At 45.6% G+C, this 70,811-nt stretch overlaps 4 protein-coding genes across 4 annotated transcripts in view; 2 read left to right on the plus strand and 2 right to left on the minus strand.

Annotated features, from left to right (window-relative positions):
• The window catches only part of PPP1R14D (protein phosphatase 1 regulatory inhibitor subunit 14D), a 16,771-nt gene extending 13,114 nt beyond the window's left edge, over window positions 1-3,657 (plus strand). Inside the window, exons 2-4 of the mRNA XM_073639123.1 lie at window positions 88-177; window positions 1,259-1,291; window positions 2,716-3,657. Of these exons, the coding sequence (XP_073495224.1) occupies window positions 88-177; window positions 1,259-1,291; window positions 2,716-2,784 (192 nt within the window). The 3' untranslated portion in view covers window positions 2,785-3,657. The remainder of the gene's footprint in view (window positions 1-87; window positions 178-1,258; window positions 1,292-2,715) is intronic.
• Window positions 3,658-9,093: 5,436 nt separating this feature from the next.
• On the minus strand, window positions 9,094-31,145 carry ZFYVE19 (zinc finger FYVE-type containing 19). The gene is made up of 11 exons (XM_073639124.1): window positions 30,951-31,145; window positions 29,479-29,600; window positions 28,196-28,252; window positions 27,492-27,652; window positions 26,125-26,270; window positions 25,532-25,640; window positions 21,776-21,991; window positions 17,455-17,531; window positions 17,024-17,143; window positions 11,535-11,692; window positions 9,094-9,940 (listed from the first exon to the last, which is right to left on the minus strand). The coding sequence occupies exons 1-11, from the start codon at window positions 31,002-31,004 to the stop codon at window positions 9,862-9,864; spliced, it is 1,299 nt and encodes a 432-aa protein (XP_073495225.1). The 5' UTR covers window positions 31,005-31,145; the 3' UTR covers window positions 9,094-9,861.
• A 111-nt stretch (window positions 31,146-31,256) lies between these two features.
• DNAJC17 (DnaJ heat shock protein family (Hsp40) member C17) lies at window positions 31,257-48,286 on the plus strand. Its single transcript, XM_073639125.1, has 11 exons — window positions 31,257-31,492; window positions 33,639-33,708; window positions 34,061-34,119; window positions 34,452-34,539; window positions 36,607-36,689; window positions 39,235-39,331; window positions 44,876-44,901; window positions 45,419-45,496; window positions 46,733-46,813; window positions 47,331-47,465; window positions 48,103-48,286. Exons 1-11 carry the CDS (start codon window positions 31,400-31,402, stop codon window positions 48,220-48,222), a joined length of 930 nt encoding a protein of 309 aa, XP_073495226.1. The 5' UTR covers window positions 31,257-31,399; the 3' UTR covers window positions 48,223-48,286.
• A 1,038-nt stretch (window positions 48,287-49,324) lies between these two features.
• GCHFR (GTP cyclohydrolase I feedback regulator) lies at window positions 49,325-57,416 on the minus strand. The gene is made up of 3 exons (XM_073637570.1): window positions 57,228-57,416; window positions 50,988-51,082; window positions 49,325-49,788 (listed from the first exon to the last, which is right to left on the minus strand). The coding sequence occupies exons 1-3, from the start codon at window positions 57,261-57,263 to the stop codon at window positions 49,665-49,667; spliced, it is 255 nt and encodes an 84-aa protein (XP_073493671.1). The 5' UTR covers window positions 57,264-57,416; the 3' UTR covers window positions 49,325-49,664.
• Between the last annotated feature and the right edge of the window lie 13,395 nt (window positions 57,417-70,811).

Raw genomic sequence — 70,811 nt, forward strand, 5'->3', positions numbered from 1 at the left:
ATGTAGTTTTTTTTTCTCCAGGAAAAGTAACTAGTACGCTTTGCTAGCAATCAAAATGACATGTTTTCTCTAAATATCCTACAACAGGAGGATCTGCGGGATGAAGCTGCTGAGCCCGACCTTGACATTGATGATCTACTGGATCTTTCATTTGAGGAGAAAAAATCTAGACTTCAGGTACTGGATCTACAGTCTATATAAAAAAAATTAGATAATTCCCAAATCCAAACTATTTTAGTAATAATGCTATGTGAGATTTATGAGCAGGATATCTAAAATACCGGCGCCGTAGCTGAAAGAAGTTATTCAGGGGTGAGAAAATGTAATGTTATAGTCATCTGTCTGTTGGAATTTGCTCTCCAAATTCCGTGCATCGCCCATGACAGAGAAGGGGGCTGGCCGAGCTATTGGAATGAGGGACTAAGCCATCCTCCTTATAAGCCATCCTCCTTATAAGCCATCCTTTCTTATATTGGAAATTAGTCGGAAGTGGATCTGCCAGGTCTGATGCTTATATCTACTTTCTTAAATGGCTATTCTCATCTTCATAGATGGGTATTGTATTCTCAAGCTCTATCCGACAAGCACTTTTGCAATTTACTGCTCATTAAAATTTGCATCCGTTCTTGAGATATTAAGATTTTTCTTTCGTTTACAGCTCGTTGCCTGGGAGACCGACCACTTCTGCACTTTAACTGGCCGGGATTAGTTGCCAACAATGCACTCCAGCTTCAGAGGAACGCTTACAAGCTCAATAGGAATAGAACACATATTTGGCCACTGCTGATTCACAGCAAAGGTGGCCGGTCTCCTAGACAATGAGCTGTAAACAAAATTGTTAATATCGCTAAAATGGCTGCAAATTTTAATAAGCAGTAAATTGCAAACTTGCTTGTATTTACAAGTTCTATCCAACAATACCCATCTATGAAGACGGGAATAGCCCTTAAAGGAGTACTTTGGTTACTCTCCCTGGGTCCGCTGCTCCTGGTGACTGTTATCACCTGCAGTGTTGACAGCGCTGCAGCCAATAACTGAGCTAGAGTAGATAGCATGAGCCGCTCAGCTCCCTGATTGGTTGTCAACACGATGCCAGGACTGCAGACGATAACACGAATAGTGAGACTCAGCACTGGACCTGGGGAGAGTAGGTAAGGCACAGTGTGTTTGATAGCTTAAAAAAAGACAGAAATAGTAAGTGTGCCCCATTGTTCTCCATTAAACATGTCATATCACTAGTTCATATTTTTCTCCTCAGGACATCCTTCAGGAGTGTACCAGACCTACAGAAGTGAGTATCCCAGCCCGTGAGAAAGCAAAATAATATTACAACACTGGAGCCTTAAGCTAAGTTCACACAAGCGTATAATAAAAAAATTGGCACATTTTTATCCAGAAAAAAAAAAAGATGATTTTTCCTCCTTATAGTCATCCGTGCGACATCCCTTTTTATATAATCAGTAGTGAATAAAATTTACTATGTTAATAATGGTATTATATCCATAAAAATCGGATGCTATACAGAGGATCCATACAGGATCTGATTTTACTTTTTTGCGCACCCATAGACTTCCAAAATCTGTAACAGACTAGTTCAATGCTGCGAGTTTTTTTTCGCACGAACGTTCGGTACATGTGAGAAAACTGTCATCAGAAAAGCCCAATTGAATAACATCAGTCCCAGTGTCGTCAGTTTGATATTAGGTTTTTTCTTTCATGGACAGTATGAACAAGGCTGTGGAAAAAAATAAGTGCTAGGAAAACTTCCTATCTGTCACGGTACTGTTGCATGATCTCCTTCCCTATCCCTCACTCTAGGGGGCGCCCTAGTCTATCCCTGTCCCCGGATTACCCCGGAAGGTGGAGACGCTGGGGTCATGTGCCTTGCTATGCTACTGACTTACCCTTATCCGTTCCCTTCCCCACCCAGGATGGTGTGAGGCTGAAGTGTATAGGATAACACTAACCAGACAGACAAGGGAAGACAGACAGGGATAAATGAAAACTGCAATCATACAAAATACACTCACAAAACAACAAAGTGGAACACAGGGGAGGGTAAGGTAGGTGAAACCAAATAGGAGAAGATGAGGCTGAACACGCAAACAAACTCCACGCAGTAATCTCCAGAACAACTCTCCAACCACCAATTCCAAACACCAAACAACTCCTCCAACTCCAAACCAGGCAGAATGAACTATCACAGGCAATTCCCAAATGCCAGTAGCAAGCATATATTCCAGAGGGGAGTGTCCAACACAGAACAGCTGAGGCAATTCAGGATGGAGAGCTCCAGGAGATCAACTGAACTGATTAACCCTAGCAATGCCAGAGCAAAGAGAACCTGCACTGTTTAGTATGATAGTGAAGCAGTTCTAACCAGTGCAGATCGGGTAACCAGACGCTGCAATCTTCTGGCCCCTCTCTGTCGCTATATCCCCATGACACTATTATTCAGTAAAACTGAGGAGCCTGGGGAGTAATGCCCTGAATACTATTCCTATAGCTTTCAGTTGTATTATGTATATGGTTTCTTCTTGTCTGCTATCACACGTTTCTTTTTTTGCAATTTTCCATAATTTGGCAAAATTGTTGCGGTTGTATGCTTTGTTGATCACAGAAAAAAACTGCAACGTGTGAACACAGGCAGTTGAACAAAACTAACTATGTTGATAATGGTATGATAAGGATGCTAAATCAGATTCTCTATTCTAGAAATTTATCCTGGAGCTGCTGGAGCGTCTAAAAGGATTGCGGAAACTATCGGACTTACAGCACAAGTGACTGAAGATTAGGGTCCTAATTATAGACGGGGGGGAGGTCAGCAGTGCATTGTTTTATGGTACCGTCCTACTGATAAGCCACAAGATGTTACAAAGACGCACGAGAATCTGTGTTTGGCCAATGACATGCCGTTCCCATCATACTACCGATCTGAAGCTGGTCAGGCCGGACCTCCCTTTGCCGACTGCATAGTAATTAGCTTCATCTTAAAGTTTATTTAAAGGGTCTTGTGCTTGTTGTAACAGCTCGAGGGTTTGTTCACACGCTGCCGGCATGCCGTACTTTTTTTGCAATTATTTTGAAGATCGCATTGTCTAAATAAACCCCAAAATTAGTTTTAGATTAGAAACAAGAACTTTGTATCCGGAGCAGAGCCAAGGATAAACTTACCAAAGAGCCACCCTATGTGACTGCTATGGATCCACGGGAAAAGAAGGGCCTCATCCCTGGTTGGACCCCCCCCCCCCCCCATCCCTTTTGCCATAGGGCGATGATGACCTGTGCCGAAATCCTTCTTTATAGGAACTGCATTGAAATGGTAAAGCGCATGGAGTAGGGGACAATCAGGACTATCTGCCCATTCTGTGAGAACCATAATGAAGGGTCTTAGGGCAAACATAGTGCTGTTTTGGGGAAAAAGTCATCACTTTTTTTAGTGTAAACAGTAGCATCGCTCCCTGGAAAGTAGATGGGCAGGTAAGATTTCACAGATGTCCTTGTTTGTGGTAGTAAAAACAGAAAGTTGTTGAAAGCGATTATTGTATTAAAATCTCTTAAAGCATTATTCACGGCGTAAGTCACCGACAGCGCACTCATAGGGGAATTAGTAACAGGAATTATTGGAGAAAGGGAGCGATGACTAACCGATTCCAATCTCCATGCCCAAGATCAGGTCAGAACGGTAAGTCAAAATCTTCACAAAAAAAATAGTAATCTTGCAATTTTCACACTGGCCACTGGTATTTTTAGGCTGTCTTATCAGGAAGAGTTTTCAGCAGTCTCTTTATCAGCAGAGGCATGATTACAATGACAGGTGAGGCCATGTTCACATGTCCAGTAATCACCAGAATGGATCCAGCAGGAATCCGTTAACAAAAAAGTTGACCAGACACAACTTTTTAGTCCAGCTAAAAGAAAAAAACTGATTTAAACTGCATCCATTTTTTTAACATTGAAATCTATGGAATACGGATCTGTTAATTAGCCACCAGTTTTGTTCCATTTGAAACTGATCCGGTAAGCAAAAAACGGATCCTTTTCAAATGAAAGAAAAACTGATGGCTAATTAACAGATCAGTTTTCCATTGACTTCAATGTTAAAAAAAAAAGGATCCAGTTGAAATCAGCTTTTTTTTTTAGCTGGACAAAAAAGTTGTGTCTGCACAAATTTTTTGTTAACCGATTGCTGCTGGATCCATTCTAACTGGTGATTACTTGACATGTGAGCTTAGCCTAACATCCTTACACAGCTGAAAACATAGAATCACAATGTACACGTGTTGTTTCCTGAAACAGGAAGTTAAAAAATAAAAAAAAAGCCCCAGTGGCCAGTGTGAAAATTGCAAGATTTCTATATTTTTTCAGCAAAAGGAAGGGATTACATTGACAGGTAACGCCTCTATATACAGCTGATAAGATCGAATCACAACAGGCGATATCACAGCTGACACTGATCCTCCTTCCTTCACTAGGACGTTTGCACAAGCTCATTAGATACTTCAATACAAAAGATAGTGTCTAGTGTCTATATACATGTGTTGTTTCCTGAAACAAACAGGAAGTTAGACTGTACAAAAATCCCTGGTGGACAGTGTGAAAATTGCAATTGTTTTTATTTTTAAAATAGATTGTGATATGTAAGAAAAGAGGGAAAAAAAACACATTTAGCACAAAAATCTGATTTAAGCAATTGCTTATTTCCTTGTGATCGAATCCCCTTCAGCTCTAGCTTCCCTCGAGAACCCCTCACACCACCCATAAACTCTTTTCAGCCTGGATTGCAGGACTGTATATTCAGGGGTCACTTTACAAGTCTTTAATGTTATATTAGAACAGTCAGAAAGATATTACAGGCCAGAGAATGGGGAGAAACACAGATAAAACTAGAGGGAAGTTGGTTGTTTTGCTCTATTCTTGCCAATTTGTGTTTTAGGCCATACCTAGCTCGGTGGATACCGTGGTTCATTATATTGCTGTAACTTCATTGTGATTTGTATATGTAATAAATAGAGATGACCGAATTGTCCATCAGAGTCAAGTTTCTTGAGTTGATTTGCGTTACTCCAAAAGATATATTGACAAATTGGCGGGATTGAGATTTGGTCTTGATGTATGTCAGAAAATACAAAGCAAATCTATTCCCCGTGGACTAGATCATCTGTAAACTGCCTGTTCTAAATTGGTCTTGTACTTACACTTTTTGTTTCCGGCCATTTTTCATAAATACAGGTTAATGTTAACCCAACCGGTCGAACATCTAATATAGACGGGGGCCTTGTGAATTTATCCTGTGTTACGCCGCTGTCTGGACTCCAGGGCCGGACTCTGCTCCTTTTCCCTATGGCTGCCACCCTTTTCTGTGCTCCACGTCAAATTTCACAACTTGCCCGGTGAACTTCAGTGACATCACCCAAATCTTTTTAAAGGTCCAGCTAGACAAGTCTGTCTGAGTATTGACCAAGCTTTGTCTTTAGTTCCTATTTGATTTGTAGTATGCCACCTGCAATCATCTCTGCACCTACTGTAGTTCCTACTTCTCAGGCCTGCTGGTTAACCCTTCATCTGTTGTTGGACTTGTTAACACTTCAAACGTTTCTGAATCAGTGTATCTTCTCAATAAAACAAGCAGCTATACATCGTTTTCTAATTAACCCTTCACCTGCGTTAAACTTAACGAACTCCTGTCTGGATTTGTTCATATTAGGCTGCTGCAATTCCTGAACTGGCTATATATTTTCAGTTCTTGTGTTTGTCTACACCCCTGGCTCTGTCTTTTTTGGTGCGTTCAGCCTGCATCCTTGCTTATTCCGTGGTCCTGGTTCTCGCTTGGTTGTCCTTGTTCTACTTGCCATGAGCGCTACACATTGAGCACATTTCTTTTTTTAGTTTGCCACTTTCTGATGCACTGGGGCTTCATGGCAACACGGAAGTGACAGCCATTATTGGACAAGCCACACAACCAAAACCAATGGTGCTATTAATTTATAAATGTCACCTGGCTGTAATAAGCAGCCAGATGTTTGCATGGGATTTACGATGAAGTGTATGGACGCACAGGTGTGTGAAAGTTTTGAGCTGAAATCCAATGAGGCTGGATTGCTTGGATTGGGAGCTGTTTCGACACAGCCCCTATTGACAAGCATTCGTTGCGATGTTGAAATGTGACACCATTTTAAGGTCGTCCTAACCTTTTTTTTTAACAAAATAGTTATTGACTGGTCATTGAAAAAAATAGTTCAGAAAGGCTAAAGCCTCCCCCATCCCATACACATTAGACTAATGTTGTCCGCACCCGCCGCTATTGATGGATTCGGATGACACATGAATTGAGGTGCCGGCAAACTGATTGTCGGGGGAGAAGTCAATGATAATTTTAAAAAATAAAATTAGTCATGAAAAGTGTTGTTAACTGACACACATCATTAAAATCCCGAAGCCATGTTTTAAAGAAAGAAGACAGTAACCCAATTCTTGCCCGCCTCTCACACGATCGGCACGGGCACGGGGCAGTGAATCATGGCACGGTTTCTATCCAGTTAAAGCAGGAGCAATCAACAATTGCTTTGTCTCGGAGGAGAATATTCATAGCTGACTGCACAAGTCACAGTTATAAATAATGAATGTTTTATCTCTGTGACCTGTACTAATGACTAATGTGTACAGAGTCATAGCCCTGGGACTGACTAAGCTCTCCGGCCTGCCAAACAAGTCCATGCGAACACTGGATCTGCACAGCTGACATGTCTCTACAGGTAACCGAATACAATCTCCTTAATGGGGTGACATCAGTGTCCCAAGCAATTTCCTGCTATAGGGCCCATCACTCATCCCAAAGGTCAGGAGCAAGTGACCTGAGTGAGGTAGTGATCGAGTGACAGCACTAGAGGGAAGAAGATCTATTGAGTGTAAATGGTCAGTCCACATTGCCTGACTGTAGTCATTTTTTTTTAATTATAGGGCCCACCTCTCATCCTTTAGGTGAGGAGCAGGTGACCTTAATGAGGTAGCGATCTAGTGACAGCACTGAAGGCAAGTGATTGGCACTTCACCACAACAGGATCAACAAAGCAGGGCAAGGGATTTAGTAGGCACGTGTAAATTATATTATCCCATATTGCCTATTTTAGTCTTTTTTTTTTTAAAATCGCAAAAAAACTTCCTTGTGATTTACTCAAAAATTCTATTTTCCTTGGCCCTTCTTATACCTAGGCATCACTTCTACCCATTAAATGGCGCTGTCAAGCATGACCGCTGCATTTAAAAGGTATCCAATATGGCTGCCGTCAGTTTGAAGCCCATCAGCATCCTACACGACGTGATCGCTGGAGGGCAATGGGTTGCCATGACAGCCAGAGGCACTATGAAGGCCTCTGTCTGTCGTGGTTTTATTCCTAAAAAGCCCAGCCGACCACGGCAGACACAGAAAAACTCTGGTTGTCATGGCTGGGCTTCATGGTGCTGGGCTTCATCAGTAGTTTTCCAATACACTCCAATACTATTGTAGTGCAGTGTATTGTATAGGCACAGAGTTCACTCTCCTAAAAGGAGAAAAAGTACAAAAAAACCATTAATAATACTTTAAAAAGATATAAAATGTTTATATAACCCCCATTTTTCCCCCAAATGTAAAAGCAGAATAAAAATAATAACAAAAATATATATACAAAAGAATAAATAAAATGAAAAAAAATAACATGTGCTGCATGCACAATTACCCAAAATAATAAAATATTTATCCTATACGGTAAATGCTAAAAAAGTAAAAATAAATATTTAAAAACAGCAGAACTTATGATTTTTGTCTTTTATTGTTTGAACTTATGTCCCCCAAAAAAATTCAATAAAAAAAGGAATCAAAATGTGATATGTACCCCAAAAACTGTAGAGAACCCTCCACTGCCCTAACTGTAGAGAACCCTTCACTGCCCTAGCTGTAGAGAATGCCTCACTGCCCTAGCTGTAGAGAATGCCTCACTGCCCTAGCTGTAGAGAACCCTTCACTGCCCTAGCTGTAGAGAATGCCTCACTGCCCTAGCTGTAGAGAACCCTTCACTGCCCTAGCTGTAGAGAACCCTTCACTGCCCTAGCTCTAGAGAACCCTTCACTGCCCTAGCTGTAGAGAATGCCTCACTGCCCTAGCTGTAGAGAATGCCTCACTGCCCTAGCTGTAGAGAACCCTTCACTGCCCTAGCTGTAGAGAATGCCTCACTGCCCTAGCTGTAGAGAACCCTTCACTGCCCTAGCTCTAGAGAACCCTTCACTGCCCTAGCTGTAGAGAATGCCTCACTGCCCTAGCTGTAGAGAACCCTTCACTGCCCTAGCTGTACAGAATGCCTCACTGCCCTAGCTCTAGAGAACCCTTCACTGCCCTAGCTCTAGAGAACCCTTCACTGCCCTAGCTCTAGAGAACCCTTCACTGCCCTAGCTCTAGAGAACCCTTCACTGCCCTAGCTCTAGAGAACCCTTCACTGCCCTAGCTCTAGAGAACCCTTCACTGCCCTAGCTCTAGAGAACCCTTCACTGCCCTAGCTCTAGAGAACCCTTCACTGCCCTAGCTCTAGAGAACCCTTCACTGCCCTAGCTCTAGAGAACCCTTCACTGCCCTAGCTCTAGAGAACCCTTCACTGCCCTAGCTCTAGAGAACCCTTCACTGCCCTAGCTCTAGAGAACCCTTTACTGCCCTAATTGTAGAGAACCCTTCACTGCCCTAGCTCTAGAGAACCCTTTACTGCCCTAATTGTAGAGAACCCTTCACTGCCCTAGCTGTAGAGAACTCTTCACTGCTGTAGCTGTAGAGAACCCTTCACTACCCTAACTGTAGAGAACCCTTTCCTAAATCGATGTCTGAATGACCTTCTTTCTGAACATAATGAGTGCTCTGTGGTCCTTTGTAGATTTTAAGGAGTTAATAAATCAGGTTGCCAGTTCCTTGTACTGACCAAGCATCTAAATTCTTCTCCACCCTCAGATTTAGTGTCACAGCTGGTAAAACAGGGTGGAGGCAGAAGGCGTCCTGTGATGTAAATTCGTCGTATACATTCTCATGTCTGATCATCATAATTAATTATAAACCAGTAATTAAAACGTAGCTCAAAAAAATCATAGCCTTTTATTAAAGAGATCCCAACACCGGAGCGTAAAACACTGAACAAATCCCCAACGAGAAAGCAGGCCTAATATAATAACCAATATATTCACATGGCATCAGATCCTCCTCATCAGAAGTAAAAGCGTTCAGATCACTGGTCCCCAAACTGTAACGCTCCAGCCATAAGCATACTACAACTCCCAGCATGCCCTGACATTAGACACCTTTGTGGATTGTAAGCCACAAGACAAGTGGTTTAAGAGTTTAGGGATCCCAATTATAATAAATTATGTTACCAGGGAGAAAACAATGACAGCTTTTTTTTTTTTTAAAGATCGCCCCACACCTGTCAGATGGTTGTGTGTGGTACTGCAACTCTCTTAAATGCATAGGTTTTGGGCTAAAAAACATTTTTGCAATTGGGTGTCAATGAAAATTTTGCACCGTTTACCTTCTATAATCTCTGCGTTGTACTGCCTATTGCTGGCTGGAGAATGAGTTAACTGAGGATATGTCAGTGAGCTCGTTTTGGAGAAAAAAATAATAAATGATAACTATTTATGTCTCCCAAAAGTGGACAACCGCTTTAAATAGAGCCGAGCAGCAGTAACGGATATAGTCCCATAGGCAGGTGTGGCACGGTTTTATATATTTTTTTATTCTGGGGTACCCCTTTACCATGAAGCAAGGCATATACAAGGGGGTCTGCATTTACTGTGTAGAGTAAACAGATCCTGATTAGGAGCAATATGCCCTATTTTAGTCCCCTATTATCGCCCTTTCTTTTTTTGTGGAGGGCGATACACAGAGGTCCGGTGCTCCTTCCGGTCAAATTCATCATGTCCTTCCCTGTAACGGAAAGAAAGGAAATTCTATTATCTATCTGCAGGCAAAAAAAAGAGAGAAGCCATCATTAAAGGGATATTCCCATTACAGACATCCATGTGTATCCATACAATAGAAGAGAATTGCTGGACAGAAGTGGGTGTCACCTTGGCGAGATCTGCACCTATGCCAAGAATATAGTGGGGTGGCTTCTGGTCAACGCATCTGGCCCGTTAAGGGGGCACCCAGCGCCCGGTTGCGATAAGGGGGCACCCAGCGCCCGGTTGCGATAAGGGGGCACCCAGCGCCCGGTTGCGATAAGGGGGCACCCAGCGCCCGGTTGGATAAGGGGGCACCCAGCGCCCGGTTGCGATAAGGGGGCACCCAGCGCCCGGTTGCGATAAGGGGGCACCCAGCGCCCGGTTGCGATAAGGGGGCACCCAGCGCCCGGTTGGATAAGGGGGCACCCAGCGCCCGGTTGCGATAAGGGGGCACCCAGCGCCCGGTTGCGATAAGGGGACACCCAGGGCCCGGTTGCGATAAGGGGACACCCAGCGCCCGGTTGCGATAAGGGGGCACCCAGCGCCCGGTTGCGAAAAGGGGGCACCCAGCGCCCGGTTGCGATAAGGGGACACCCAGCGCACGGTTGCGGTAAGGGGAAACCCAGCGCCCGGTTGCGGTAAGGGGAAACCCAGCGCCCGGTTGCGATAAGGGGGCACCCAGCGCCCGGTTGCGATAAGGGGGCACCCAGCGCCCGGTTGCGATAAGGGGGCACCCAGCGCCCGGTTGCGATAAGGGGGCACCCAGCGCCCGGTTGCGATAAGGGGGCACCCAGCGCCCGGTTGCGATAAGGGGGCACCCAGCGCCCGGTTGCGATAAGGGGGCACCCAGCGCCCGGTTGCGATAAGGGGGCACCCAGCGCCCGGTTGCGATAAGGGGGCACCCAGCGCCCGACCCCGATAAGGGTGCACACACCACCCTAATTTGCACATTGAATAAATGTATATTTCTGGACAGTAAAGGCAATGGTTACTACACTAGAGGTACACTTTTTATGGGGGTTCATACTTTACATAACTGTGCGCTTAAGTTTAATTTGTGTATTGGGGTTGACAAACTCCCTCTCGGCTCCCTCCATTCACCTCTATGAGAATTAGAGGGGTTGTGTAAGGAAAACAAGTGATCATATTGATCGGTGGTGGGCTGACCTCTGGGACCCGCACCGATCAGCCGCATGGGGCACATTTATCCCCGTTAGACTGGAGAAGAAGCGGAGATGCTCAAATGCCGCTCCATTCATTCTCTATGGAGCTGGTGAGAGCTGCACTCGTTTTTTTTCCGTCAGCCCATAGAGCAATTTTTGCCCATTTACGAACGACACAACCACTTTAATTAATCATATATCAATGTAAGGTTTTCGCTTCCCTTTTTTATGTTGGGAGGTAATTACCGCCAAATTTATCACTTTTGGCGTCTTAGATGGTTACTAGCAGGATTTCAATGGGAGGAATAAAAGCGGTCAGCAATTTGGGGCGTCCCGCCCTCGGTATTAGCCAGGCTTGGCTATAGACCAGTCTGTCACATTTATGGTGGAGAAGCCTCTGGGAGCTGATGATACCTGAAGCACCGCTGGCAGTAGAGATCATCATCACAATCATGGCATCTTATAGCCGCGTCCTCATTGCAGATACAACACCAGGGCAGCTCCTCCTCATCGCTGTCGGGGTCCTTTACTTTTCCTGTTGTGATTCTAGTGGGTTGGATCTCTGCTGACGACTAATATAGGAATATTAGGAATTAATATTAATTTTAGACTTCATGCAAAATGTCAGATACAAAAGGCTGAAGCTCATGGAAAAGCTCCTGTACATTCCTAGTACAGATACCTGTAGAGAAGGTGTGGAAGGTACATTGACGACATTACTCAGAGTCCAATTTAAAGGGGGTTTTGCGGTTTCGGGAAATCCCTCTCTCCTAACTGCAGTTTATAAACTTTCTTTAATCAACCTCCCCAGGTCCAATGCAGAGTCTTTGCCGCTGTTCCTGGTGTCTGTTATTGTCTGCAGTACAGACATCACTGCAGACAATCAGTGAGCTCAGTGACTCATGTCGTCTACTCTGGCAGAGGACACTGATTGGCTGCAGCACTGTCAAGCAATTTTGCAACCATTCTAAAGATATTAACATTTTTCTTTTCTTTTGTTTACAGGTCGTTGCCTTGGAGACCGACCACCGCTGCTAAACAGCAGAACATGTGCAGTGCTTACCATCTCTTTTCTATTGACCTTGTAAGTACTGTTTTGAAGCTGGCTAGGATTACTGGAGCCCTGTTACCTTCTAAACGTGGGGAACTTCAGTACAGTGCTTACAAGCAGCAGTGGTCGGTCTCCTAGGCAACGAATTGTAAACAAAAGAAAAATGTTAATAGCTCAAGAACGGCTGCAAATTAAAAAAAATAACAATAAATTGCAAAAGTGCTCGTTTTTACAAGCTCTATCCAACAATATCAATATAGATTGGCACTACCTCGGTCCAGCATCTACTTTGAGTCTTGGCATAAGTACGAGGATACAGAGGTAATGGGATGAAAGCCATTGTGTCACTGCAGACACTTTGGATCTATGTTGGCACATTATGGGGTGACGCTGGGTGCTGTGTGTGTAGGGTAAGAAAGCAAAAACTCTAAATACAGTCCTGGGCACGATGCATGATACTGTGGCACGGGGGCAGTGATTGCAAGAGGCGCTCAGGATGCCGGCAGTCAGGTGCTGGCCAAGGCAGTTGGCACTGCCCTGGTCTGGCTGGTATGGAGTCCCGATGTGAGCGCTGGAGCAGGGTACCGCCAACCTTCTTCACTCCTCTCTAATAACTTGTACTTACCCATCACTCATCGCATTATTAATTTATGTATTGTTTTATGGAGATTTAGCAATTCAATTGGAGATACTAGGGTAAAAACCCCTGGCACAAACAGGATGACCCATAATAAGGGGGTGTCCAGGTATGTATACTGAGGACTTATGCACAGGATAAATCATCAATATCACATGGTGGGGATTTAACATGCCTTCCAAGTCTGCAGCAGCCAAAGTTCCCAGTACACAGTGTAGTAGCCGCAGCTCAGATCCCATTCACTTCAATGGGAGCCGAGACACCAATTGTGAAAGCAGCCACTACACAGTGTACAAAGAGGTGCGCCGATCCACCTCCATACACAGTGTACAGAGGTGTTCAACGATAAGCCCCCATACACAGTGTACAGAGGTGTGCGCCGATCCGCCCCCATACACAGTGTACAGAGGTGTGCGCCGATCCGCCCCCATACACAGTGTACAGAGAGGTGCGCCGATCCGCCCCCATACACAGTGTACAGAGAGGTGCGCCGATCCGCCCCCATACACAGTGTACAGAGAGGTGCGCCGATCCGCCCCCATACACAGTGTACAGAGAGGTGCGCCGATCCGCCCCCATACACAGTGTACAGAGGTGCGCCGATCCGCCCCCATGCACAGTGTACAGAGGTGCGCCGATCCGCCCCCATGCACAGTGTACAGAGGTGCGCCGATCCGCCCCCATGCACAGTGTACAGAGGTGCGCCGATCCGCCCCCATGCACAGTGTACAGAGGTGTGCCGATCCGCCCCCATACACAGTGTACAGAGGTGCGCCGATCCGCCCCCATGCACAGTGTACAGAGGAGTGCCGATCCGCCCCCATGCACAGTGTACAGAGGAGTGCCGATCCGCCCCCATGCACAGTGTACAGAGGTGTGCCGATCCGCCCCCATACACAGTGTACAGAGGTGTGCTGATCAGGCTGACCTACCTCCATACACAGTGTACAGAGGTGCGCCGATCCGCCCCCATGCACAGTGTACAGAGGTGTGCTGATCAGGCTGACCTACCTCCATACACAGTGTACAGAGGTGTGCTGATCAGGCTGATCTGCCTCCATACACAGTGTACAGAGGTGTGCTGATCAGGCTGATCTGCCTCCATACACAGTGTACAGAGGTGTGCTGATCAGGCTGATCTGCCTCCATACACAGTGTACAGAGGTGTGCTGATCAGGCTGATCTGCCTCCATACACAGTGTACAGAGGTGTGCTGATCAGGCTGATCTACCTCCATACACAGTGTACAGAGGTGTGCTGATCAGGCTGATCTGCCTCCATACACAGTGTACAGAGGTGTGCTGATCAGGCTGATCTGCCTCCATACACAGTGTACAGAGGTGTGCTGATCAGGCTGATCTGCCTCCATACACAGTGTACAGAGGTGTGCTGATCAGGCTGATCTGCCTCCATACACAGTGTACAGAGGTGTGCTGATCAGGCTGATCTACCTCCATACACAGTGTACAGAGGTGTGCTGATCAGGCTGATCTGCCTCCATACACAGTGTACAGAGGTGTGCTGATCAGGCTGATCTGCCTCCATACACAGTGTACAGAGGTGTGCCGATCCGCCCCCATGCACAGTGTACAGAGGTGTGCCGATCCGCCCCCATGCACAGTGTACAGAGGTGTGCTGATCAGGCTGACCTACCTCCATACACAGTGTACAGAGGTGTGCTGATCAGGCTGATCTACCTCCATACACAGTGTACAGAGGTGTGCTGATCAGGCTGATCTACCTCCATACACAGTGTACAGAGGTGTGCTGATCAGGCTGATCTGCCTCCATACACAGTGTACAGAGGTGTGCTGATCAGGCTGATCTGCCTCCATACACAGTGTACAGAGGTGTGCTGATCAGGCTGATCTACCTCCATACACAGTGTACAGAGGTGTGCTGATCAGGCTGATCTGCCTCCATACACAGTGCATTTTGTGTTTGCAGAGCGGGCTGTCAATCAATCTGCAGGTGACTGTATCTCTCTCTGCATCCCCCCAATGACTGGAAGAATATAACTTCTTTTCTCCATGTAGCCAGCCAAACAAGATTTATACACTATTTACCAGCAGATTAACCCTATATATGGCGTTTTTTCTGGAGCTAACAAGTTCCCTTTAAAAAAGTGTTGGTGGATTGCCATTAAGAAATGTCCATTATCTTGGAGAAAAGGCCGCTTTAATAGCAACTTAATTACTTTGTGCAAATATATCAAAGGTCAGGATAGAAAGCTATTGATCTCTCCATGCCAAGGCCAGTGACTGTGACAAGGGTTGTCCACTGCATGTAAAGTAAAGAAGGTTTCTTCAGCATCAGCAGAAGGAAGACTCTTTACTGTAAAAGCAGAGAGACAACAGAGCTCTCGTCCTCAGTGCACATTATTTAAGTCATCAATTTATAAAGATTTCGTTACAAGTAGAGATGAAATTTGCAGGACCCTGGTCCATTGCCCAGGTCAGCAGTCTGTGCCTGTTGGACTGGAGCCCCATTACCCACCTCCTACCTGCATCCCCAGCTCCACTTTTGATTAGCTGGCCTGGCCAGACGTCATGTTGATGACATCTCACAAGACTGGTTAATCAAAAGAGCAGGAAGTCAGTGTGGTGGAACTTCAGCCAATAGGGGCAGAGCAGGAAGTCAGTGTGGTGGAACTTCAGCCAATAGGGGCAGAGCAGGAAGTCAGTGTGGTGGAACTTCAGCCAATAGGGGCAGAGCAGGAAGTCAGTGTGGTGGAACTTCAGCCAATAGGGGCAGAGCAGGAAGTCAGTGTGGTGAAACTTCAGCCAATAGCGGCAGAGCAGGAAGTCAGTGTGGTGGAACTTCAGCCAATAGCGGCAGAGCAGGAAGTCAGTGTGGTGGAACTTCAGCCAATAGCTGCAGAGCAGGAAGTCAGTGTGGTGGAACTTCAGCCAATAGCTGCAGAGCAGGAAGTCAGTGTGGTGGAACTTCAGCCAATAGCTGCAGAGCAGGAAGTCAGTGTGGTGGAACTTCAGCCAATAGTTGCAGAGCAGGAAGTCAGTGTGGTGGAACTTCAGCCAATAGCTGCAGAGCAGGAAGTCAGTGTGGTGGAACTTCAGCCAATAGCTGCAGAGCAGGAAGTCAGTGTGGTGGAACTTCAGCCAATAGCTGCAGAGCAGGAAGTCAGTGTGGTGGAACTTAAGCCAATAGCTGCAGAGCAGGAAGTCAGTGTGGTGGAACTTCAGCCAATAGCTGCAGAGCAGGAAGTCAGTGTGATGGAACTTCAGCCAATAGCTGTACCTTTAGTGTACACATTACCATGAAGACTTACATTTAATGAACCAGAGTGAAACAATTACTTGACTTTTCATTTCACTCATTTTCAAAAACTTCCATATTATCCAGTTCAGTAAAAGGCAAATTTTGGGGGGTTTTGTGTTCATGTGGTTTAAAAAAAAATTTCTCATTTTTTTTACCCTTTTCTTCATGACGCATGAGGCTTAACTTTCATGTTATTTTTATATTCCTTTCGTTATTGCTAATATTAAGGGAAAAATGTCAAGAAAAAAAAAGGAAATACATGTCCACTTTTCAATGTATTTTTGTATTCACAAGGGACCACGAAAAAACACTGTTAGACATTATTTTTATATATTGGACGTGTTTTTTGTTTTTTTTTATCAAAGGGGGCGTGGAAACAATGATTTGGACTTGGCAGTACTTTTTTTCTATTTTGTTAATTTTTTTTCTCTTTTTTCTATTTATATACTTTTTCATATATTTCACACATTACGCCCCACGATAAGGTCACAAGAGACCTTTGCTTATTTCCCCTGTAACTAGGGCTGGTATATTAATCACAGTTACAGAGAAATTCAGCCTCCTGTTTCAACAGTAGAGCTAACTGGGTCTCTCTCATATGATCGCCAGGTCCAGGGGATGAAGCAGTTAGAGCTTCCTATACTGTATACACAGCGCTTGTTCAGAGTGATCAGGAAGGCAGAGATGCTAATTAACCCTTTCTGCCTTCTCTATGTGGAGTCTGGCTGTGTCTGGCAGATGTCTGCCTGCTCCAATATCATTCAGATGCAACCTCGGTTTGAAGGGATCATTCACATATATTGTGCTGTACTTTGTTCGGGATTTTTGGTGCAGATTCTAAAATTTGAAACAAAATTTGCCCTGTCTGAACGTGGCTTAAAGAAGAGAATTCTGTGGATTTTATTAAATATCTGATACAATAGATCTCCAACTTACAGTTTGGGTTGAAGGCAGTTTATTTCCTAGTTTTACTTCTTTGCAGTCACTGACAGATCTGCGTTGATTAGAGAGGTCATTATAGCCACTTGCTTCATCCAGAAAAACCTCTTCTGAGAGCTGCGAGGAGCGACAAAGTCATATAATATGGAAATTTTAAAAATAAATAAATAATAATAATAAAAAAATAAAATAAAAAAAAATAGATCAAATATAAAAACATACAACTAAAGTACATCTCAGCACATAAATGGTGTCACATTGCAACCGTAGTTGCAAAAAGTTTAATTTTGTTATGACTTTTTTGTTGACCCCCCTTCACTTGAATCACGCTGCAACATAAAGTGGCTGAAACCAACAACTTTTGCACATCATCGATGTAATGGCAGCGGGGAGAGAAAGCAGAACATAATATAAACCCAGTGTCTGACCTGCTTTAGGATTTTCTGTACAGCCTCCTCTTCCGTTTCTTCGTCGCTGTCTGGTAGTTTGAGGTTGTCCAAAGTAACTGAAGATGGTGAAAAATACTGAAAAATTTAACTTTTATACATTCTATGAAAGTAATGCTCATTCACTAGGACATTAATGCTGTCAAATACACTGAAAAAGAATAAACTGCAAAGTGATCGATACACTAGAGTCAAAAAGTTGTTTTACATATATAGTTGTATTATCAATTCTTGAGAAAATCATGATAGTATTGTGACCAATTGCTATTATTAATCATGGATATGAGGAGTGGTGCATCCATTCATGTATAGCAGTCTATTTCTCATACTTCTACACTATACACTAGAGGGAGGAGTCGAGTTCTTCATTTATTAGAATATATATCATGTTTTTTGGACAATAACATGCACTTTTTAGCAAGAAAAAAAACCTTGCTAAAAAGTGTGTGCGTCTTATAGTCCAGAGGGAGGCAGCTTCCTATGATAGAAAAAAGAGCGCTGACACAGCATCCTTCCTGATCATTGATATTAAATCGGTCTAATCGGTGCAGGGCAGGAGAGAAAACTACCAAGATCTGCACATAACTAAAGCTGGATGTTCAGGTTATATGATCAGTCACATGCCTAGAAGGAACTGTAAAATATGTTAGTATGTGTGTGTAAATGTAGGAGAGTTTTGCGCATGTAGCAGAGCTGTGCGTACGTAGCAACGCTGTTTGAATATACAGCAGAACTGAGTGTGCATGTACTTTGCAGCAGTGTTGTGTATATGTGTGTACTGCAGAGCTGTGTGCATGTTCATGTAGCTGAGATTTTGGGGTGTGTGCAGATAGCAGAGCTGTGTGTATATAAACAGTAAAGCTGTGTGTGTATTTACTATGAATGCATTAGTGTTTTGTATATGCATGCGCTGCAGAGCTGTGTGCGTGCATATGTAGCATAGTTGTGTGTGTATACACAGCAGAGCTGAGTATGTATATAAAATACAGGGTTGCGTGTGTCTGTACTGTACACACAGCAGTGTTTTATATATGTGTGCACTGCAGAAAGTATATATAATTTATTGCTTGTAAAGTGAAATGTGTATAATCCACATGCTGCAGAGAAACACTAACAATAGATCTGTTGTCTATTGCCTCCATATTCTACCCTAGTGTTTTAAAATTAGTGATATTGACACCTCCACTTTACACGGCCAGCGAAGTTTTAAATCAGCAGGAAAAATGTTTTTTTCTATTTTCTGCTCTCTAAATCTGGAGTGCATCTTATAGTGAACTGCATCTTATGGTCTAAAAAAATACAGTATATAATAGTTGTAAAAAAAATAAATAAAAATGTAAAAATGTCTGTGTTCATCATCAGAAATGCTGCTCCAAGTAACATTTCCGACGTACAGAACGCTGACACTTCTGATGAATTGGATTGGCAGGTGTAGCCAAGTCAAACTTGGTTCAAAATGGCAAAATTCACACAATTTTGAGCAAATTTGCATGGCGCAAAGAGTTTGGAACTTTTTAAAGCTCTTACACCACATTTCTGGCATAAAAGCTTTGATGAATAGCCCTCAATATCCTCAATTCATCAAACAGTTTTTGGCAGAAATCTGGCTTAAAACTGGTTGATGTGTTGCACAATTTTTGCTGCTTTTGGTAATTTTATGCCAGTACCGGCCAGCCCCTCTAATTTTTTGAAAAGTGGGTGGACCTTAGCGGGTAAGGGCATAAAGTGGCGTTAATGCAGACACATTCACTCCGTTGTTGACTGGAGTGTATTTGTCGCGTTGGTGTGAGCGCCAGCTTGCCAGTGCGCCACAATCATTAAAGGGTTATTCCCATCTTCACAGACGGATATTGTCGGATAGAGCTTATAAATACAAGCACTTTTGTAATTTACTGCTTATTAAAATTTCCAGCAGTTCTTGATATCTACAGCTTCACAATGGCACTTCCAAGCTCAATAAAATAAAAAAAAAGCTTGTAAGCACTGCACATGTTCTGCTGTCTACTAGCAGCGGTGGTCGGTCTCCAAAGCAACAAGCTGTAAACAAAAGAACAGTGTTAATATCTGAAGATAAAGTAAAAATGCTAAATCCACTATACAATCATTTATTAATTGTAACTGGAATACCCCTTAAAAGAGGATCCGTCACCAGGTTAATAGTGGCCAGTTTTTGCTCTTATTTTATTCCAGCTGTTCCCCTGAGTTTTCAGGTTTTTTTTTTTTTCTTAATCCACCATACGGTTCCAGAGATATGGGCCTTTTTATTTAGTGCTACTATTTATGGTCTTTACAAGGGGGCATGGCTCATGGGGGTAATTATGCAGAGCAGCCTAAAGACACGCCCCCAAGGAACCCTGTGAGCCACGCCCCGAAGAAAGAATGACAATTAGCACTAAATAAAAAGGCCCGTATCTCTGGAACCGTATGGCGGATTAAGAAGAAACAAAAAACTGAAGACTCAGGGAAACAGCTGGAATAAAATAAGTGCAAAAATTGCTCACTTTTGACCTGTTGACAGAGCCCCTTTAAGGCTGTGAGACGGTAAAGATAACGGACTGCTGGGTTCCATATAGTGTTTTCAGACATCTGCTGGTCAGTACCGAAAGCTTAATTTCTGGGACTTTACATATGTTAGCGCTTTATGGAATGGTAATAAATAATAATTAATTGAACTCGAGGACATAGCTCGTCGTTCTGATCCATCCTTCCATGGAAGTATTGGTAAGGTCTTCTATACGCGGCTGAACTTGAGAACCTCCATGAAACTTGAGAGCTCCTTTCTGCTCTCCGCAAGCCTGATGTCACCGTAATTAGAGATCCACCTACTCTAATACAGCAACCGAGATGGAAAAAACAATGGCGGATACATTTACTAGAGTGGGAAGCTACGAAAATGTATTTTTGCTTCAGAGCAACCACTGTTCAAGGAGGATTCCTAAAAATCGACAAAGGGACCCCCTGTTCTGCTTTAAAATCCAAGGAATCAGCAAATATGGCCAGTATCAGAAAATTATACCTGATTATTGCACCTTATGGCAGGTCTGTCAGTAATTTCACAATACAATCTGCATACATTATTAAATAAATCTTCTATACCTGATGAGTCTAGTGTGCTTACCATGGAAACGCATGTCAGCTTGGTTGAATAATCAGATATGAAAGTTTAAACTCAATCTCTACCCACCTAGCCTGATAGACTGCTCCTCAGTAGCCCTCCACACTGCTGACACCTCACACTGATCAGTACAAACTGCAGCTGAAAGTCAAACGTTGGGTTGGCTTAGACTGAATACACGGATCAGCTCTCTCAAGCCTGTCACTTGCTCAAAAAATTCCTAAGATCCCCTGATTCTGCAGCTCTTTTCAATTTTGCGCTGCGTCGCTGCATTACAGAGATATTCACATTTGTTGCATTTGGAGAGCAGAATGTGAAATCTCTGCTTGCAGAACTGGGTGTTTCTTCAGAGTCTTCTCTGGGGGTGTGCGCTTTCACCCCTCCCTCCCAGATGCTGCCAATCACAGTTTAGCAGTGTCTGACACTGCTAGATCAGCTGCTGAGCTGTGATTGGCAGCGTCTGGGAAGGAGGGGAGAAAATGCACGCCCTCAGAAAAGACTCTGAAGAACGACCAGTCGGTCTGCAAGCAGAGATTTCACATACTGCACTCCAAAACAAATGTGAATATCTCTGCAATAGAGTGACACAGAGCAAAACTAAAAAGAGCGGCAGAATCAGGGGAGCTCAGGGATTTTTACGAGGTATTTAAGGTACTTTTTTGAGCAAGTGACAGGTCCTCTTTAAACTGAATTTTTTTAAAAATGCTCGTTTTAATAAGATTATTAAGCCGGACATGCATTGACATAGTAACTGCCCAAGCCCCATCAGGTCTAAAGTAACTATATAATAATGCAACTTATGTTATTAAATCTGGTGACACAACCGCTTTAAAAGGACTTTTCTTACTAACAACAGGATAGATGATAAATGAATGTTCACTTGGGCGTCAGACAGCTGTCCTCAATTGATCCGCAGAAAGGGGGCCCCTAAGCCCCTGTGTGATTGGAGCGGTGGTGTGCATATGTAACCACCAGTCCATTAATTTCTATGAGAGTGATGGGAATAGGCACACTGTCAGTCCATAGAAGTGAATGGAGCAGTGCCGCTGGAGAGGAGGGGGCTGGGCAAGTGAGGAATGATCATCTTATCCTTTTATAGTATCTAATTTTGCTCAGCTTGGACAATCCCTGTTTAAAGGGACAAGGTATCTGACAAAAGTGCCGATCTATAGAAGTGTATGTAAGCACCTTTCTCTGGATCTCTGCCTTCTAAAGCCGCCAGCCTCTTTGCTATCTCCAGCATTTTCTCCTGCCTTGTATTCTCATCTTGTAGTTCTGTTGCTGCTTCACGCAAAATCTTGTCTTTTTCCCTTTCCAGTTCTGCCGCATCCAATTCTGTATGAAAGCTCGTCCAGTTGTCCACATGATTGGCTTTACTCAGGTCATTAATGGATGGAGAAGATCCTGGAAGTGACATTATCAAATGCAGAAAACAAAATACTCATCTGTACATATAAGTATTATCAACAGTACAAATGGCAGAAGTTTTTTTTTTTTTTTTTTTTAAACCAACTACCATTTTATGGTAACTAAACATTTTCTGGACACTGAAAAATTATACAGTTTTGTAATATACACTGCTCAAAAAAAATAAAGGTAACACTTAAACAACAGAATATAACTCCAAGTAAATCAAACTTCTGTGAAATCAATCTGTCCACTTAGGAAGCAACACTGATTGACATTCAATATCACATGCTGTTGTGCAAATGGAATAGACAATAGATGGAAATTATTGGCAATTATCAAGACACCCTCAATAAAGGAGTGTTTTTTCAGGTGGGGCCCACAGACTACATCTCAGTACCAATGCTTTCTGGCTGATGTTTTGGTCGCTTTTGAATGTTGGTTGTACTTTCACACTCATGGTAGCATGAGACGGACTCTACAACCCACAGAAGTTGCTCAGGTAGTGCAGCTCGTCCAGGATGGCACATCAATGCGAGCTGTGGCAAGAAGGTTTGCTGTGTCTGTCAGCGTAGTGTCCAGAGGCTGGAGGCGCTACCAGGAGACAGGCCAGTACACCAGGAGACGTGGAGGGGGCCGTAGGAGGGCAACAACCCAGCAGCAGGACAGTAACCTCCGCCTTTGTGCAAGGAGGAACAGGAGGAGCACTGCCAGAGCCCTGCAAAATGACCTCCAGCAGGCCACAAATGTGCATGTGTCTGCACAAACGGTTAGAAACCGACTCCATGAGGGTGGTATGAGGGCCCGACGTCCACAGATGGGGGTTGTGCTCACAGCCCAACACCGTGCAGGACGCTTGGCATTTGCCACAGAACATCAGGATTGGCAAAGTCACCACTGGCGCCCTGTGCTCTTCACAGATGAAAGCAGGTTCACTCTGAGCACATGTGACAAGACGTGACAGAGTCTGGAGACGCCGTGGAGAGCGATCTGCTGCCTGCAACATCCTTCAGCATGACCGATTTGGCAGTGGGTCAGTAATGGTGTGGGGTGGCATTTCTTTGGAGGGCCACACAGCCCTCCATGTGCTCGCCAGAGGTAGCCTGACTGCCGTTAGGTACGGAGATGAGATCCTCAGACCCCTTGTGAGACCATATGCTGGTGCAGTTGGCCCTGGGTTCCTCCTAATACAGGACAATGCCAGACCTCATGTGGCTGGAGTGTGTCAGCAGTTCCTGCAAGATGAAGGCATTGAAGCTATGGACTGGCCCGCCCGTTCCCCAGACCTGAATCCGATTGAGCACCTCTGGGACATCATGTTTCGTTCCATCCACCGTCACGTTGCACCACAGACTGTCCAGGAGTTGGTGGATGCTTTAGTCCAGGTCTGGGAGGAGATCCCACTGGAGACCATCCGCAACCTCATCAGGAACATGCCCAGGCGTTGTAGGGAGGTCATACAGGCACGTGGAGGCCACACACAATACTCAGCCTCATCAGGAGCATGCCCAGGCGTTGTAGGGAGGTCATACAGGCACGTGGAGGCCACACACAATACTCAGCCTCATCAGGAGCATGCCCAGGCGTTGTAGGGAGGTCATACAGGCACGTGGAGGCCACACACAATACTGAGCCTCATCAGGAGCATGCCCAGGCGTTGTAGGGAGGTCATACAGGCACGTGGAGGCCACACACAATACTCAGCCTCATCAGGAGCATGCCCAGGCGTTGTAGGGAGGTCATACAGGCACGTGGAGGCCACACACAATACTCAGCCTCATCAGGAGCATGCCCAGGAGTTGTAGGGAGGTCATACAGGCACGTGGAGGCCACACACAATACTGAGCCTCATTTTGACTTGTTTTAAGGACATTACATCAAAGTTGGATCAGCCTGTAGTGTGTTTTTCCACTTTAATTTTGGGGGTGACTCCAAATCCAGGCCTCCATTGGTTAATAAATTTGATTTCCATTGATGATTTTTGTGTGATTTTGTTGTCAGTACATTCAGCTTTGTACAGAACAAAGTATTCAATGAGAATATTTCATTCATTCAGATCTAGGATGTGTTATTTGAGCGTTCTTTTATTTTTTTGAGCAGTGTATTTCATTCTCCTTTAGAAGCTGCTTTCAACTGCTGCTCAGAAAGATACATATAATATTTTCAAACAGTCTGTTCACGGAGTGGGGAGCAGAGAAGCTCCGACAGGTAAAGTCTTGTACACAGACAGCGTGAATATAGTGTACTGATTTTGCCGAGCAGCAGTTAAAAGCAATTTTTAAAGAAGCATGAATTGGACAATGAGAGAGAACTGCAACAGAGACTTGGAGAGAAGGAAGCAAAATATAGTAATTAAGTATATTACAAAAATTCATAACTTTGTAATGTCCAGAGAATTAATAATATGCCAATCCTATTTAGCATCTGTAGAACATAACATGGGCAGATATAGCAAGTACTAGCTCTGCCTATTGGGAGGATAGAGTCATTACTGCCTATTCTTTATTCTCTAAATGAGCTAAACCACCGTAAGTCATCTTCTTCATCATAGGCTTATTAGAACTGTGTGACAGGCCTGTCCAATAATCATCAGTAACTGTGATCAAAGTTTGCGTCCTTTCTTTTCCTGCATGAAAAGTCATTAGTAAATAAAATTAGAAAAAAAATGTAAAAAAAGTAGTTTACTCTTTACAGGGAACCTGTCACCATGAAAATGCAGTCCAATCAGCATGCAGCTTGTTATAGAGCCAGGGGAGATTCCACTGATAGTGACACTTGTCAAGGCCTTGTTCTCGAGGTATAAGCAGGTCCCATTGGTGGGATCCACATTTACTATACATTTATGGCATATCATGTGGCTATGCATAAATATACGAGATAGGAGTACCCCTTTAACACCAGACATGTTGCATGTTATAGGGTCACGGTCATTTCAAATATTTTTGGACAAGTCACAGAGACATGTTAGAAGTAGTGATTAAAGGGATCATGCTCACTTTACTAATAAGTGCTGTACCCATTCAGCTTTCCCTTACAGAGGTGAGACCCTTTAATGTACTTGTAAATAGTGAATGTGCTGTGGACATTATGCCCATTGCATAGGGCCTGAATTAATGTATTCAAAGGGGTTTTCCATTTTTGAGGACAATTTATTTAAATGCATGTATTTTGGGCTAAAATTGATTTTTGCAATTGGGTTTCATTAAAAATGCTGCATTATTTGCCTTCTACAGCCTCTGTGTTGCACTGTTTATTACTGGCTGCAGAATGAGTTAACTGAGAATCTGTCAGTGAGCTCATTCAGATAGTCTTAAAGAGTTTTTAGATTTTTCCTTAAAAAAAAACAGAAAAAAAAAGTACAAAAACTCCACTATATGTTCTGTGCTAGAAACAAATGCTGGATTCTCATTCTTGGATTATACAAAGCTGGATTTGAAGGAATTTCAACATTTTATGTAGAAGTCAACCGTACATTCATACAGTATATACACATTATTTTTACTCCATGAGTGTATATTTAATTTTCTTTGTAAGTACCTCGAGCATCCGGGTCACAATTTTGATCTATGGCTACCTCATCTTTCAGTTGGGTTAGAAGGTCATTAACTTTTTGCGTCTGGCTTCTGACATCAGGTGGTTGATGTTGCTACAAATTGGAAAAAATAAAAAATAAATACATATGTGAAAAATAAAAGTAATGAAATAAAATTGAAAGTTTTTATAGAGATCTATGCTTCATTCAGATGTACCAAAACTTCTGATAGACTATTCCAAACAAACTCCTCCCGCAGGGAAGGGAGACACAAACTTCGTTCACAGTTACTAATGATTACTGCACAGCCCTTTCGAACAGTTCAAATGAACCTAGAACGAAGAGGATTGAGGATATCTTAACTTATTTATAGAATATACAACGGAGGATAATCCTTCTGTCCTCCCACTACTCGGCTGGCTCGGACCACCCATGTAATGCTTAGCTGAGGCATTGTGGGATTGGAAGCACAGCACGGAGGAGGAGAAGGAGTGGGATCTACAATTCAAGAGGACGTCAGATAGGAAGTAGACAGGAGACAGAATTGCAGGGAAGTGAGCACAATATCAGTAAGTAGACGATCACAAAAGATTACTACCGGCCTGGCTGCTGTAGATGGCGGAGCCCTCCCTTGTAGCGCGGCCAGCCGATCCTCCATCTCTTGTAAGGAAGGGGCACGCGCTTGGGTTTCCTTCCGTAAAGCCTCCATCCTGGACTCTATTTCAGCCGTGGAGGCGACAGATCCTATAAAATGTGAAAAGAGTAGATCCGTCATATGTAGGCAAATTCTGCCATGATGGTTAGTCTGAGAAGTGCTCTCCATTGTCACAGCTTTACATTCATCATCCACAGCAAAGATTCATTCTAGCTGCACAATTACACAGAAATTATACTTAAAGGAACACTCTGCACAAAACGTAATTTTCATCTCTGGCTATGAGAATCTCGTCCGCCATGAGCATCACGTCTGCCATAAGCATCACGTCCGCCATAAGCGCCATGCCGGAAGCGACAACTTGATGAAAGATCACAGCCTGTTACAGACATGTCTCAAATGTGGATACAGGAGCTTTTCTTCATGTTATCACCTCTCACTAGTCAGCTACGACGCTTTCTGGCTTTTACATTTCGAAAACGATAGGGGGAGTTGTATTTTTTTTTTAAAGGGATGTAGGGGGTGTATTTTTTTAAGGGATGTAGGGGGTGTATTTTTTTAAGGGATGTAGGGGGTGTATTTTTTTAAGGGATGTAGGGGGGATATTTTTTAAGGCATGTAGGGGTTGTATTTTTTAATAAATGTAGGGGTGTATTTTTTTAAGGGATGTATTTTTATTTTTTAATATGAAAAGAGTATTAAGACAAACCTAATAACCCTGCATATCAATAAATTAACCCTTTATTAGCCATCTAGGTCACAGAGATCTTTGATGCCTTCCCTTCTGGTAACTATGTGAATATTTCTGCATGGAAACCCCGGCCCACTCCTTACACCTCACATACACAGTTCAGGATAGGCTGACTTGTAGACACCTTTTCTATGCATTTTTTTTTTATTAAGCTTTGATGCAAAATTGTATAAAGGCATCCATGATTATAAAGTGCTGGGTAGCTTATACCGTTAGGGCCTCATTTATCAAAAAGTGTCTGTTACCCATAGCGACCAATCACAGAGGAGCTTTCATTTCATAAACTGCTGTGGGAAAATGAAAGCTGCGTTGTGATTGGTTGCTTGGCTGATAAGTGAATTTTCCTTAGGCCCTTTGAATATCTGCCTAGTTTCTACTTTTTCAGAAAAAGACAATTATAACATGGATCTTAAAATTCAGGGCTTTCTTAAGCAAAACGTGTCCTAGAAGTGAAAGGGTTAATAATGTAGATTTTACTCTAATTGATTTTGTCAAAATGTGTCATTTTCTTAACATAACACCTACAAACAATTAGATTCATGAATGTAAGCCTACTCACTAGGTTTAGTGTCCTGCTTGAGTTTTGCCAGTCTTTCCGAAATCGCCTGGTCCTCTGGTGACAACCCCTGATACCTGGTCTTGTTTCCAGCAGATAAAGCCTCTTGAGCTCTTGGCGTGTCTTTTTGCTGGCTTTGCTTGGCTTCCAAGGCTGCTATTCTCCTGAAATAAAAAATAAATAAAAAAAATGTTTGTTTTTTTTTATACTCGGCAACATACAAATGAGGAAAAAAAAATAATATAAGGAAAAATCCAAAGCTACAGCCTGATCATGTAAAATTAGACTCTGTTTAAGGAGGACCTGTCACCAGAGTGGTATAAAATAGCAAACTGAGCCGTACCCATTTTACTGATTCCTCGCTGCTCCCGTGAGGCCGGCAGCGATGGCATTTTGACACAGTCACATGACTGATACAACCAATCACTCGCTGTATTTGACACGACTGAGGTCACTGCTGCAGCGATCACAGGACTATAAAAACATCATTATTGGACGCCATGATACAGAAATAGGTGGAGGACCCTGAAAGTGGCGACATGAGAGCGATGGAAAATCAGCTTATTTTATACCATTGTATAGCATGGACAACCCCTTTAAAATAATTCAGTTTGAAGGGCTCTTCCACCTAATGCTGTGACTCTGCCCAATATAACGTTTTGGGTTAATGTTACGGAGAAAAAAAATCCACACAGTGCCCAACTTACTTCTTGTAATTCTCTGGTGGGGACCACTTCGATGCATTATTACTTGGTGCCTCGGCACTATGAAAAAATGTAAAACACAAAAGTTGGAGTGAGGGACATCCCAATAGCAATACTTCTTTGACTTTGTCATGAGGACCTGCGACGCTTGTAAAAGTCACTTTTCATGGAAAAGCCATGAGACGGAAAGGCAAGGCGTCCAGGGTCAAATACCAAGAGAGTTTGTCATAAACAGAGGGGCAAGACAAAGGAGTAAACAGGTCATAGTCCAAGGTCAGAATTCTGGGGAGACAGCGAATCGAAATAAAGGGGCTAGGCAAAGGGATGGCCAAAAGCCAAGGTCGGGCAGAAAAAGATTAAAATAACAGAGCACTAGAGAACAAGGCACACAACCACCGAGCTAAAGCTAAAACTGACAATGATCTAGCCATTGTCAGCTAACTCAATAGCCAGGATGGGAAAAACCTGAATGAAACCCAACAAGCCTGACCTACATAGGTGTCTGGGCTGTCACTCACAATCCCGACAACCCGGCACGCCCCTGCCACCGAATGGGCTGTCACTAACAATCCTGACAACCCGGCACGCCCCTGCCACCGACTGGGCTGTCACTCACAATCCTGACAACCCGGCACGCCCCTGCCACCGACTGGGCTGTCACTAACAATCCTGACAACCCGGCACGCCCCTGCCACCGACTGGGCTGTCACTCACAATCCTGACAACCCAGCACGCCCCTGCCACTGACTGTCACTCACAATCCTGACAACCCAGCACGCCCCTGCATTCTCTAGGATGGCTGAACTATCCCTCACTGCGTCCCTAGGACCTCATTATTGGCAGGATCGTGACAGGACCTGGATTGGATCATCTTCATCGTCCAAATAACTGAGGGGATGGAGCTTAACATTCAGGTCTCCTAGAGCAGTGGGGAGAGGCTCCTGCTGCAGCAAAACTCCGCATACTGGGGGGATTATGGGTGAACTTAGGGAACACACAGAAAAATGTCTCTATTTTGTGTATATTCCATGTGCAGTGTGTTGCAGCAGATCCATCAGCACAATGTGGGAGAAATAACTTTTTTACATTGGATATTCAGTAACTATTATCTGTCTTGTCACAACACAAGAGGATTTTTAGGGTGGGAACGGACACAAAAGCAAGGAGGTCACACAATACAGTATTAGCAAACTATCAGTTCACACAGCGCCTCTGCAGTCGGCTCAGGATAATCCCCAGCACAAGCCTGCAGCTGTTACATGCACGGTCACACTGCACACACTCACTTGCTTATATTGTCGTGACATTTCTTGCAGACTTTCTGCTTGCTGTTACCATATGCAGGTAAGATCGCCGTGAACGGCAGGCATCCCGAACAGAACGAATGTCGGCAGGACTTACATCCACACTTGGAAGGAAATAAAATAAAATCAATCATTACGATCACATTATTATCATCCAATAATCTTACAAGGGGAATTTATTTTATCATTAATTAAATGCATGCATTTGGGGCTAAGAATCATTTTTGCAATCGGGTTTCATTAAAAATGTTGCACCATTTGACTTTTAAAAGATCGCATTCTACTTTGATGCGGTCTGTGGTCATAAAACAGCTGAGAAAGAGAGAGATAAAAGAGTTAGACACTCTCCATCAGACTTCATAGGGAGCTCACTGCCAGATTCTCAGTTGACTCATTCTGCAGCTAGCAGCAAACAGCACCACAGATAAGCTATAGAAAGAAAACAGTGCAAAATGAATAATCAAACCCGATTACATGTTGATTTTGTGTTTTCACAAATAGGTTGCTAGGCTGCTTTAAATGTATGTGTTTTTACTAAAGTGCCATTGGGGGCTTCTATGAGGGCTCTGATGCCTGAGGAGTATAGCCCTGACCCAGACTATAAGGCTAGGTGCACACAGGGTTTTTCTTTAGAAGGTTTTGTAGCAGAAACTCTCCAAATCCTCTTAAAAAATTGGGAGATTCTGCTCAGTTTCTGCTCCAAAAACTCTGCAAAAAATACAGGATTGAGACACTGGATCAGTACAGGAAAAGCGAAGCACAAAGTTTTGTGTGTTCACTCACATTATGCTATGGGCGGACTGCAAAATTGTGGTTTAAAAATTAAAGAGGTTTTCGAGTAATTGGCAGGGGTCTGACCGCTGGTATCTGCACCGCTTGGCAGAACGGGGGGGGCACTTTCATCCTCCTTAGAAAGGAGCAGCAGTGAGCATGCTCGACCACCGCTCCATTAATTCCCTATGGGGCTGCCGATCAGTGTAGGTCCCAGCGGTGGGACCCCCAGCGATCAATACGTTATCCCTTATGCTGAGGATTTCTGGTAACGTATCTTCCCTGGACAGCCCCTTTAATGTTCCGTTCACCATTAAATAAGGTGCAAGTGCACAAAAAAAATACTAAAAACCTTACAATACGATAGTGAGATATAGAAAGTCACTGCAAGACTCGTTTTAAATCCCCATCTCCTATGGCAACAATGCTCCGGTGGTCCTGGATAGTCTTAGTTTACACCCCATAGACTTTCACATGACCGCTGCAGCCAATCACTGGCCTCAGCATGACATACATGATGTCATCTTGCAGCTCCATGACACATAGATCAATGGGGATTGTAAAGAGCAATTACAGTAGGATTTTGTTTTTGAATCCCTTTAAATATAACTAGGTTTTCTTAGAGGACCCCTTTAATTATCTACATATAGATTTATGCAGTCACTGATCACATTGACACTCACCTCTTTCTTAAATATGGAGAATTTGGAAGCACAAGCAAAGCACCTTCCGTCCATGTCAGCTGTCAGGTACAGATACAATCATCCCTGCACATTACAGGCCACCTTCGATCTTCCCAAATCTCACAACTTTCAGGAAATGCTCTATGTCTCCCATTACAACAGAGAATTCTGGGAAAAGTAGTCAATTTACTGTCCAACCTCTAATTACTACCCGAGTGATTCACTACATTTCCTAGAATGCAATGCGCGACAAGCTCTTCGCGTACAGGCAAGGCTTTGCCGCGTTGCCTCTTGGGAATGATAGTTTTTTTCATTCATGTCATAAGCTCCCGCTTGTCCGGCTGGTGCCTGTAAGAACTACATATCCCAGGAGGCTTCGAAAACGGAAAGCTGAACGTAGCACGAGCTTGTGAATTTTCTGCAGAAGTAAATATTAGGAAAGTAACAGGATGGCGGCAGGAAAAATGTCTGCGACCAAGGAGCTGATGCAGATGGATTTGTATGGACTGCTGGGAATCGAGGCTGAGGCTTCCCAGAAAGAGGTAAGAATCTGCTCACTGAATCACTCCGCGCACGTCCTGCCCCCAATGTGAGGAGCCCCCAATATCTATGGGGTGCCCCCCTCCACACACGTCCTGCCCATAATATCTATGGGGTGCCCCCTCCGCACACATCCCACCCGTAATATCTATGGGGTGCCCCCTCCGCACACATCCCACCCGTAATATCTATGGGGTGCCCCCTCCACACACATCCCACCCGTAATATCTATGGGGTGCCCCCTCCACACACATCCCGCCCGTAATATCTATGGGGTGCCCCCCTCCACACACGTCCTGCCCGTAATATCTATGGGGTGCCCCCTCCGCACACATCCCACCCGTAATATCTATGGGGTGCCCCCTCCACACACATCTCGCCCGTAATATCTATGGGGTGCCCCCTCCACACACATCCCGCCCGTAATATCTATGGGGTGCCCCCTCCACACACATCCCGCCCGTAATATCTATGGGGTGCCCCCCTCCACACACGTCCTGCCCGTAATATCTATGGGGTGCCCCCTCCGCACACATCCCACCCGTAATATCTATGGGGTGCCCCCTCCACACACATCTCGCCCGTAATATCTATGGGGTGCCCCCTCCACACACATCCCGCCCGTAATATCTATGGGGTGCCCCCTCCACACACATCCCGCCCGTAATATCTATGGGGTGCCCCCCTCCACACACGTCCTGCCCGTAATATCTATGGGGTGCCCCCCTCCACACACGTCCTGCCCGTAATATCTATGGGGTGCCCCCTCCGCACACGTCCTGCCCGTAATATCTATGGGGTGCCCCCTCCGCACACGTCCTGCCCGTAATATCTATGGGGTGCCCTCTCCGCATACGTCCTGCCCGTAATATCTATGGGGTGCCCCCTCCGCACACGTCCTGCCCGTAATATCTATGGGGTGCCCCCTCCGCACACGTCCTGCCCGTAATATCTATGGGGTGCCCCCTCCGCACACGTCCTGCCCGTAATATCTATGGGGTGCCCCCTCCGCACACGTCTTGCCCGTAATATCTATGGGGTGCCCCCTCCGCATACGTCCTGCCCCCAATATCTATGGGGTGCCCCCTCTGCACACGGCTTTCCCCCAATAACTATGGGTGCCCCCTCCGCACACGTCCTGCCCCCAATATCCCTCTGCACACGGCTTTCCCCCAATAACTGTGAGGAGCCCCCTCTGCACACGTCCTGCCCCCAATAACTGTGAGGAGCCCCCTCTGCACACGTCCTGCCCCCAATAACTGTGAGGAGCCCCCTCTGCACACGTCCTGCCCCCAATAACTGTGAGGAGCTCCCTCTGCACAAGTCCTGCCCCCAATAACTGTGAGGAGCTCCCTCTGCACAGATCCTGTCCCCAAGAACTGTGAGGAGCCCCCTCCGCACACGTCCTACCCCCAATAACTGAGGAGCCCCCTCCATACACGTCCTACCCCCAAGAACTGTGAGGCGCCCCCTCCGCACACGTCCTGCCCCCCAATAACTGAGGCGCCCCCTCCGCACACTTCCTGCCGCCAATAACTGAGGAGCCCCCTCCGCACACATCCTGCCGCCAATAACTGAGGAGCCCCCTCCGCACACGTCCTGCCGCCAATAACTGAGGAGCCCCCTCCGCACACGTCCTGCCGCCAATAACTTTGAGGAGCCCCCTCCGCACACGTCCTGCCCCCAATAACTATGAGGAGCCCCCTCCGCACACATATTGGTCCGAGCCTTTACCTCCCCCAGTAATAACAAGTGATCACCAGGAGCTATTGCTGCATATGATGGAAATGGGGAGATATGGCAGTGCTCATATTGGCCACTAGCTGGCGCCACACACAAGCGACAGATCTCCACTATAAAGCCGTCACATCTGTATGTGAGCGTACACGGTATGTGAGTGTACACCGTACACGGTATGTGAGTGTACACCGTACACGGTATGTGAGTGTACACCGTACACGGTATGTGAGTGTACACCGTACACGGTATGTGAGTGTACACCGTACATGGTATGTGAGTATACACCGTACACGGTATGTGAGTATACACCGTACACGGTATGTGAGTGTACACCGTACACGGTATGTGAGTATACACCGTATTCCTTACTGCGTATTACAGCCACATCACAAGTTCTTCCTTTTCCAGATTAAGAAGGCCTACAGACAGAAAGCTCTGACTTGCCACCCGGACAAGAACCCTGATAACCCTCGAGCAGGTGAGAGCGCAGGGCGTGCTGTGGAGCCCCCATGGATGAGCAGCCCTTAGGCTGAGGCCACATTTTCTTACATTATTGCACTTGTTCAAATCAATGGAAAAAAATATATTATTGACCCTTATTAAAAAAAAAAAAAAAAGTACGAAGAAAGGGTGGATTTGGCACCAGATTTATTATTAGCGGCTAACAAATTTTTTGAGAAAAGGAAGGGTGGGTATAGGGAGCAGAGCGGCGTATAGCTGCAGGCAGATCTGTCGCACGGCCTCAGTCACTGGCCTTGATTTGCGATGGGCAGTGCGGGGTTAAATGATCTACTCCTCATTAAATCTCCTTTTCCTGCGCTTTGTTTCAGCCGAGCTCTTTCACCAGCTGTCCCAGGCCTTAGAGGTGCTGACGGATGGCGCAGCCAGGGTAAGTCCTGCGGGGACCAGGGCATGGTCCTTCTTCTACCCACTGGACACTAATGGGCATTTTATATTCCTTTATATTTTCTTCTTCTGCTTTCCTTCTTTTGCATACTCCATGTAGTTGTCTTGATGAACTAATTTCTAAATGTGCAAATTTTTTTTTTTTTTTTTAAAGCCATGACTTTTTTTATTCTTTCGTCCACCTAGCCGTATGAGGGCACAAGAGCATATAAACCGCCCCCTGACAATGTAGTGGTCATTGGGAGCGAACGCCCCGACAACCGCTTTAACATCAGAGAACTGATGTCGTTCTATTGCTTCTCTAACTTCTTCCAGGCAGCGTACGACAAACTCAGGAAAGCCAAAGAAGCCGCAGAGAAGAGAACTCAGAAACTGGATGCGAAAAGGAAGAAGGTGAAACTTGGTAAGAAGATCCCTGATACATGAATGTAGAGCTGGGAGACGGAAGCCGAGCCTGCAGATTAGGCTCTGTTCACACCACCGTGCGCCCGGAGTGTTCATACAGTATAATGGGCCCACATAGTGCTCCATACAGTATAATGGCCCCACATAGTCCTCCATACAGTATAATGGGCCCACATAGTCCTCCATACAGTATAATGGGCCCCACATAGTCCTTCATACAGAATAATTGGCCCCACATAGTCCTCCATACAGTATAATGGGCCCCACATAGTCCTCCATACAATATAATGGGCCCCACATAGTCCTCCATACAGAATAATGGCCCCACATAGTCCTCCATACAGTATAATGGGCCTCACATAGTCCTCCATACAGTATAATGGGCCTCACATAGTCCTCCATACAGTATAATGGGCCCCACATAGTCCTCCATACAGAATAATGGCCCCGCATAGTCCTCCATACAGAATAATGGGCCCCACATAGTCCTCCATACAGTATAATGGGCCTCACATAGTCCTCCATACAGTATAATGGGCCCCACATAGTCCTCCATACAGTATAACGGGCCCCACATAGTCCTCCATACAGTATAATGGCCCCACATAGTGCTCCATACAGTATAATGGGCCCACATAGTCCTCCATACAGTATAATGGGCCCACATAGAGGTGGTGGTTCTGGGGTCGCGGGCCAGAGTTTGACATGTATGCTGTACAGGATGTGATACATCATTGTTTCTATTGAACTACAATCACCTCTTATCACCAGCTCCACCCAGAAGGTGTAATTTTTACTTAATTTTTGTTCCTTTTTTCCCCTTTATTTCCTTTAGTTTCCTTTGTGCATTAGCGCATAGGTTGACATTATTGTGGGTGCCGTCCAGTCCATTGCTCACAAAACCTGAAAACAAGCTGGCCTGACCCTCGCCTTCGGCTATACGTCCACGTTTACATTAGCAGCAGAGTTTTGAGTGTTGGCAAGAAAAACACTGCGTCAAATCTGCACCTTTTTAATTGTTTTTTTAATTATTTTTTTCCTCCATTAATTTGAATGGGTGGAAAACGCTGCAAGAATTGACGCGCTGCAGATCTGAACCAACGCTTTAATGGATCAAATCTGCAAGGAAAAAATCAGCATCGTGTGCCGGAGATTTCACCGCTCTCATTCACTTTGCTGGGACTGTAAAACACTGCACTTTTTTTCCTGCTACAAAACACAGTGTGTGAACAAGCGCTTAGGCTAATTTTTAAACAACACGTAAAATGAGCTCAGGAGCTGGAAGATGATGGAAATGGGCAGAATTTTGCCTCGAATCCTTTGCAGATTCTGTTAGTCCTATTCACTGTCACTGTAGGATATTGTGGAATTTTAGTGCCCAAGACTGTGTGATCTGTGACATTTCTAACCCAAAGTTGTTTGGCCTCAGATGCCTCCAGTATCCTCTACGTGCAATGCAACCTTGCATATAATGATTGCAAAAAATCTCACCCTATTGGATTTTTGAGCAGTAGAAAAAGTCCCTCCCCAGCTCTGCTGAGTCCTTAACGTCGCTGTTTCTTCTATTCATTTCCTAGGGTGCTCAGCATTAATATCGCAGATCAGCAATTGAAAAAATATAGTAAACTTGCAACCCTCGTCCAAAAATTCAGTGTGATTTATTCCATAACTGCAGGTAGGTGGGGTAAGCAGCGCTCCCTCAGGCCTACGCCGTTTCGCCTAAACACACGCTTCCTCAAGGCCTTCATTGTGGAATAAAGCTCATTGGATTGATGGATGAATGCTCCATGTTATTCATACTATTTTTTTTCCCCTATTGGCATTTTGGTTGTAAGTTTTGCATAGATTCTGACCAGTGGCCGTCTCCCCCATGATGGCTAATGGCTCGTCACTGCTGCAGGTGATGCCCACCAGTCTATCGGGCTTACTAGGATGTATCACGTAGTATGCCGCCTTGGCTTCAGCCACCTTATATGTGAATGTTCCTATCTATATATGATGGAATCTTTCAGTTGTGTTAATTTTGCAAAACTGAACATTTTGCTCTTTTTTTTGTCTATTGAAGATCTTGAGGCCCGGGAGAAAGAAGCACAATCCCGCGAAACAGAGGAGGAAGAGGCGTTTGTTGCTCGGACATTGGAACGAGAGGTAAAAGTTCCCCAACTGCAATCATGGGTTCATTACACTTGTGCAAAAAGAATGGTGCTGCCCTGGTCCTCCATGGCATCCGAACCAAGGCAGACGTCACATCCTAGTAAACGCCAGAGGCGCCAGGACCCTGGTCGGCTGCCACAGAGGACCGGACTGGACGCCGGCCACGGAAGTGCATTGTTTTTTCTGGTCATCTCTAGGATCAATCCTTTACAGTCTTTTCTACAAAGATGCACACTGGTAATTGGGAATAGAATAAGTCAACTTTTTGAAGAACCGATGGGCTGTAATATTTGCAACTTGTTCCTCCGTAGGTCCCCATATAAACATTCATGGATGTTCTTGATGAATGCTGTCCTTACTCTAGTATCTGCCCTCCGGGAACTAACTATTACATGTCCGACATTCATCAGAGGACGGACCAGTGTCCGTAACAGCCAAGGGTCTCCTGCCCAGATCTCAGCAGGCATAAGTGGTGTTAAAAAGTGTTTGCCCCCATCCTGATTTCTTATTCTTTTGCATGTTTGTCACTTAAATGTTTCAGATCACAAATCAATTTTAAATATTAGACAAAGATAACACAAGTAATCACAAAACGCAGTTTTTAAATGAAGGTCTTTATTATTAAAGGAAAAAGAAATCCAAACCTACAGGGCCCTCTGTGAAAAAGTAATTGCCTCCTAAACCTAATAACTGGTTGGGCCCTTATCAGCAACAACTGCAATCAAGTGTTTGCGATAGTTGGCAATGAGTCTTTTACAACGCTCTGGAGGAATTTTGGCCACTCATCTTTGCAAAATTGTTGTAATTCAGCCACATTGGAGGGTTTCGGAGCATGAACCGCCTTTTTAAGGTCATGCCACAGCATCTCAATCGGATTAAGATCAGGATTTTGACTAGGCCACTGATAAGTCTTTAATTTTGTTTTTCTTAAGTCATTCAGAGGTGGTCTTGCTCATGCGTTTTGGATCATTATCCTGCTGCATAACCCTAGTGCGCTTCAGTTTGAGGTCACAAACAGATGGCTGGACAGTCTCCTTCTGGATTTTTTGGTAGATAATAGCATTCATGGTTCCCTTTACCACAGCAAGTGTTCCAGGTCCTGAAGCAGCAAAACAATCCCAGACCATCACACTACCACCACCATATTTTACTGTTGGTATGATGTTCCTTTTCTGAAATGCTGTGTTACTTCTATGCCAGATGTAATGGGACATACACCTTCCAAAAAGTTCAGCTTTTGTCTCGTCAGTCCACAGAGTTTTCTCCCAAAGCTCTTGGCGATCATCAAGATGTTTTCTGGCAAAACTGAGACGAGCCTATATGTTCTTTTTACTCAGAAGTGGTTTTCGTCTTGGAACTCTGCCATGCATGCAATTTTTGCCCACTCTCTTTCTTATGGTGGAGTCATGAACACTGATCTTAACTGAGGCAAGTGAGGCCTGCAGTTCTTTGAATGTTGTTGTGGGGTCTTTTGTGACCTCTTGGATCAGTCGTCGTTGCGCTTAGGGTCATTTTGGTCGGCTGGCCACTCCTGGGAAGGTTCACCATCTTTCCATGTTTTCGCCATTTGTGGATAAAGTCACTCACTGTGGGTTTTCTGGAGTCCCAAAGCTTTAGAAATGTCTTTATAACCTTTTCCAGATTGATAGATCTCAATTACTTTGTTTTTCATTTGTTCCTGAATTTCTTTGGATTGCAGCATGATTTCTAGCTTTTGAGGATCTTTTGGTCTACTTCACTTTGTCAGACAGGTCCTATTTAAGTGATTTCTTCTTTGAGAACAGGTGTGGCAGTAATTAGGCCTGTGTGTGGCTAGGGAAATTGAACTCAGATTCCCAAAGATGTGATAAACCACAGGCAATTTATGTTTTAAGGGAGTGGGGGGGCAATCACTTTTTCACACAGGGCCCTGTAGGTTTGGATTTCTTTTTCCCTTTATAATAAAGACCTTCATTTAAAAACTGCATTTTGTGTTTACTTGTGTTATCTTTGTCTGATAATTACATTTGTTTTGTGATCTGAAACATTTAAGTGTGCCAAACATGTGAAAGAATAAGAAATCAGGAAGGGGGCAAACACTTTTTCATAGCACTGTATATGTAGCTGTTGAGTTTGGGTCAGGAGCTCTGCAGCCGGTCTGGACATTGCGGCTCATACTCAGACCATAAAAGTCGGATTTATTAAACCGGTCTTACACAGTGTGCACATGTTCCTCTGTAATAAAACCCCTGATTGTCATCACACCAATTATAAATCCCGCACATTTTTACGCTCTTCATGCCCCAATTTTAGGCACTTTAAAAAAGTTATTAAGGTGAAAATCAATAATTTGTCTAAAAGGAGGATATTTAGATTTGAGAGTCCTCAGTGGTTGATACCTTTTATATATTTGTCCTGTATCTAAAAGGAGGTCAACTTACAACTGATGTGATCTTGCTCAACCACATTAATAAATGGGAATAAGATGCGAGGCCCGGGGTCCTCCGGCTTCTCATATATGATAAGGTCGTGATTTCTGGTTTTCTTACTTGTTTTCCAGATAATACGACTCCGTGAAGAAGGGTCACGACAATTGGAAGAGCAACAGAGGTTGGTGCGGGAGCAGGTCAAGCTGGAAAAGGCGCAGAAGACACAGGGTACTAGAAGTGATCCTCTGCGGGTTTACAGAGACCCTCTGTTTAGTATTAAAGGGGTTGTATTAAGCTTGGACGTTATCCCCTATCCACAGAATAGGAGATGACTTCCCGATCACATTCATTCTTAATGGGAGCACCGAAGACGAGCCAAACGCTGCATTAAGATTGAATAGAGGGGAGGTAGGCCGCCGCTACATTCACACGGGGCTCTTAAAGGATTGTTGGGTCCCAGCTTCAAGTCTCCTAAGGGGACTATTAAGGCAGGGCTGTGGAGTCGGTAAGCCAAACCTCCGACTCCTCAATTTCCATGACTCCGACTCCCTCATACATGGCTCATGTTTAAGTGATAAATTTAGTGTAGCACAGATTCATCTCAGCTAAAAGTCCAGACCCTGAGATCAGAAATAGGACAGACATTTATAGGACATTTCATAACTTTCCCAAATTCTTATGAAAAAATGTTCCCCACGAACTTCATTGAACTATTGTACCCAATTTATTATATATTTTACACTGACTCCAACTCCACCAAAATGGACTCCGACTCCACAGCCCTGTATTAAATACAGTAAAAAGTTTTAAAAGATTTTTTATTTTTTTTAAAAAGTATTTCACACCCCCCCCCCATTTGCCCCATTAAAAAAATACACATATTTTGGTATCGCTGCATTCAGAATCGCCCGATCTATCAAAATAAATTCGATTGGTAAACGGCGTAACGAGAAAAAAAAATCAAAACCCCAGAATTACAGTTTTATGGTCGCCGCAACTTTGTAATAAAATGCAATAAGAGGTGATCAAAAGATCGTATCTACCCCAAAATGGTATCAATAAAAATGTCAGCTCGGGCCACAAAAAATAATCCCTCGCCCAGATGCCGAAAATTGAAAACGCTACGAGTCTCTGAAAATGGTGACAAAAAAAAAAAATTGACAAATTTCTGAATTTTCTTCACCTCTTAAATAAAAAATAAACTATTTGGTATCTGCGTACTCGTACTGACCTGGAGAATCAGATTGCCAGTTTTACCATAAAAAAAAAAAAGTGCACTGTGTGGTAGAATGAATGGTGTCATTCTAAAGTACAACTTGTGCCGCAAAAAACAAGCCCTCATGTGGTTATGTGGACAGAAAAATAAAAAAGTTATGGCTCTGGGAAGAAGGGGAGGGAAAAAAATAAAATTGCCCAGGGGTGAAGGGGTTAATGGCTGAGGGGCTTTCTGAACACTTGAAAAGGGCCTTCTAGTGAAGTGTGGGATAAAGCATGCTGGGAAGTGAGGATGATGCTTACCAGAAGGATTTTACATTTTGTCATTTTGTTACAATGGTGAGTGATGGCCGGGATAGGAGAGCGCTCTGATCCCGGCTATGTAAGAATGTGAGTGGGCCGAGGAAAGGGACGGACGCCCCCCAGAGCTTTCTAGCATTAGCGTCCTGTATATGTAAATGCACAGACAACAGTGACCTGTCTTACAGATGATGTTACTTTATGATGGTATATAATATAAAATTTAACTAAAATGTAATTTAAAAAAAAACAATGCAACATGGCCCCATCGGCGGATAGACCTGAATCCCGGTTTTCCGGGCTTCGGATGGATCCACTGGCGTGGGGTAAAATCGTGAATTCTTGTCCCAGCGGGTGAAAAGCTGTATAGCAATGCAATAATGTATTAGGCATATGTATCTCCATGTGGAAGAATGGCCGCAACACCGCCAACACAGGGGGATAGCTGTATATACTTAATGGTACAAGAATAGTTAATTGATCCTGCTCCTTAACCCCTTAACAACATTTGACGTACTAATACGCGTCTGTGCCCTGGGACTTAAGAGCCAGACCCGTATTAGTACGTCATGGCGATCGCGCACGCACACAGGCTGTGCGGGCGCGAACGCCGCCGGGTGTCAGCTGATTGTCACAGCTGACACCCAGGGCTATGTGCAGGGAGCGGTCCTGCACCGCTCCCAGCACATTAACCCCCGCGATGCTGCGATCGAAGTCGAAGTCGATCGCAGCATTGCGGGGGCAAGGGGAGGTGATCGCAGATACTCACCTCCTCTTCCGGCTTCCAGCGCTGTCTGCAACAGCTTCCCGGGTGTTGCCATGACGACCCGATGTCGTCATGACAACATCCGGGTCACCAGACAGCAGGAAGATTGCTTGGACATGCGCAGTGCATCTCCAAACTATCTTCTCCCTGTCCGGCGCTGACAGCCTGCATGGCACAGGGATGGTGCTGCATTCCTGTGCCATGCAGGCGATCAGAGAAAATAAAGTGAAAGTCCCAGAGTGGGACAAAGTAATAAACTATATAAGCTTCCAGAAAGTGGAAAAAAAAATAAAAAAAATAATCCACCAAAAATAAAAATATAATGTACCTATCAATAAATATTATAAAAAAAAAAAAACAATAAAAGTACACATATTTGGTATCGCCGCGTCCGGAACAACCTGACCTATAAAACTGTCCCACTAGTTAACCCCTTCAGTGAACACAGTAAAAAAAAAAAAAAAAAAACGAAGCAAAAAACAATGCTTTATCACCATACCGCCAAACAAAAAATGGAATAACACGCGATCAAAAAGACAAATATAAATAAAAATGCTACCGCTGAAAACGTAATCTCGTCCCGCAAAAAACAAGCCGCCATACAGCTCCATCATCCGAAAAATCAAAAAGTTATAGCTCTCAGAATAAAGCGATGCTAAAAAATATTTTTTTCTATAAAATTGCTTTTATTATGTAAAAGTGCAAAACATAGAAAAACGATATAAATGTGGTACCGCTGTAAACGTACTGACCCGAAGAATAAAGCTGCCTCATCAATTTTACCACACGCGGAACAGAAAAAAAAAAACAAGAAAAAACAATTCCTGAATTGTTGGTTTTTGTTTATTCTGCCTCCCAAAAATCGGAATAGAAAGCGATCAAAAAATGTGACGTGCCTGAAAATGGCACCAATAACAACGTCAACTCATCTCACAAAAAACGAGCCGTCACATGACTGTCTGCCAAAATCTGGAAAAATTACAGCTCTCAAAATATGGCGATACTAAAACTAGATTTTACAAAAAATGCATCTTTTAGTGTGTGACAGCTGTCAGTCATAAAAACCCCATATGATTCTGGTATCGCTGTAATCGCACCGACCCGAAGAATAAAGTCGTCTAATCACTTATACCGCACAAGGAACGGCGTAAAAAATAAACTCTTGGGTTAGGATTGGGCTAGGGTTAGGGCTGGGTTTGGGGCTAGGGTTGTGCTAGGGTTAGGGTTGGGGTTGGGATTTTTTTCAAAAGTAAGAAAAAAAGATGACGATATGGCGACTAGTGTTGAGAGCAAGTGCTCGCTACTTGAGTTTGCATCGGGTGCTCTGGTATGCATTGAGTATCGTGGGTATTTGAGTGACATGCTCGAGTCTCTGCCCCATATGCTTCGCGGCCAAAAAACTTTACGGGGATTGCCTGCCATGCACGAGCGATCCCCGCATGTTTTTTTTTGGGTGTCTAATAACCGTGAAACATGCGGAGCAGGGACTCGAGCATGTCACTCGAGCACACGCTGTACATGGTGCATACCTGAGTACCCGATGCAAACTCAAGTAGCGAGCACTTGCGCTAAAGACTAATGACAACTTATTCAATATGATGACCTAATGTAAACAAATTCTGTGTCGTACCTCTGGGTTCAAAATGTTCACTATACCCCTTAATAAAATCCTTGGGGGGTATAGTTTCCAAAATGGGGACACTTGTGGGGGAGCTCCACTGTTTAGGCACATCACGGGTTCTCCAAACGCAACATGGTGTCCGCTAACAATTTGAGCCGATTTTCCATTCAATTTGTTAGCGGATACCATGTTGCATTTGGAGAGTCCCTGTGTGCCCAAACATTGGAGCTCCCCTACAAGTGACCCTATTTTGGAAACTAGACCCCCCAAGGCACCTATCTAGATGCATAGTGAGCACTTGGAACCCCCAGGTGCTTCACAAATTGATCGGTAAAAATGAAAAAAAAAAAACACTTTTTCATTTTTATGAATCAATTTGTGAAGCACCTGGGGGTTCCAAGTGCTCACTATGCATCTAGATATGTGCCTTGAGGGGTCTAGTTTCCAAAATGGGGTCACTTGTGGGGGAGCTCCAATGTTTGGGCACACATGGGCTTTCCAAACACAACATGGTGTCCGCTAATTATTCAAGCAAATTTTACAATCAAAAAGTCAAATGGCGCTCCTTCCCTTCCGAGCCCTGCCGTGCGCCCAAACAGTGTTTTTTTCCCCAAATATTGGGTATCTGCGTGCCCAGGGGAAATTGCATAACAAATTTTGGGGTCCATTTTTTTCTTGATACCCCTGTGAAAATAAAAAAAATTGGGTCTAAAGTAACATTTTTGTGAAAAAAGTTAAATGTTCATTTTTTCTTCCACATTCCAAAAATTCCTGTGAAGCACCTGAAGGGTTAATAGACTTCTTGAATGTGGTTTTGAGCACCTTGGGGGGTGCACTTTTTAGAATGGTGTCACTTTTGGGTATTTTCTGTCATAATCACCTCTCAAAGTGACTTCAAATGTGATGTGGTCCCTAAAAAAAATGTTTTTGTAAATTTTGTTGGAAAAATGAGAAATTGCTGGTCAACTTTTAACCCTTATAGCTCCCTAATAAAAAAAAATTTTGGTTCCAAAATTGTGCTGATGTAAAGTAAACATGTGGGAAATGTTATTGATTAACTATTTTGTGTGACATATCTCTCTGATTTAAGGGCATAAAAAGTCAAATTTTGAAAATTGCAAAGTTTTCAAAATTTCCGCCAAATTTCCGTTTTTTTCACAAATAAACGCAAGTGATATCGAATATATTTTACCACAATCATGAAGTACAATATGTCACGAAAAAACAATCTCAGAATCAGGGGGATCCGTTGAAGCGTTGCAGAGTAATTACCTCATAAAGTGACAGTGGTCAGAATTGTAAAAATTGGCCTGGTCATTAAAGTGCAAACCACCCTCGGGGCTTAAGGGGTTAAAGAGGATATGTCCCCAGGTCAAAAGTGACCAGTTTTTGTTCTTATTTTATTCCCACTTCTCCCCTGAATATTCTGTATTTGTTTTTTCTTAAATCCGCCATACGGATCCATAGATATGGACTTTCAGGATCCTCGGGGGCGGGTCTTTAGGCTGTTTTGCATAATTATCCTGTGAGCCACGCCCCCTTTGTAAAGATTATAACAGTGAAAAGACCTATATCTCTAGAACCATATGACAGATTTAAAAAAAAATAAATAAATGCGTTACTTTGGCTCTCCCGTGTCGTCTCTTCGAAGCGCTGACTTGCAGTGGTGACATCTCATCCACAAAGAACTACAGAAGTGTGGACAGCCCCTTTAAGTGCTTTTTGACACTTTAAGTTTTATAGAGGCATTACGACTCGTAGAATATAAAATATGATTTGAGAGAGATGGATAGAGATCCTTGTTATACTTGGGTAAATGACTTTCCAGAAGCTTCAGTGTTAATTCCTGTAATTGTATTGTATTTTTCAGAAAGTGGGGGACCTGCAAAGCTCAAGGTATGTACTGTCATGTGTCTCTACAGTTCAGTTTTATAACTCCTTAAAGGAATTGTCCACCTTTTGGAGACTTTTTTTTTTTTTGTAATTTTAATGCATGTATTTTGGGCTAAAAATACATGCGCTGTTGGCATTAAAAAAAATTGCGCCGTTTGTCTTTAACAGGCTCTTTGTTTCCCGGTCTGCGGTCATAAGTCATCCGAGAGGAGCATAGAAAACGAGCTATAAAAGATTCAGATTCCCCGTTAGAACGCGCTCACTGACAGATTCTCAGTTAACTCGTTCTGCAGCCAGTAATAGTGTACCACAGCAACTATAGAAGGCAAACTGTGCAAAAATTTGAGTGCAAAAAATGATTTTTAGCCCAAAACACATGCATTTAAGGAAGAAATTAAAAATAGTCCCCAAAGGTGGACAACCTCTTTTAGGCCTTTAGAAGTTGAAGCTGGCAACCAGGAAAACACGTTTTGTGTAGAGTCCCATAAACTATATATAACGGATTCATTATCATTAACAGCTGAAATGGAAGTGTAAAAGGGACGACGAGGCGAGAGGAGGATACACAGAGGACGTTCTGCGGAGGCTGCTACAAAAGGTTGTGCCATAAAAACACCTGAAACGTACGAATATGACAATTTTAATGGTTCCCTGATAGCAATTTTACTCCAGTACATCTTTCATCTCCGCTCTGCTATTATCTAGGTAACATAATAGGGAGGTGCATGGAGCGGACTCAGGAGCTGAGCACGCTACAGGGCAGCTGTCGGCTGTGTGATACAGGCAATACCTTCCTCTGACAGCAGGGATCAGACCTTGCTCCAGTTACTGCAGTTTAGCCATTTAAAGAGAATGTGTCATCAGAAAGTTACCTACAGTTTAAATCTGACTTTTGTGTTGTGCACATGCCATATATATATTTTTCACATGACGATACTTTTAAATAATTTAAAAAAAAAAAATAGTAATCATGCAGTTTTCACACTGGCCACTGGGGCTTTTTTAGATTCCTCATACTGGTTCTTTCAGGAAATTTTTCAGCGGGCTCATTATCATAGGGAGGATTACAATGATAGGTAACCCCTCTATACACAGCTGATAATACATGGGTCATGGTATATATCACAGCTCCCCCCTCCCTTCATAATGACCTTTGCACACGCGCATTAGATGCTACAGTACAAAAGATAGGGGCGGAGTCTGTTCATTGCTGCTAATGTACATGTGCATTTCCAGAAACTACAGGAAGTTAGTCTAAAAAAGCCAGAGTAGCTTAAATATGTGTTCACCCGGGGTGAAAACATATTAATAGGTATCCATTAAAGATCCAAAAGAACCGGCTCTTTTTGTTGAGTGGATCTAAGTGATCCAAATCGCTAAAATGAGCCGGATTGCCCATCACTACAATAAATGCAATAAAGTGAAAAATCCAGAAGCCTGAAATTGCCATTTTTCGGTCAGCTCAAATAATGCAACACAAGCTAACAAACCCAAAAATACCATTAAAAACCACAACTCTGACACGCAGTAAAGCGAGCCCTCATACCGAAAAAAAATGTAAAATAAAGTTATTGATTTGGAAAAATTGCAGCACAAACTGTTTTTTTTTTTTTATTATTATTTAAGTTTGGTATCCCCATAATCATGCAAATCTGGAGAATCATGGTGTCAATACATTTTTTTTTTGTTGTTTTTTTTTTTTTTTTTTTAAGAAAAAATAAAAAATGGCCATGATGGGAAGGGGTTAAAAAAAAAGACGTTTCTATTGATATGCCGCCTCCTTTTATTGCTTTCCTGTTGTTACTGACCTCTTTACACTACTTTTCCATTGCAGTACGGAGAGGTGTTAAACGTAATCGTGTCCAGCAAGAAGAAAGGCTCGGCCATAGCTGAACTTGCCACTTATAAAGCTGCAGTAAGTGAATGCGGAGCGTTACGGTATTCTAGATGTATTGTGACAACCACAGCTCGGATCATATATATTGTCATGGGGGGAGGCGGCGGGGGACCAAAAAGAGACAGCTGCCACTATGATCCCATAGCACTGTGTTACTAATTTAAGGCCACCAGGGAATATTAAAGGTAATTTGTCAGCAGGTTCCTGCTCTGTAATGTGGGAGCACCTGATTCCAGTTTCAGTGCAGATCTAGCACTGCTCTGAATGCTGAGCTGTGTATAACCCCACCCACACCACTGATAGGCAAAAAGCTGCCAATCAGTGGTGGGGGCGGGGTTATACTCCAGTCGACCAGGAGGCGTCTAGTCCTGCAGTGATAATCTCCTGCTGATAAAACACTGATTGTATTGAAACAGCAGTACACAGGCTAATAAGTAACATCAATGGAATCGGGGTCTCTACTTCTGCTGTAAGTTATGACATACTGCTCATAGTCATATGCTCAGAAGGACTTGTCCAATGTGATGTATTGTAGGAACTAGCTGTGAGAAACGAAGCCGGCTTGTTACATAATCCTCTGCAAATCTCCTGGCTGGATCCTCCGCCACCATCCGCTGTACCAGAGACGGGCAACAAAATGGCCTCAAACCTTTCCAGTAACTCTGCTCCGGTAAGACTGTATACACCGCCTCGAAGGGGATTCATGCCTGATGTGACAATACTGCCCTAAAATAAGGTTTCATTTAAGGGGGTCGTCCACTGACCTTGCCCCCTTTTTAACGGAGTCAACTTCACGTTGAATGCTCTGCAGCCAATTTTGGGGGCCGCATTCCCTATAATATCTGTGTTATACATGGGAGCGATTTATTATTGGCTTAGAGTGCAATAGTCAAGGTGTGAAGGGAAACAGTTCATTGACCTAGGATATGAAAACAGCCAGCTGACAAGGAATTCATACATTTCCAGGAGGGATAACAGAGGGACAGCACTACCTAAGAGTAAAATGAGTCTTTTGACTGATCCTCTTAAGCGTATTCTCAGTTATACAGGGGGTGAGCACAATGATTCAGCGCTGATTGGTTGCGGCCGGTTCCGTCTGCAGGCGCGGAGCAGCCGTTTATGATCACATTACATTCCACAGCACCAGCACAGATGTCCGTGCCGCTATTCAGCAAAGTTGGTCAATGCAAGTTATGTAGAAAAAAAAGGATTGTGTAGACTGTTGCGGTGTATCCTGAAATATTCTATACCCTGCCGGCCTGTGCGTGTTCACACTGGAGTACTGATCAGTTCTTGCCCTCCCGCAGGACTCTTTACGATCGGAGAGAGACTACGAAAGCTTAGTGCTGATGAAGATGAGACAAGCGGCCGAGCGGCAGCGATTAATAGAACAGCTCCAGCAAGAAGATGAAGAAGCCAACACATAACTTATTTTTCTAGTAATAGTTCCTACTTGTAACAGTGTATTAAATAAATTTTACTTTTTTTAAAGGTGTTGTATGATAAGTGTGTATGGCCATAAGGGTTTTATTTTTATTTTTTTTCCTTAATCATTTTTACTATAAGGTTTCATTAAAAATTTTGCCTGCTATAGCTTATGCTCAACTGTATATTGCTTGCTGCAGAATGAGTTAACTGAGGATGTGTCAGTGAGCTCCTTCTATTCTAATGGCCTGATGGGGAGTTTGTAATTCTTATATCTGTCTGTTTCTGAGCTCCTCTCAGCTTAATTATGACCACAGACGACATCAAAGTTGAACGTGCCGGGAAACAAAAAGTCAATAGGAGCAAAATTTTAAATGAAACCCATGATGAAATGATTAACTCAAAATACATGTATGTAAAAAAAAAAAAAAAAAAAAAAAGTCCCCCAAGGTGGACAACCCCTTTAAGTAAAAATCTGCCCACAAACAGCAGTACGGCTAAAATAAGCAGACGATACTTGCCGTCCATTCCAGCATGCTTCTTGATGGTATACGCTTTACATTGGCTGTAGATGTTACGGTCTGTATACCACTGCAGTCAATCAATGGTCTCAGCAGCTCTTTTGTCAGATTCCGCTAAGGCCAGTGATTGTCTGCAGTGGTATACAGACTGTGGTGTCTGCAGTGTAACTGTGGGAAGCATTTGCGATGCAGCGCTGCAGTCACCTGTCTCTACAGCGCATTATTGCGGCAGCCTGGTGTGTAGAGAATGGCGGAGTGGGTTACCAGATAAGTAAGACTTACTGTCTATTAAAGCACCCCCTTATTGTCCTTTCATGAGTAACTTGTGAGGGTCCAACCCCCGAATTGCAAGCCTTCCCCCTCCTTTCTTATTGATTACTCAATGTCAGCTCCTATCCTAGTAAATGGGAGCGGAGCTGCAGTTCTCCGCCGCGGCCACTACACAGTGAGTGGAGCTGTGGAGTCTTGGGCTCTGTGCGGGGTTTACGCCCGGTTGCGTCAGAACTGAAGGGCGCGCGCGGGGGGCGGGGGAGGGTGTCTGGTGTCAAATTCCGAGGACAGAGTTATGCCAAGTCTGGAAGGGTTAATTGTTAGACTTCTTTATTAATTGACGTCACCCGTGAAACGTGCAATAGTTATAGGCTTTATTCCTTAATCAGCGGCAGCAGGACACTAAGGGGTAGATTCACACTGGGCAGATTTGTAAAAGAAAATTGCTGCCCCTGTCCCATTCATGTAAACGGAGCTTACAGAAATCCATGCCACATCTGCCACGTGTGAATATACCCCGATGTGCCCTCATGCAGGAGATCGCTTCCATTGGGGTCACACAAGTCCAGGATTATATAGGTGGAGATTTCTTCTGTCCTCCATTCCTGTCCCACCCTCGGTGTTCGGACCATCCTTGTGAGAAGTAGAGGTCTTTACTCTTTATGCAGACACCATACAAGTGTTTGGCCAACCCCCGTCATACTAACCACACGGAAGCCAAGATTTTCAAGCCTGTTCAGGGTCACACGAGGGGGCTCGTTAACAACATATTCAGCACTGAAAAAAAACAGAAGAACACATTAATCCATACATCACAATTCATGGTCTTTGTCCTTTAAGAGGATCTGTCACCAGGTCGTGACCAGTTTTTGCTCTTATTTTATTCCTGAGTCTACTGGGTGGTTGTTTTGTTTTTATTTAAATCCGCCATATGGTTCCTGAATTCTGGGCCCTTTTATCTAATGTTAATAAATATGGTCTTAACAAGGGGGTGTGGTTGGCGGGATTCCCCGGGGGCGTGGTTGGCGGGATTCCCCGGGGGCGTGGTTGGCGGGATTCCCCGGGGGCGTGGTTGGCGGGATTCCCCGGGGGCGTGGTTCGCGGGATTCCCCGGGGGCGTGGTTGGCGGGATTCCCCGGGGGCGTGGCTTGCGGGATCCTTTAGACTGCTACATGTTTGCTTTATTGGTAAACTGTGAAAATAAAAGGGCCCATATTTCTGAAACCATATGATTAAAAAAAAAAAAAAAGATACGGAATAATCTGGGGAACAGCTGCAATAAAATAACTGAAAATGGTCACTGGTGACAAGTCCTCATTAAAGGGGTAATCCGGCTCTACTGCCACCCATATCGGAGGAGGGCAGAGGCCGGTAACCTCGCTTCTACAGGTACCTGATACTCGATCATGCACCTTTGAAATTGCACATGGTCCGTCACCCCTCCCCTAAGGGGGTCCCTCAGATGGCCTCGTAATTGGCAGTGGTTAAATACCTTAATCCTAATATCCATTGTACGTTTGGGGTACGTTCACACTTAGTTTTTGGAGCAGACACTGAGCTGAAACTCCCAAGTTTTTGAGGAGTATTTTGTAGTTTTTGGTTTAAAATCTCAGCAAAAATACTCGGTTTACACACCCTTATTTTGCCACGGTACGTTGGTATTATCTGAACACTGTATGGCAGCATTAATTACATACTGTTTATTATCTTATAGCCCAGGGCATCATATCATATTAGGCATTTTAATTCTGGTTTTCTGCACGATCATAGGAACAAAACAACATCATTAATGGGAGTGCTGGATCCATTACGCACACACACCAGCAGCAGCGCCCAAAGGACTCCATTGACTATAATGAGGTCCATTGCAGTTCCACCATTTTGGGTTGGATCTGTAACAGCGGCCCCAACACTGATGTGAACAGAGCCTAAGTCTGCCCGGCCGACACACAATAGTTTCATACAAATAATCTTACAAATTATTTCCCAGCACGGTCCTTCTGACTGCTCCAAGTTGCTCCATTAAATGTGGATCAGAACATTCATCCCCAACGATTGTAGGGCCGATTTCCTTAAAATAAAAAAAGAAAAAAAAACACATGATCACGATGTAATCATTTATGGAGAAATGCAGGTCACGTTTAGATATTAAGGAGCCGATTCATCAAGGCCTATACACCAGAAAATTGGCGTAAAAGTCGCAATATTTTTGCTCGATGGGGAGTTGTGCAAATATTTAGTAACTTATGATTTTATTGTAAAGACAGGGCAATTTTTCATTTTTGCGCTTTAGATTTTTTCCTCTTTGTCCATGAGCCATAACTTTTTTTTATATATATATTTTCCATCAAACTTTTTTTGGGCGGGACAAGTTGTAGCTTTCAGATTTTACCATAATGTGAATGAAACGCAGTGCCTCCATTTGTATTTTTTGGAGATTTTTACAGGGGTGCAGAAATTGCTGTCCATAATGAAAGGGTGCAGGCACGCTCTCTTTATAAGTATATTTACCAAGAAAGTCTGTCCATCGCTAATAAAGCCGCCCACTGGACTCCTTGTGTTTCATAGTCGATAACACATTTTGGAGAACAATCCACAAAAAAAATCGGCTTCACTTTGCTTATATCCCCCAGCACAGGTTTATTTTTTTTTTTTAAAGGGATCCTTCACAATTAAGCATTGCCTATATGAAAAGTTTCCTGTAGTGCCAGAACATGAACGTGTCCAATACAAGTCTGGTAGTCTTGAACCGGGTTTGTTTCCACCAGTCCTGATCTTACTGCCTGAACCATGATATGGACCCTGGACCCTTTAACTCCAGGGTCGGGACGTCACGCACAGTCAACAGTTGCAGACAGAAGGAACAGAACTCAGAATTCCCTAAACCTTTGGACTTCAGCGTCAGTCCCTATAGTGCAATCTCTTAATATTGTTACACAAAACATGGAAGTTTTTCAGTGAAGTCAACACTCGGAGATGTTCTTGACAAAGCCATCAACTGGGAAAATAATGAGTTTATTGTTTTACAAGGACACAGCTGTGAGCGCTGACCCGCTCCATAGTCGCGGCTTCTCTTATATACAGATGTTCTGTGCACGCACCCTGAAACCGGAGACTTTGTGACTGAACTAAACTGACAACGAGGGTCCTAAGGGCAATGTCATAACTAATAAACCCCATGTTCACGGCCAAGCTCCTATTCACCCGGGGTCAGCCTGAGCCTAGCGACCCTTATTCTATTCTAACCAGAACTTTATATTGAGCTTGTACAGCTATTAAAGGGATTGTCCAGTCCTCTGATAAAGTCTGTGTGACTGCAGACCTCTGAATCCTGACAGTGTGCGGCGCGCAGGAGCCTGCAAGCGGTCACATGACGACTAGACGTGCTTGTCCTTTCTCAATATAAGTGCGCTCGGAGGACGAGTACGTCTAGTCTGACATGTTTCAAATTGCTTACATGTGGTCGCCCGTTCGCATCGGCAATACCGGAGAATTCTGACAGTCAATCAATTGTTTGTACTCCTCTCGAATTCCTAAAATCTTGACACAAATCCTTTTTGCTCATCTAAACTGTCCTTATGAAGACAGCCAACAACAGACCTTCCGGGTCGATTCCTATGGGAGAGCATGACGCTTACATGTTTGCAAATATCTCAACTGTGCAGCGAGATAAGACAGACTGCTCTCCACAGTGAGAGTGCAACATCCGTGTCTGAACACGCTCCTACTACCTACTGCGGATGCCACTCGGCGATGGTAGCAAGTTTCAGTTTAACTTTAGGATTAATGGGACTTGTTGTCCCAGTTTATCCATTTTGCTGGTTATCAGTGTAATTAGCTCTCTGTGGGAAGTCATATAGTTATAGTTTACACTTACTCTGGTTCACACCTGCTGCTCTGATCTGAATTTTTTGGTTTATTCCAGGCATAGACCTCAACTTGTGTTTTGACTACCCTTCATTCTCGGCCAGCTCGCCCCACTGACCAGCAGCCACTCCTTGGATGCAACCCAGGGGGCCCTGCATAAGTCCCAATCCCTGTATAAAGGGTAAAGGCCAGGCTCCCAGGCAGAAAGCTGTCCATGGAAGCCCTTTTAAGAGCAGCCAGCCTTCCACTAACAGTGCATTGGTGACATTGCCCCATTCTTTTTATTACCGCCACTAGAACAGGGAAGTCAAACTCAAACACACAGAGGGCCAAAATGAAAAACTTAGACAAAGTCGCAAGCCAACCAATATATAGTAAAGCGGGGCCCCGCATAGTCCTCCATACAGTATAGCGGGGCCCCGCATAGTCCTGCATACAGTATAATGGGCTCCATACAGAATAATGAACCCCACATAGTCCTCCATACAGTATAATGGGCTCCATACAGAATAACGAACCCCACATAGTCCTGCATACAGTATAAAGGGCCCCACATAGTCCTCCATACAGAATAACGAACCCCACATAGTCCTCCATACAGTATAACGGGCCCCACATAGTCCTCCATACAGTATAACGGGCCCCACATAGTCCTCCATACAGTATAACGGGCCCCACATAGTCCTCCATACAGTATAACGGGCCCCACATAGTCCTCCATACAGTATAACGGGCCCCACATAGTCCCCCATACAGTATAACGGGCCCCACATAGTCCCCCATACAGTATAACGGGCCCCACATAGTCCCCCATACAGTATAACGGGCCCCACATAGTCCCCCATACAGTATAACGGGCCCCACATAGTCCCCCATACAGTATAACGGGCCCCACATAGTCCCCCATACAGTATAACGGGCCCCACATAGTCCCCCATACAGTATAACGGGCCCCACATAGTCCTCCATACAGTATAATGGCCTCACATAGGGCTAGTGGTTCTGGTGTTGCAGGTCAAATAAAACAACTCTGGGGGCCAGATTTGGCACACAGGCCAGAGTTTGACATGTATGCTCTAGAAGCTCCAGAGGACGGCCTGTGTGGGATTTCTATAGGGGCTATATCCCATACATATGAGCTTAGTGTAGGTATGGGCTGATCACACTCTCTTAACAATGTCCTAACACTGAAAGTTGGAGCCTTTATGAATTCGGATATTATGCAACATTTTAGCACCAGAAGCAAAAACTAAACAACGCGATTGATTCTAATCAATGATGCTTTTTCCTAGTATTGGACAACCCCCGCACTGCCATGACTGACACCGTATTATTAACCATCCTCCTGGCGAGCCGGCACAGACCTGGGCTGAAATGTAATAATGGGAGATACAGTCGGCTCGGGTCCATTACCGAGAAGCCCCGAGGTGGACACCAACAGGAAGGGTCTCGAGGGACAGACGAGAGGGACAGACGAGAGGGACAGACGAGAGGGACAGACGAGAGGGACAGACGAGAGGGACAGACGAGAGGGACAGACGAGAGGGACAGACGAGAGGGACAGACGAGAGGGACAGACAAGAGGGACAGACAAGAGGGACAGACGAGCTACTAAAGAGATAGACATTTCCAATAAAGTAATAAATAGACATTGTAATGTCTGGTCTGACACTTGAATAATTATTTTCCAGGCACTGATGGCTTAAAAATAATAAACAGAGGTGTCCTCACCCTTCAGCACTCCTTATGGACCCCGGAAGTCTGGGCTGGCTCCGATAGAGGTCTGTTCCGTTAGAAAGCTACCAAGACCGCTGCAGCGCGTCATTGTTTTTCCTCTGATTATGTTCTTCTAGTCAGATGACCACTGCAGTCAGTCAATCACAAGCTGCAGCGGGGTCCTGGTAACTTCCAAAATCAGCAGGCATCATTACTGGGGCCGCCGGCACTTGGTTCTATTATTATAAACCATTGATGCCTAGAAAAAAATATAGATTTCTGTGGTGGAAAACTCTTTTAAACAGATTATTAGAATTAGATAGAGGATTTAACGAATGTGCAGCTCCATCAGCGAGGACGACTCTCTGCACAGCACTTCTCTGGGTCGTACTGCTGTGTGCACAGGACGCTGCGGTCAGCTCCCCGTATAGTCTCTGCTCCTTCCCTCCAGCACTGGAGCAGTAATGTCCTGCACATGTCATATATGCAGTATGCACAGAAATATTATATTAGCAGCTACAGAGGCTGCAGGACTCGCTGGTTTGTGTGTTATTCAGTAATAGCAGCGCCTGTTCACACTTCTTTTATTCTATTTGAAGGTGCTGGTCAGATTTTTGTAGAGAGAGATAGAGACAGAGAGAGAGATGATAGATAGATAGAAAGATAGATAGAGACCAAAACTTTGGACACACCTTCTCATTTTAAAAAATTTCTGTATTTTCATGACTATGAAAATTGTACATTCACACTGAAGGCATCAAAACTATGAATTACCACATGTGGAATTATATACTTAACAAAAAAGTGTGAAACAACTGAAAATATGTCTTATATTCTAGGTTCTTCAAAGTAGCCACCTTTTGCTTTGATGACTGCTTTGCACACTCTTGGCATTCTCTTGATGAGCTTCAAGAGGTAGTCACCGGAAATGGTCTTCCAACAATCTTGAAGGAGTTCCCAGAGATGCTTATCACTTGTTGGCCCTTTTGCCTTCACTCTGCAGTCCAGCTCACCCCAAACCATCTCGATTGGGTTCAGGTCTGGTGACTGTGGAGGCCAGGTCATCTGGCGTAGCACCCCATCACTCTCCTTCTTGGTCAAATAGCCCTTACACAGCCTGGAGGTGTGTTTGGGATCATTGTCCTGTTGAAAAATAAATGATGGTCCAACTAAACGCAGACCGGATGGAATAGCATGCCATTGCAAGATGCTGTGGTAGCCATGCTGGTTCAGTATGCCTTCAATTTTGAATAAATCCCCAACAGTGTCACCAGCAAAGCATCCCCACACCATCACACCTCCTCCTCCATGCTTCATTGTGGGAACCAGGCATGTAGAGTCCATCCGTTCACCTTTTCTGCGACGCACAAAGACACGGTGGTTGGAACCAAAGATCTCAAATTTGGACTCATCAGACCAAAGCACAGATTTCCACTGGTCTAATGTCCATTCCTTGTGTTCTTTAGCCCAAACAAGTCTCTTCTGCTTGTTGCCTGTCCTTAGCAGTAGTTTCCTAGCAGCTATTTTACCATGAAGGCCTGCTGCACAAAGTCTCCTCTTAACAGTTGTTGTAGAGATGTGTCTGCTGCTAGAACTCTGTGTGCCATTGACCTGGTCTCTTATCTGAGCTGCTGTTAACCTGCGATTTCTGAGGCTGGTGACTCGGATAAACTTATCCTCAGAAGCAGAGGTGACTCTTGGTCTTCCTTTCCTGGGGCGGGCCTCATGTGAGCCAGTTTCTTTGTAGCGCTTGATGGTTTTTGCAACTGCACTTGGGGACGCTTTCAAAGTTTGCCCAATTTTTCGCACTGACTGACCTTCATTTCTTAAAGTAATGATGGCCACTCATTTTTCTTTACTTAGCTGCTTTTTTCTTGCCATAATACAAATTCTAACAGTCTATTCAGTAGGACTATCAGCTGTGTATCCACCAGACTTCTGCACAGCACAACTGATGGTCCCAACCCCATTTATAAGGCAAGAAATCCCACTTATTAAACCTGACAGGGCACACCTGTGAAGTGAAAACCATTTCCGGTGACTACCTCTTGAAGCTCATCAAGAGAATGCCAAGAGTGTGCAAAGCAGTCATCAAAGCAAAAGGTGGCTACTTTGAAGAACCTAGAATATAAGACATATTTTCAGTTGTTTCACACTTTTTTGTTAAGTATATAATTCCACACGTGTTAATTCATAGTTTTGATGCCTTCAGTGTGAATGTACAATTTTCATAGTCAGTAAAATACAGAAAAATCATTAAATGAGAAGGTGTGTCCAAACTTTTGGTCTGTACTGTAGATAGATGGATCGAGCAGACAGTGGTTGCCGACCTCCTTTCTATATCTGTGGATAGTGTCAGCTCTGTCTTGTGTATAGCTCTCTCTCTCTCTCTCAGCAGTGCTGCTGGTGGCTGCAGCTCAGGGATGGCACACAGCATCCATCTGTCCGTGCTCTCCCCCTGTGTATAGCAGCACACGTGTGCAGCAGCAGGTATAGCCCCATTCACACATGCACAGGTCATGCGGTAAGTGAGCGCGGAATGTACCAGCAGACAATGAATGCTCCCATGTACGGCTGATGATGAGGGTGATAACAGGCGGTGCTGCAGAACACCGTGTACACTGAGCGCTCACCATGCGGATCTGGGTGCTGATCAGTATGTAGGGCATGATGATGATGATGCCGGCACCTGCTGCTCCTGTCCGGCCGCCGCCGTCGCCTCTCCGCTGTCACTGTGTCACCGCAGCCATCACCACAGCTGACCTTCGGCATCCAGACCCGCCTCCACGTCTCCACCAATAGGAGGGCGCACATGTCCGTGACGTCATGGGGGCGTCGCCCTCACATCGTTCTGTCAGGTGGAGGTGCGTGCGGCGCAGGAGGAGGAGACTGGGAGTCATCGGTGACTACACCGGCCGGGATTATCGCCGGTCACAGCACAAACATGTCCTGGAAATTATTTTTAAAGGGGTTCTCCATTTTCAAGTTTTTATTTGCAAAACTTTTCATTGATTGTATTCAAATTTTTTTACATTTAGAACCAGAACATTAAAACCCGCCCCAGGGACTACAGGGGAACATTCTCAAAATGCTCGCCTCTGGGTGTGGTTTTTGTAAGATCTGTAAATTCGTGGAACTTTCCTGGCAAAATCCAGATCTTTACTCCTGTATATTATTCCTGTAATAATAATAATCTTTATCTATATAGCACCAACATATTCTGCAGCGCTTTACAATTCAGAGGTTCATATACAACAGTCATAAGTCACATAGCTAAAGATAGTACAATAAAGCAAAAATAATGACGACCCTGCTCGTAAGAGCTTACAATCTACAATGAGGTGGGGGGGGACACAAAGTACAATGGCTTATTTACATAGAAATACCCCGAAAGTGTCAGTTACCTCTGGTGTAAAATCAACACAACGCCACTATCGATTTTTGGAACGATTGTGTGGTAATCTACAGTTCAGCTCGATTACAGCGTCAGGACTCGTTCCTTGTGTGAGGACTCGTTCCTTGTGTGAGGGCTCGTTCCTTGTGTGAGGGCTCGTTCCTTTTGTGAGGACTCGTTCCTTGTGTGAGGACTCGTTCCTTGCTTGAGGGTTCGTTCGTTGTGTGAGGGCTCGTTCCTTTTGTGAGGACTCGTTCCTTGTGTGAGGACTCGTTCCTTGCTTGAGGACTCGTTCCTTGTGTGAGGACTCGTTCCTTGTGTGAGGACTCGTTCCTTGTGTGAGGGCTCGTTCCTTGTGTGAGGACTCGTTCCTTGCTTGAGGGCTGGTTCCTTGTGTGAGGACTCGTTCCTTGTGTGAGGACTCGTTCCTTGCTTGAGGGCTCGTTCCTCACGTGAGGACTCGTTCCTTGCTTGAGGGCTTTTTCCTTGTGTGAGGACTCGTTCCTTGTGTGAGAACTCGTTCCTTGTGTGAGGACTCGTTCCTTGTGTGAGGACTCGTTTCTTGCTTGAGGGCTCGTTCCTTGTGTGAGGACTCATTCCTTGTGTGAAGACTCGTTCCTTGTGTGAGGACTCGTTCCTTGTGTGAGGGCTCGTTCCTTTTGTGAGGACTCGTTCCTTTTGTGAGGACTCGTTCCTTGTGTGAGGACTCGTTCCTTGCTTGAGGGCTGGTTCCTTGTGTGAGGACTCGTTCCTTGTGTGAGGACTCGTTCCTTGCTTGAGGGCTCGTTCCATGTGTGAGGACTCGCTCCTTGCTTGAGGACTCGTTCCTTGTGTGAGGACTCATTCCTTGTGTGAGGACTCGTTCCTTTTGTGAGGACTCGTTCCTTGTGTGAGGACTCGTTCCTTGCTTGAGGGTTCGTTCGTTGTGTGAGGGCTCGTTCCTTTTGTGAGGACTCGTTCCTTGTGTGAGGACTCGTTCCTTGCTTGAGGACTCGTTCCTTGTGTGAGGACTCGTTCCTTGTGTGAGGACTCGTTCCTTGTGTGAGGGCTCGTTCCTTGTGTGAGGACTCGTTCCTTGCTTGAGGGCTGGTTCCTTGTGTGAGGACTCGTTCCTTGTGTGAGGACTCGTTCCTTGCTTGAGGGCTCGTTCCTCACGTGAGGACTCGTTCCTTGCTTGAGGGCTTTTTCCTTGTGTGAGGACTCGTTCCTTGTGTGAGAACTCGTTCCTTGTGTGAGGACTCGTTCCTTGTGTGAGGACTCGTTTCTTGCTTGAGGGCTCGTTCCTTGTGTGAGGACTCATTCCTTGTGTGAAGACTCGTTCCTTGTGTGAGGACTCGTTCCTTGTGTGAGGGCTCGTTCCTTTTGTGAGGACTCGTTCCTTTTGTGAGGACTCGTTCCTTGTGTGAGGACTCGTTCCTTGCTTGAGGGCTGGTTCCTTGTGTGAGGACTCGTTCCTTGTGTGAGGACTCGTTCCTTGCTTGAGGGCTCGTTCCATGTGTGAGGACTCGCTCCTTGCTTGAGGACTCGTTCCTTGTGTGAGGACTCATTCCTTGTGTGAGGACTCGTTCCTTGTGTGAGGACTCGTTTCCTGTGTGAGCACTCATTCCTTGTGTGAGGGCTCGTTCCTTGTGTGAGGACTCGTTCCTTGTGTGAGGGCTCGTTTCCTGTGTGAGGACTCGTTCCTTGTGTGAGGACTCGTTGCTTGTGTGAGGACTCGTTTCCTGTGTGAGGGCTCGTTTCCTGTGTGAGGACTCGTTCCTTGTGTGAGGGCTCGTTCCTTGTGTGAGGGCTCATTCCTTGTGTGAGGACTTGTTTCCTGTGTGAGGACTCGTTCTTTGTGTGAGGGCTCGTTCCTTGTGTGAGGGCTCGTTCCTTGTGTAAGGACTCGTTACCTGTGTGAGGGCTCGTTCCTTGTGTGAGGACTCGTTCCTTGTGTGAGGACTTGTTTCCTGTGTGAGCACTCGTTCCTTGTGTGAGGGCTCGCTCCTTGTGTGAGGGCTCGCTCCTTGTGTGAGGGCTCGTTTCCTGTGTGAGGGCTGGTTCCCTGTGTGAGGGCTCGTTCCTTGTGTGAGGGCTCGTTCCTTGTGTGAGGACTCGTTCCTTGCTTGAGGGCTGGTTCCTTGTGTGAGGACTCGTTCCTTGTGTGAGGACTCGTTCCTTGCTTGAGGGCTCGTTCCTAGCTTGAGGGCTAGTTCCTTGTGTGAGGACTCATTCCTTGTTTGAGGGCTTTTTCCTTGTGTGAGGACTCGTTCCTTGTGTGAGAACTCGTTCCTTGTGTGAGGACTCGTTCCTTGTGTGAGGACTCGTTCCTTGTGTGAGGACTCGTTCCTTGTGTGAGGGCTCGTTTCCTGTGTGAGGACTCATTCCTTGTGTGAGGACTCGTTCCTTGTGTGAGGGCTCGTTTCCTGTGTGAGGACTCGTTCCTTGTGTGAGGGCTCGTTCCTTGTGTGAGGACTCGTTCCTTGTGTGAGGGCTCATTTCCTGTGTGAGGACTCGTTCCTTGTGTGAGGACTCGTTCCTTGTGTGAGGGCTCGTTCCTTGTGTAAGGGCTCGTTCCTTGTGTGAGGACTTGTTTCCTGTGTGAGGACTCGTTCTTTGTGTGAGGGCTCGTTCCTTGTGTGAGGGCTCGTTCCTTGTGTGAGGACTCGTTCCCTGTGTGAGGGCTCGTTCCTTGTGTGAGGACTCGTTCCTTGTGTGAGGACTCGTTCCCTGTGTGAGGGCTCGTTCCTTGTGTGAGGACTCGTTCCTTGTGTGAGGACTTGTTTCCTGTGTGAGGACTCGTTCCTTGTGTGAGGGCTCGTTCCTTGTGTGAGGGCTCGTTCCTTGTGTGAGGGCTCGTTTCCTGTGTGAGGGCTGGTTCCCTGTGTGAGGGCTCGTTCCTTGTGTGAGGGCTCGTTCCTTGTGTGAGGACTCGTTCCTTGCTTGAGGGGTGGTTCCTTGTGTGAGGACTCGTTCCTTGTGTGAGGACTCGTTCCTTGCTTGAGGGCTCGTTCCTTGTGTGAGGACTCGTTCCTTGCTTGAGGGCTTTTTCCTTGTGTGAGGACTCGTTCCTTGTGTGAGAACTCGTTCCTTGTGTGAGGACTCGTTCCTTGTGTGAGGACTCGTTTCTTGCTTGAGGACTCGTTCCTTGTGTGAGGACTCATTCTTTGTGTGAGGACTCGTTCCTTGTGTGAGGACTCGTTCCTTTTGTGAGGACTCGTTCCTTGTGTGAGGACTCGTTCCTTGTGTGAGGACTCGTTCCTTGTGTGAGGACTCGTTCCTTGTGTGGGAGCTCGTTCCTTGTGTGAGGACTCGTTCCTTGCTTGAGGGCTCGTTCCTTGTGTGAGGACTCGTTCCTTGCTTGAGGGCTTTTTCCTTGTGTGAGGACTCGTTCCTTGTGTGAGAATTCGTTCCTTGTGTGAGGACTCGTTCCTTGTGTGAGGACTCGTTTCTTGCTTGAGGGCTCGTTCCTTGTGTGAGGACTCATTCCTTGTGTGAGGACTCGTTCCTTGTGTGAGGACTCGTTCCTTGTGTGAGGGCTCGTTCCTTTTGTGAGGACTCGTTCCTTGTGTGAGGACTCGTTCCTTGTGTGAGGACTGGTTCCTTGCTTGAGGGCTCATTCCTTGTGTGAGGACTCGTTCCTTGCTTGAGGGCTCGTTCCTTGTGTGAGGACTCGTTCCTTGCTTAAGGGCTCGTTCCTTGTGTGAGGACTCGTTCCTTACTTGAGGGCTTTTTCCTTGTGTGAGGACTCATTCCTTGTGTGAGGACTCGTTCCTTGTGTGAGGACTCATTCCTTGTGTGAGGACTCGTTCCTTGTGTGAGAGCTCGTTCCTTGAGTGAGGACTCGTTTCTTGTGTGAGGACTCGTTCCTTGCTTGAGGGCTCGTTCCTTGTGTGAGGACTCGTTCCTTGCTTGAGGGCTTTTTCCTTGTGTGAGGACTCATTCCTTGTGTGAGGACTCGTTCCTTGCGTGAGGACTCGTTCCTTGTGTGAGGACTCGTTCCTTGTGTGAGAGCTCGTTCCTTGAGTGAGGACTCGTTTTTTGTGTGAGGACTCATTCCTTGCTTGAGGGCTCGTTCCTTGTGTGAGGACTGGTTCCTTGTGTGAGGGCTCGTTCCTTTTGTGAGGACTCGTTCCTTGTGTGAGGACTCGTTCCTTGCTTGAGGGCTCGTTCCTTGCGTGAGGACTCGTTCCTTGCTTGAGGGCTCGTTCCTTGTGTGAGGACTCGTTCCTTGTGTGAGGACTCGTTACTTGTGTGAGGGTTCGTTCCTTGTGTGAGGACTCGTTCCTTGTGTGAGGGCTCGTTTCCTGTGTGAGGGCTGGTTCCCTGTGTGAGGGCTCGTTCCTTGTGTGAGGGCTCGTTCCTTGTGTGAGGACTCGTTCCTTGCTTGAGGGGTGGTTCCTTGTGTGAGGACTCGTTCCTTGTGTGAGGACTCGTTCCTTGCTTGAGGGCTCGTTCCTTGTGTGAGGACTCGTTCCTTGCTTGAGGGCTTTTTCCTTGTGTGAGGACTCGTTCCTTGTGTGAGAACTCGTTCCTTGTGTGAGGACTCGTTCCTTGTGTGAGGACTCGTTTCTTGCTTGAGGACTCGTTCCTTGTGTGAGGACTCATTCTTTGTGTGAGGACTCGTTCCTTGTGTGAGGACTCGTTCCTTTTGTGAGGACTCGTTCCTTGTGTGAGGACTCGTTCCTTGTGTGAGGACTCGTTCCTTGTGTGGGAGCTCGTTCCTTGTGTGAGGACTCGTTCCTTGCTTGAGGGCTCGTTCCTTGTGTGAGGACTCGTTCCTTGCTTGAGGGCTTTTTCCTTGTGTGAGGACTCGTTCCTTGTGTGAGAATTCGTTCCTTGTGTGAGGACTCGTTCCTTGTGTGAGGACTCGTTTCTTGCTTGAGGGCTCGTTCCTTGTGTGAGGACTCATTCCTTGTGTGAGGACTCGTTCCTTGTGTGAGGACTCGTTCCTTGTGTGAGGGCTCGTTCCTTTTGTGAGGACTCGTTCCTTGTGTGAGGACTCGTTCCTTGTGTGAGGACTGGTTCCTTGCTTGAGGGCTCATTCCTTGTGTGAGGACTCGTTCCTTGCTTGAGGGCTCGTTCCTTGTGTGAGGACTCGTTCCTTGCTTAAGGGCTCGTTCCTTGTGTGAGGACTCGTTCCTTACTTGAGGGCTTTATCCTTGTGTGAGGACTCATTCCTTGTGTGAGGACTCGTTCCTTGTGTGAGGACTCATTCCTTGTGTGAGGACTCGTTCCTTGTGTGAGAGCTCGTTCCTTGAGTGAGGACTCGTTTCTTGTGTGAGGACTCGTTCCTTGCTTGAGGGCTCGTTCCTTGTGTGAGGACTCGTTCCTTGCTTGAGGGCTTTTTCCTTGTGTGAGGACTCATTCCTTGTGTGAGGACTCGTTCCTTGCGTGAGGACTCGTTCCTTGTGTGAGGACTCGTTCCTTGTGTGAGAGCTCGTTCCTTGAGTGAGGACTCGTTTTTTGTGTGAGGACTCATTCCTTGCTTGAGGGCTCGTTCCTTGTGTGAGGACTGGTTCCTTGTGTGAGGGCTCGTTCCTTTTGTGAGGACTCATTCCTTGTGTGAGGACTCGTTCCTTGCTTGAGGGCTCGTTCCTTGCGTGAGGACTCGTTCCTTGCTTGAGGGCTCGTTCCTTGTGTGAGGACTCGTTCCTTGTGTGAGGACTCGTTACTTGTGTGAGGGTTCGTTCCTTGTGTGAGGACTCGTTCCTTGTGTGAGGACTCGTTCCTTGTGTGAGGGCTCGTTCCTTGTGTGAGGACTCGTTCCTTGGTTGAGGGCTGGTTCTTTGTGTGAGGACTCGTTCCTTGTGTGAGGACTCGTTCCTTGCTTGAGGGCTCGTTCCTCGCGTGAGGACTCGTTCCTTGCTTGAGGGCTTTTTCCTTGTGTGAGGACTCGTTCCTTGTGTGAGAACTCGTTCCTTGTGTGAGGACTCGTTTCTTGCTTGAGGGCTCGTTCCTTGTGTGAGGACTCATTCCTTGTGTGAAGACTCGTTCCTTGTGTGAGGACTCGTTCCTTGTGTGAGGACTCGTTCCTTGTGTGAGGACTCGTTCCTTGTGTGAGGACTCGTTCCTTGCTTGAGGGCTGGTTCCTTCTGTGAGGACTCGTTCCTTGTGTGAGGACTCGTTCCTTGCTTGAGGGCTCGTTCCATGTGTGAGGACTCGCTCCTTGCTTGAGGACTCGTTCCTTGTGTGAGGACTCATTCCTTGTGTGAGGACTCGTTCCTTGTGTGAGGACTCGTTCCTTGTGTGAGGGCTCGTTCCATTTGTGAGGACTCGTTCCTTGTGTGAGGACTCGTTCCTTGTGTGAGGACTCGTTCCTTGCTTGAGGGCTCGTTCCTTGTGTGAGGACTCGTTCCTTGCTTGAGGGCTCGTTCCTTGTGTGGGGACTCATTCCTTGTGTGAGGACTCGTTCCTTGTGTGAGGACTCGTTCCTTGTGTGAGGACTCGTTCCTTGTGTGAGGGCTCGTTTCCTGTGTGACGACTCGTTCCTTGTGTGAGGACTCGTTCCTTGTGTGAGGATTCGTTCCTTGTGTGAGAGCTCTTTTCCTTGAGTGAGGACTCCTCCGTTGTGTGAGGACTCGTTCCTTGCTTAAGGGCTCGTTCCTTGTGTGAGGACTCGTTCCTTGCTTGAGGGCTTTTTCCTTGTGTGAGGACTCGTTCCGTGTGTGAGAACTCGTTCCTTGTGTGAGGACTCATTCTTTGTGTGAGGACTCGTTTCTTGCTTGAGGGCTCATTCCTTGTGTGAGGACTCATTCCTTGTGTGAGGACTCGTTCCTTGTGTGAGGGCTCGATCCTTTTGTGAGGACTCGTTCCTTGTGTGAGGACTCGTTCCTTGTGTGAGGACTCGTTCCTTGCTTGAGGGCTCGTTCCTTGCGTGAGGACTCGTTCCTTGCTTGAGGGCTCGTTCCTTGTGTGAGGACTCGTTCCTTGTGTGAGGACTCGTTACTTGTGTGAGGACTCGTTCCTTGTGTGAGAACTCGTTCCTTGTGTGAGAGCTCGTTCCTTGAGTGAGGACTCCTTCCTTGTGTGAGGACTCGTTCCTTGCTTAAGGGCTCGTTCCTTGTGTGAGGACTCGTTCCTTGCTTGAGGGCTTTTTCCTTGTGTGAGGACTCGTTCCGTGTGTGAGAACTCGTTCCTTGTGTGAGGACTCGTTCTTTGTGTGAGGACTCGTTTCTTGCTTGATGGCTCATTCCTTGTGTGAGGACTCATTCCTTGTGTGAGGACTCGTTCTTTGTGTGAGGACTCGTTCCTTGTGTGAGGGCTCAATCCTTTTGTGAGGACACGTTCCTTGTGTGAGGACTCGTTCCTTGTGTGAGGACTCGTTCCTTGCTTGAGGGCTCGTTACTTGCGTGAGGACTTGTTCCTTGCTTGAGGGCTCGTTCCTTGTGTGAGGACTCGTTCCTTGTGTGAGGACTCGTTCCTTGTGTGAGGACTCGTTCCTTGTGTGAGGACTCGTTTCCTGTGTGACGACTCGTTCCTTGTGTGAGGACTCGTTCCTTGTGTGAGGACTCGTTCCATGTGTGAGAGCTCGTTCCTTGAGTGAGGACTTCTTCCTTGTGTGAGGACTCGTTCCTTGCTTAAGGGCTCGTTCCTTGTGTGAGGACTCTTTCCTTGCTTGAGGGCTTTTTCCTTGTGTGAGGACTCGTTCCGTGTGTGAGAACTCGTTCCTTGTGTGAGGACTCGTTCCTTGTGTGAGGGCTCTATCCTTTTGTGAGGACTCGTTCCTTGTGTGAGGACTCGTTCCTTGTGTGAGGACTCGTTCCTTGCTTGAGGGCTCGTTCCTTGCGTGAGGACTCGTTCCTTGCTTGAGGGCTCGTTCCTTGTGTGAGGACTCGTTCCTTGTGTGAGGACTCGTTCCTTGTGTGAGGTCTCGTTTCCTGTGTGACGACTCGTTCCTTGTGTGAGGACTCGTTCCTTGTGTGAGGACTCGTTCCTTGTGTGAGAGCTCGTTCCTTGAGTGAGGACTCCTTCCTTGTGTGAGGACTCGTTCCTTGCTTAAGGGCTCGTTCCTTGTGTGAGGACTCGTTCCTTGCTTGAGGGCTTTTTCCTTGTGTGAGGACTCGTTCCGTGTGTGAGAACTCGTTCCTTGTGTGAGGACTCGTTCTTTGTGTGAGGACTCGTTTCTTGCTTGAGGGCTCATTCCTTGTGTGAGGACTCATTCCTTGTGTGAGGACTCGTTCTTTGTGTGAGGACTCGTTCTTTGTGTGAGAGCTCGATCCTTTTGTGAGGACTCGTTCCTTGTGTGAGGACTCGTTCCTTGTGTGAGGACTCGTTCCTTGCTTGAGGGCTCGTTCCTTGCGTGAGGACTCGTTCCTTGCTTGAGGGCTCGTTCCTTGTGTGAGGACTCGTTCCTTGTGTGAGGACTCGTTACTTGTGTGAGGACTCGTTCCTTGTGTGAGGGTTCGTTCCTTGTGTGAGGACTCGTTCCTTGTGTGAGGACTCGTTCCTTGTGTGAGGACTCGTTCCTTGCTTGAGGGCTCGTTCCTTGTGTGAGGACTCATTCCTTGTGTGAAGACTCATTCCTTGTGAGAGGACTCGTTCCTTGTGTGAGGACTCGTTCCTTGTGTGAGAGCTCGTTCCTTGTGTGAGGACTCGTTCCTTGTGTGAGGACTCGTTCCTTGTGTGAGGACTCGTTCCTTGCTTGAGGGCTCGTTCCTTGTGTGAGGACTTATTCCTTGTGTGAAGACTCGTTCCTTGTGTGAGGACTCGTTCCTTGTGTGAGGACTCGTTCCTTGTGTGAGGACTCGTTCCTTGTGTGAGAGCTCGTTCCTTGTGTGAGGACTCGTTCCTTGTGTGAGGACTCGTTCCTTGCTTGAGGGTTCGTTCCTTGTGTGAGGACTCGTTCCTTGCTTGAGGGCTTTTTCCTTGTGTGAGGACTCTTTCCTTGTATGAGAACTCGTTCCTTGTGTGAGGACTCGTTCCTTGTGTGAGGACTCGTTCCTTGCTTGAGGGCTCATTCCTTGTGTGAGGACTCATTCCTTTTGTGAGGACTCGTTCCTTGTGTGAGGGCTCGTTCCTTGTGTGAGGACTCGTTCCTTGTGTGAGGGCTCGTTCCTTGTGTGAGGACTCGTTTCTTGTGTGAGGACTCGTTCCTTGTGTGAGGACTCGTTCCTTGCTTGAGGGCTCGTTCCTTGTGTGAGGACTCGTTCCTTGCTTGAGGGCTCGTTCCTTGTGTGAGGACTCGTTCCCTGTGTGAGGACTCGTTCCTTGTGTGAGGGCTCGTTTACTGTGTGAGGGCTCGTTCTTGTATGACGGCTCGTTTCCTGTATGAGGGCTCGTTTCCTACGTGAGGACTCATTTCCTGTGTGAGAGCTCGTTTCCTGTGTAAGGGCTCGTTCCCTGTGTGAGGGCTCCCTCCTTGTGTGCGGGCTCGTTCCTTGTGTGAGGGCTCGTTTCCTGTGTGAGAGCTCGTTTCCTGTGTGAGGGCTCGTTCCTTGTGTGAGGGCTCGTTTCCTGTGTGAGGGCTCGTTCCTTGAGTGAGGACTCGTTCCTTGTGTGAGGGCTCGTTCTTTGTGTGAGGGCTCGTTTCCTGTGTGAGGGCTCATTCCTTGTGTGAGGGCTTGTTTCCTGTGTGAGGACTCTTTCCTTGTGTGAGGGCTCGTTTCCTGTGTAAGGATTCGTTCGTTGTGTGAGGACTCGTTCCTTGTGTGAGGGCTCGTTCCTTGTGTGAGGACTCGTTCCTTGTATGAGGGCTCGTTTCTTGTGTGAGGACTCGTTCCTTGTGTGAGGGCTCGTTTCCTGTGTGAGGACTCGTTCCCTGTTTGAGGGCTTGTTTCCTGTGTGAGGGCTCGTTCCTTGTGTGAGGGCTCATTCCCTTTGTGAGGACTAGTTCCCTGTGTGAGGGCTCATTTCTTGTGTGAGGGCTCGTTTCCTGTGTGAGGGCTCATTTCCTTGTGTGAGGGCTCGTTTTCTGTGTGAGGGCTCATTTCCTGTGTGAGGGCTCGTTTCCTGTGTGAGGGCTCATTTCCTGTGTGAGGGCTCGTTCCTTGTGTGAGGGCTTGTTCCTTGCGTGAAGACTCGTTCCTTGCATGAGGGCTCACTTCCTGTGGGAGGACTCGTTCCTTGTGTGAGGGCTCGTTCCTTGTGTGAGGGCTCGTTTACTGTGTGAGGGCTCGTTCTTGTGTGAGGGTTCGTTTCTTGTATGAGGGCTCATTCTCTGTGTGAGGGCTCGTTTCCTACGTGAGGACTGGTTTCCTTTGTGAGGGCTCGTTCCTTGTGTGAGGGCTCGTTTCCTGTGTGAGGGCTCGTTTCCTGTGTGAGGGCTCGTTCCTTGCGTCAAGACTCGTTCCATGCATGAGGGCTCGTTTCCTGTGGGAGGACTCATTTCTTGCGTGGAGGCTCACTTCCTGTGGGAGGACTCATTCCTTGCGTGAGAGCTCATTTCCTGTGGGAGGACTCGTTCCTTGTGTGAGGGCTCGTTTACTGTGTGAGGGCTTGTTCTTGTGTGAGGGCTCATTTCCTGTATGAGGGCTAATTTCCTACTTGAGGACTCGTTTCCTGTGTGAGAACTCGTTTCCTGTGTGAGGGCTCGTTCCCTGTGTGAGGTCTCCCTCCTTGTGTGCGGGCTCGTTCCTTGTGTGAGGGCTCATTTACTGTGTGAGGGCTTGTTTCCTACGTGAGGGCTCCTTTCCTGTGGGAGGGCTTGTTCCCTGTAGGAGGACTCATTCCTTGCTTTAGGGCTCGTTACCTGTGTGAGGACTAGTTCCCTGTGTGAGGGCTCGCTCGCTGTGTGAGGACTAGTTCCCTGTGTGAGAGCTCGTTCCCTGTGTGAGGGCTCATTTCCTGTGTGAGAGCTTGTTTCCTGTGTGAGGGCTCGTTTCCTGTGTGAAGGCTCGTTTCCTGTGTGAGGACTCGCTTCCTGCATGAGGGCTCGTTCCTTGCATGAGGGCTCGTTTCCTGTGGAAGGATTCGTTCCTTGCATGAGAGCTCGTTTCCTGTGGGAGGACTCATTCCCTGCATGAGGGCTCGTTTCCTGTGGGAAGACTCATTCTTTCCGTGAGGACTCGTTCCTTGTGTGAGGGCTCGTTCCCTGTGTTAGGGCTCGTTTCGTGTGTGAGGGCTCGTTCTTGTGTGAGGGCTTGTTTCCTTTGTGCTGAGCAGTGCAGAGGGTCAGAAGATGCGCTGCAAAGACCGGAAAAGTGGGGCAACGGGGGGAGGTGAGTATTTGTTTCTTTTTTTCTGTATGGAGCATTATATGGTTCCCATCATACTGTATGGAGCAATATAGGGGGTTCATTATACTGTATGGAGCATTATATGGGGCTCATCATACTGTATGGAGCAATATAGAGGGCCCATCATACTGTATGGGACAATATAGGGGACCTATTATACTATATGGAGCAATATAGGGGGCATATTAAACTGTATGGAGCACTATATGGGGCCCATCATACTGTATGGAGCATTATATGGGGCCCATCATACTGTATGGAGCATTATATGGTGCCCATCATACTGTATGGAGCACTATATGGGGTCCATTATACTGTATGGAGCAATATATGGGGCCCATTATTCTGTATCTAGCAACATATAGGGCCCATTATATTGTATGGCGCAATATGTGGGGCCCATTATTCTGTATGGAGCACTATGTGGGGCCCATTATACAGTATGGAGCACTATGTGGGGCCCATTATTCAGTATGGAGTACTATGAGGGGTCCACAATACTGAATCAAGCACTATATGTGGCCCATTATACTGTATGGAGCATTATATGGGGCCCATAATACTGTATGGACAACTATGTGGTGCCCGTAATACTGTATGGAGGACTATGTGGTGCCCATTATACTGTACGGAGGACTATGTGGGGCCCATTATTCTGTATGGAGGACTATGTGGGGCCCATTATTTTGCATGAAGGACTATGTGGGGCCATTATACTGTATGGGAAGGACTATGTGGGGCCCATAATACTGTATGGAGGACTATGTGTGGACCATAATACTGTATGAAGGACTATGCGGTGTCCATAATACTGTATGAAGGTCTATGTGGTGCCCATAATACTGTACGGAGGACTTTGTGGGGCCTATAATAATGCACGGAGGACTATGTGGGGCCCATTATACTGTATGGAGCACTATGTGGGGCCCATTATACTGTATGGAGCACTATGTGGGGCCCATCATTCTGTATGGAGTACTTTGCAGGGCCCATTATTCTGTATGGAGGACCATGTGGGGCCCATTATACCGTATGGAGGATTATGTGGGGTCCACAGTACTGAATTGAGCACTATATGGGGCCCATTATACTGTATGGAGCATTATATGGGGCCCATTATACTGTATGGAGCATTATATAGGGCCCATAATACTGTATGGACAACTATATGGTGCCCGTAATACTGTACAGAGGACTATGTGAGGCCCATTATACTGTATGGAGGACTATGTGGGGCCATTATACTGTATGGAGGACTATGTGGGGCCATTATACTGTATGGAGGACTATGTGGGGCCCATTATACAGTATGGAGGACTATGTGGGGTCCATTATTCTGTATGGAGGACTATGTGGGGCCCATTATTCTGTATGTAGGACCATGTGGGGCCCATTATACCTATGTGGGGTCCACAGTACTGAATCGAGCACTATATGGGGCCCATTATACTGTATGGAGCATTATATGGGGCCCATGATACTGTAGGGCCCATTATATTGTATGGCGCAATATGTGGGGCCCATTATTCTGTATGGAGCACTATGTGGGGCCCATTATACAGTATGGAGCACTATGTGGGGCCCATTATTCAGTATGGAGTATTATGAGGGGTCCACAATACTGAATCAAGCACTATATGTGGCCCATTATACTGTATGGAGCATTA

This window comes from Phyllobates terribilis, unplaced genomic scaffold (assembly GCF_046119375.1).
Source record: "Phyllobates terribilis strain yellow unplaced genomic scaffold, ASM4611937v1 Scaffold_7__3_contigs__length_470593459, whole genome shotgun sequence".
NCBI classification, from domain to species: Eukaryota; Metazoa; Chordata; class Amphibia; order Anura; family Dendrobatidae; genus Phyllobates; species Phyllobates terribilis.

Coding starts and splice junctions, on each gene's coding strand:
- ZFYVE19 (XM_073639124.1), bottom strand. CDS start 31,004: ATGGACGGAAGGTGCTTTGCTTGTGCTTCCAAATTCTCCATATTTAAG. Junction 28,253..29,478: donor TGTCACGACAATATAAGCAA/GTGAGTGTGTGC, acceptor ATTTTTTCATAG/TGCCGAGGCACCAAGTAATA. Junction 26,271..27,491: donor CAAGCAGGACACTAAACCTA/GTGAGTAGGCTT, acceptor CACATTTTATAG/GATCTGTCGCCTCCACGGCT.
- DNAJC17 (XM_073639125.1), top strand. CDS start 31,400: ATGGCGGCAGGAAAAATGTCTGCGACCAAGGAGCTGATGCAGATGGAT. Junction 46,814..47,330: donor TTGCCACTTATAAAGCTGCA/GTAAGTGAATGC, acceptor GATGTATTGTAG/GAACTAGCTGTGAGAAACGA. Junction 47,466..48,102: donor TTTCCAGTAACTCTGCTCCG/GTAAGACTGTAT, acceptor GCCCTCCCGCAG/GACTCTTTACGATCGGAGAG.
- GCHFR (XM_073637570.1), bottom strand. CDS start 57,263: ATGCCCTACATACTGATCAGCACCCAGATCCGCATG. Junction 51,083..57,227: donor TCAGCACCCAGATCCGCATG/GTGAGCGCTCAG, acceptor TTTTATTTTAAG/GAAATCGGCCCTACAATCGT. Junction 49,789..50,987: donor ACCGTGCTGGGAAATAATTT/GTAAGATTATTT, acceptor GTTTTTTTTCAG/TGCTGAATATGTTGTTAACG.